A 67,870-nucleotide genomic window follows, 5' to 3' on the forward strand; every position below is an offset into this window, starting at 1 on the left:
ACAAAACAGGTATACCCTTTTAAAGACAACACAACTTTAATTAATCAAAGATTGGGAAATAATTACTTTTCATACTTTTTTTTCTTCACCTATTGCAGTCCACACTGTGTGTATGGAGTTGCAGTTATTGAAACATTGGTCATTGAATGACTGGCTGAATTACTATTCATTGTTATATATGTGAACAAACACAATATATGTGAAATAAACACAATAGACAATAGAATATAATTATTATCAAATATTATTGAGGTCTTGCATGACCTATATGACCTGTATGTTACATATCTCTTCACCTTATCCTCACCATGCACATGTAGAATGTACTGCGTCAGTTCTGCCCTGCCCTGTCTGTTAAACTTTCTCATGTCTGCAGTATTTACATAAATTATTGTAGTGTTCTAGTTTTTTTTTTTGCACAAATTGTTGCACATTTGCACTTTGTTTTCTACATCGTACTGTTTGTTCCCTGGTTCAGAAAGAACATAATTTCATTCCATTCCGTACTTGTGCTCAAATGGAATGACAATAAAAGCCTCTTGACTTGACTATGCTTTTCTGAGAAGACTGAGGAGATTGTTTAGCTTTTCTAGATGACTTAACTGCATGTTTAATAAAAAAAATCTACAAGTGCAGTTTGATATAGTGAAAAAAATGCAATTTATTCTAGCATTTTTAAAATGTCAAACTATTTGTGCTCGTCTGTTCAAATAAAAAAAATGTAAAATATTTTTGCCATACATGTCATAACACCTACAGGGTTCATCCACGTTTTAACCAATATATTTCCATGAATTTTTCATGACTTTTCCATACCTTTAAGGCAAATTTTAAAACATCAGAGCGGACATAGACAATAAAACCAAAAATCAACTAAAACTATAATTATTATTAATTATAGTAGGTCTAAAATGAAATCAGATAAAATGTTGGCACAATGTTTAACAATAAAATGTGTGTGAGATCCTGAGAGCTTCATTGTTCAGGGCTAAATTACTGCATAATCCTGCACCTACTTCAGAAGGGAAGAAGTATACCCGGTCTGAGCCCACAGAGATGCTGATTTTGGTTTCTACACAAAGCATGCAAGTAAAAAGGTTGCTTGGACAATAAATGTTTATCAAAGAAAGTGATTTTAGATTTGATTTATTTTAGCCATATCATGTTGATCAATATGAAGTACAAAAAACATTCATATCAGGGAGAGCAGGATGAGTTGTAACTTTAGTTTTTTGTCATGCCAAAAGTCAGTATATTAATAAACAAAAAAAGTTTTAGGAATATCTTGATAAGAGATGTGAATTTACATAACTCACTAAAGTTTGAAAGTCAATGTAAAATTTTATTTACACTTTCATAAAGTAACAGTGATGACTTTTGCTTATTGACAGAAGCTCCCCTGTTCTACCATAGAAAAGATGGAGACATGAAAAATTTAAACAGAAAATGGCCAAAAGAGTCAACTTCTGTAAAATAAAACTCCCTTTTATGTGTACCAGTTCAGTGGTTTCCTGCTTATAGAATGTTTTAGTATAACAATTAGATTGGGCATTCAGTATACAGTACAATACAACTGTGAGAAATCAAAACAGTAAGGTTGCATAAAATATTTTTATACATTTATGTCATATGTTTTTTTAAAAAATAAAATAATTCTGGTAAAAACATAACAGTATATAATGGTATATTCTTATTGCCAAGTATTTACAGGTCAAAATGAATCATATTATAGTTCAAATAGTTACATACACTCATTACAGAACCTGATATAATGGCAAACTGGGCTTTCAATTATTATAATTGTTTTAATTGTTCTTTTCTTGACACAGAAAATTGGATGACACCACCCCACCTTATCCCCAACTCTGCAGTGGATTCCAAAAGTACTGGATGAAGCATCATCAACACAGGGTAAAAAATATACACACAGCACACAAAATTCGGTCACTCTGTTGCGCTCTGAGTGATCCAGCGAGCTAAGTGCTGCCACTATGATCAGAAGATTGCTGGTTCGAATCCTGTTCATGTAGCTTGACATCAGCAAGCTGAGCCCTGAGAGAGCTCTAGCTCTTGCTCTCTCTCTGGGTGGGTAGATAGCACTCTCTTTCCGCATCACTCCAAAGGGTGATGTGGCTCAGCCTGAGGCATCTGTGAGCTGATGTATCCGAACTGAGTCGCTGCATTTTCCGCCGTGCGCCGTGATGCTACTCAGCAATACTGCATCAACAGCAGTTAGAAAAGTGTCAGTGGCTGATTTCACATGTATCAAAGGAGACACATGCTAGTCTTCACCCTCCTGGTTTTGGGACATCATTGGCCGTGTAAATTGAAATTAAATTATAAAAAAAGAAATTGGCAGAATTGGCAGTGTTCAATTGCAATTTGTTGATTTTCTGGCACAGATCCAACATACATGTAAAGCCCTCATATTTTCAATGGGGTTGACCTAACCATGTCCAAGATTTCACAAAAAATTTGGATTTGTGCTAAAACTTTGAGGTAGCTCTCTTTTATTAATTTACCCACGTTGAGTAAGATACTAGTGTCTGGCAGCAAAACAGCCCAGTGAATGATGCTACTACCAACATGTTAAACTCATGTTAAAATCTCTTTTGCCGTAGGGACATTTATAATACGCAAATATTAGGAGTGATGAAAGCATATTCATAACCTTGGATGTATTATTTCGCACATTTGCTTATTCTGCACTAGAAAAAGAACAGTTGTAAGAAATCACCAAACGCCCATTATTGCCATCACACTGATGTCTATAAGTAAAGTATGTACACTTCTGCCTACACCTGAGAAAACAATCTTAATTTCTGAAGAAATCTTTAAAAAAAAAAAAAAAAAAAAGGAAGAGGCAAGATTTACAGTAGACATTCTATCAAAACTCTTCTCAGCTGTATCGACTGCTTCGACTCCCGTGCCTTGATGAACTGCGACTGTAGGAGCGGTACGATCTGTATGATAAATGCACAGACATGTTTATATATATTTATATATGTATAGAATTTTTATATATATATATATATATATATATATATAAAAAGAAGAAACTTCTAGTAAAATAGTGCATTGATCAGGTCTAACTCACCTGGATCTGCTTTTACTTCGTCTATGGTGCCGCCTTCTGCTCCCACTGCGGCTGCGACTGGAGTAGCTGTCATAAGTGTACGATCTAAATTCCCACAAAACATATGACACAAATTAGCATAAATACACACTGTTTTCTTTAGACTGCAAGCAGGAGAATGCATTGCTTTACTTACCTTGACTTCCGGCGACCCCTGGACCAACTTCTGGAACGACTTCTACTGTAGGTGTGGCTGAAGAAAAAAAAAAAAAAGACAGATGTTGACAACTAAGAGTACATTTATGACTCATTTCTCCCTCTCAAACATCCGTTCCTACAAACGGTACTACTCGTGTTTGCACTATAATATAAGTGAAGATATACAATTTTCACAATCTACAAGCTTAACAGTGTAGAAAAGGGTTGTCATTTAAGTTGTACTCATATAATTAAGTAAAATCAAATATATTGTTGTTTAAAAAGTAATGCTTTAGTGAAAGCTATGAAACATGCAATTCATGCTTAAGATGTGTATCATTCACTTCTGTTATGAAGTCAGTACACATGCAGCTGCAGCCTGAGAGCTTAATTTTGGCCAGCTGCTTTGACCCACTGCCAACATGCCAGCCTGTTTCCTAAGTGACATTTGGTGGTATTGCTGCCACCATCTGGAGTGGAGTGCTATTATACACTTTGTGCATTTTTTACTTATAATATACTATAAGTATATACTATAAATATACTTCAAATATGACTTAACAAATTTGTTAAAAATAATTGTAAAATATATAGTTGTGTTTAATTATATAACAGTATTATATATATATATATATATATATATATATTATAATTCTGTGTGTGTATATATATATATATATATATATATATATATATATATATATATATATATATATATATACATATTATAATTCTGTGTATATATATATATATATATATATATACACACACAATTATAATATTTATAATTGTTATAGAAGTTTGTATGGAATTTCTATGTTTCATTTTGCCCACATTTAAAATGATTCTATTTGAGCAGTTCACCCACAAGCCACAATGCCCACAAGTGTAATCATGTGGTTTAACTTTCTAAGAAAGTAGAGAAGGAGCATAATGTCACGGCTGCTGCAAGGAAGGACGCGAAGAGCGGACGCAGATGCAAGTAATATTTATGTAAAACAGAAAACAAACAAGCAATAAACCAAAAACAGGATCAATCGTACAAACAGAAACATAAAGGCAGCTGAAACAGACGTAAACAATGTACAAGAACTGTCAAACTAACACTGAAGTCACAGGGGCTTAAATACACACACAAGACAGGAAAGGAAACCGGTAACACCTGGGGACTGGTAATGAGCAGGCGGAGCTACAAATAAACAGGTAACTACACAGACGGGAGCATGGTGAAGAACACGGGACAGGGGTGGAGCTTCAAACGAACACAGACAGGCATGTGAAGGAACACTGCACGGAGGGAAAAGATAAACGAACACAGAAACACGAGCACAGAAGGGAGACGACAGGGAATAGGGCAAGGGTGTGACACATAACATCATACTACATTATTTAATAACACTGCTCACACTTACCTACGATAGCTACTACTTCGAGAACGAAAACGGTCTCTACTGTGCTTCCTTCTGCTTCTACTTCTACTGTAGCTTCTGTGTGCACAGAGATGTGAACAATCTTAAAAACAGTTCAGCATAAATGCCAAGAACACATTCTCAGAAGATAAAATATCCTGCATGAACTAAGAACTAAGCACCATATACACCATGATTTGTCCCATGGAAACTTTAAAAAAAGAATAATAAAATGCCTGAGGGGCATCCTGCAATGAATGTGGATGTGATCATTTGTATATTCGCACTGACAATTCTAGCTAGATGCCGCCCGTCACAATCAATCCCATGCACTGCGCTGTCCACTCTGGGTGGTAAGGCCTTCTGTGACATATGTGACATTCCTGGCACACACGTGACACTGTGGATCAAGGACTGTTAAATGCCAACAACTTGAAACTGAATGTTTAATCCATCTGGCACTCACAATCCAGCCTCTCTCAAACTCATTCAAAAATAAATATCAGGTATAAGCGTTTCCAAGCCATCCCCAAACAAACAGCTATTCCATGAATTTTGTTATTGTATTATTTGCATTGTAAGTGAAACAAAACAAAATAAAAAATAAGTTATATAGATATAAAAATACCTGGAAGAATAGCTGAAGCTCCTGGACCTGCTCCTGCTGTATGAATGGGACCTGCCTCTATGTCGGGACCTTGGACTGGTTGTAGAACGGGATTTACTCCGAGAGAGTCTCTGAGATGCAGCTTGCTCTTCTGCTGCAGAAGGAGAATCCTCATCGCTGGAACTGTCCTGATTTCTGGGCCGCTGGTTTAACCGAGCCGTCTTCCGCACCTCGTCGAAAAGTGAGCCTGGACGGACTTTGCTTTTGCTCTTGATTTCAATCTTGAGACCCTGAGTTTTACCCTCAGTTGATAGCTGTGGCTTGTTTATCTTCATAACCAGAGGAACTGCATTAAACGCCTGTACTACAGTTGCACCCTTTAAAGGTTTCCATTTGGTATCACCTGCTAGACCAGCGTTTTCAGACGGTGCTTCTCCTGGTTGGTTGGAATGAGTTAATATAGATGAAACATTAACTGAGGCTTTTTGATCTCTTTGAGGCAGAAGTAAATTGCCATTACTCGCAGTTTTCGTTAATGATGATAATTCAACCACAGAAGGTCCTGATGGTTCTGTGTTGGTCTCTGGCATGTGTTCTGGCGTACATATCTCCATATCATCTTGGTCTGTTAGTCGTTCTTGGGAACAAGATGCAGCATTCGCATTTGACTGTTTCAAACTGATGTGTGGATGGTCGTTTTGTGCCTGGCTTTTTTCCACTCGAGTATTCAGTTTAGTTTGCTGGCTTTTCATCATATTCCTAGAATAATGATCACCTGTAGATGAGTCGTGACCTGCCTTCTCAGAACTCCTCTCAGACACACAGTTCAGCTGCGTGACTTTATCTGATTTTGGTGGCTCGTCCTTGACAGCACTTTTCTGTGCCATGTCCACATTCTTTAACTGAGCGAGCGAATCATCATCCTCCCCTTCTTCACCAAACTCTAGGGGTGGCTGCCAGTGGAACGTTTCTTTTGGCTTCTGGTGCTTCTTCTTGGACTTTTTCGTTTTGGCCTTTGATCGATTAGAGCCAGACCTATCAGAGTTTCTCCTCCTGTGCTTGTGCTTCCGCTTGGTCTTCTTGCTCTTGTGCTTTTCATGCTTTGTATTTTCATTACGATGTTCCTCACTACTTTTTAAATCACCTGGTACCCTAGAGACTTGCCTCAGTTTGTGGAACATAATGGCAGCATCATCGCTTTCAGATTCGGAACTGGCTTCCCCCTCCTCCTTGTCTGACAAACATTTAGTTTCACCAATTGCAGTACTTGATTCTGGCATTTCAGTTTCACTTTCTGATTCCCAACAACGAGCCAAAATCTCCTTCTTTTGGTTTTCAGAAAGTTCTCCTTGGTGATTGAGAGGAATCTGAATAGTACTAGGCTTCCCGCCAGAGGCCTGTTTGCTCAAATTATCACTGTCACTTTCCCATCCAGATCCTGGTTTACTGTTCACGACACCTACAAGCAATGTTTTGTTTTGACTAAAATTCTTTGCTCTCTCTGACAAATGTTCAGGTTTCTTTTCCTGCACTTCTGAACTGTTGTGTCTGGGTCTGGGATGGTTTATGCTACTTTCAGTTCCATCAATTGAATGAAAAGGAGATGCATCTTGTTTGGGATGGATTTGTATGGCATTCTTGGTCCTTTTTTGCTTCTTTTGATAATGACCATGATGCTGTTTCCCCCTCATATCTGAAGTAAATTTTCTATATGAATCATAAGAGTCTGACCTTGTAGAAGAGGAGGAAGAATAGGAAGATCTGTTGTTCAAGCCAGGAGACACTGACCGGGATCTTGAGCGGTTCCTGCTTCTTGACCGGCTAGACGATTGACTCCTGGATGATCCTCTTCGCAGCAGGCTATCCGTTTTTTTGCTGTTAGCACTATACAGCCTAGAACTATTAGGGTCCCTTTGACTTGTAGGTTTCTCCAACTTACTGTGAAACACAGGCTGTGCTTCCCTCTCTAGATTTGTGCCTGGAGTTCGGCCGACTAGATCACGGGAAGGTAAGCCTGTCTTGGTCTTGGTTTCTTCGACACGGACGTAAGAAGGCTTCCAAGGTTTCTGGCCAGGTTTCCATCTAGAAGGTGGTGGGCTGTCACTCAAAGGCAGCACAGAGACCCCCTCAGATGAGGTCGGGGGTGTTTTGCCTTGAGTAGTGTTGGGTATGGGATTGCTAACTTTCTTCATGCTGCCCTCATTCAGCTTTGTTCTTTTAGGAGATCTTGACCTTTTTCTGTAACGTGGTGATTGTGACCTGTACCTGGACCTAGATCTACTCCTGGACTTTGTCCTAAAACTGGAGCTAGAGCGAGATCGGGACCGTGATGTAGTAATGGAGCGTCCAGATCGACTTCGTGACCTAGACCTTGAGGTGGACCTAAACTTACTATCCGATCTTGAGCGACTTCTGGAATAGGATCTGCCCCTTGATCTGGAATAGGACCGTGAATCTCTTGATGAATGTGATGAGGAGCGTCTCCGGTTTGAGCCTGATTCATTAGTTCTATGTGAGTGATGTGAAGTGGAAAAAGAGCGAGAGCGGGAATGTGACCTCCTACCAGGATAGCTAGACGGTCTTGACCTTTTACTAGAGGACACTGATTTCTCATCCTCTGAAGGGGAGGCATCTTTTAATTTGTTCTTTTTATGTTTCTTTGAATGTTTCCGTTTCTTGGCCTTCTTCTTTCGTTTGGCCTTTTTCTTTTCTTTTCTGTGTCGGTGACGCTTGATGGAGTGGTCCGAGGTCTGATCTGAAGAATGTTCTCGGGACCGCGACCTGGTCCGCAACCTGGACCGCGACCTGGACCGTGACCATGGGGTGTCACTTCTGTCATTCCATCTGTTAAACAATTTTCATCAGCAGTGACATTTATTTAATGCAAGAAATAAAAGTGCTTTGAAAACATCTTTTACGTATCTAAGGGACGCATTCTATTAATTTCAATGGAAATAATTAATTCATGCTGGGTTGCATTGCGTTGAACGCAGTCCCGCCCTCCAGCAAAAAAGTTCAGCAGAGCTCAACCTTATTCAAATTAAACCGGCGGCCGCACTGCGTCCAGCCAATCAGGGAACAGCAGGCTACGACTTTACATACAAACGAGCCTCTCACACACAGAGAGCAGGTGCCTTTTAACCATAGAAGAGAAGCTGGAAATTGGCAGAATATGGATTTTTAGAATTATAGATTGTAAAATATGTATATATGTAAAATACTAAATTTATGATTGACTACATCTGTTGCTTTATTTGAATAAAAAATAAACGTCCACGCCCACATGCGCACAGACATCCTGCATAGCGACATGTGTTGAAGAAAAGTGCCAGTGGACAGACACCTTTATAGCGAGTTTGATCTTTAAACAAACAACTTACTCTTCTTTGCTCCATTTCTCTACACTCGGGGGCTGGTAATTCTTGGTTCTCTGCATCTCCTCTTTCCAGTGTGGAGGAGTCTCGCTGCTCCCCCTCTCTTCCTCAGATTCGGACCGAGACTTTTCCAGAGGAGGGGTATGGTATCTCTGAAATAAAGAATCAGACAGTGACTGAATTAGTACCAGCTGTACAGATTGTGACTCTCTTTATTTTCTTACACTTACACATGTCTCCACATAGCTCTCACAAAGGCTCTGATTACCTTGGTTCCAGGGAGTCAACATCATAGGTTTGCATTGTGGAAATAGAAAATTATCCTAATAGTTCAAAACCAGACAGAGGTAAAAATATACAAATAGGAAATAAAAGGCAAATATAGAAACCCAGAAAAACAGACACAGAGAAGTGCATGGTAAGAGTGAGAGAGAGAGAGAGAACATAATAGATTTTACAATCCGTTTAGACTGCAAATTGGATGAAATTCAATAACACAACAACAGCTTTCATTCTTTTTCTGGTTCTCTCATTGCTTTTTTGTGAAAGGTCATACCATGGTTCCCCTGCCTTTGAGCTTCCTCCCAGATTTTGTGACAGCTGGCTTAGGGTCACCGGGGGCTGTAGCTGTCTCTTGCTCAGTCCTAAAATAAAGAAAGATAAAACAAGAGAAGACAAGAGTGAGAGAGCCCCAGAGAGTGCAAGAGAGATTTCACAGTTTTAGCAAGACTTTTCGATTTTAATTATGGCTCTACTGTGACCCTGCTGAGGGTTTCATATTCTAGCCAAACTGAGACCAAGACTCACCCATCAGCTATTCCTTCCTGGGTTGGCATGTCACGACGGAGCAGGAAGCGGTTCTCTGGCACAGGCGGGATCTCCTCTGGTCGAACCACAGGTTTCTCTCTCTTTACATTCTGCTCCTTCCCTCCATCCTCTTCCTCTGCCATGTCCTGCTCAGCAGGGCTGTGAAAGGGCCAAAATAACACGTGAATTCTCTGTGATGCATTAAATTAGCTCCATCACTGACCATTGACAAAAAAAAAAACAAGCAAACAAAAAAAACACAAACCTTCCTTTATTTGTCGTTTTTTCACACCGCTTCTCTTTCCTCCCACCTTCTCTCCTTCGCCTCTTTGGGTGTTTGGAAGCGTTCCTCTTCTTTCGGGGAGTAAAGTTTCTGTTAGATTCCTCTCCAGACTCGAATGAGGTCTGTGAGTCTGAAGAGCTTGCAGAATCATCTTCAGAATAGAAGGCCTTCCTCTTCTTGCCTTCAAGCACTTTAGAACATAAAGACAGGACCAGGGTTATCACAAACACTCAACAATAATTCTAGTATGTTTCAAATACAGACAGCATTTACATAAATACCCCCTCCCCACCACCACCTTTCACCTTCTAGTAAAAATAAATGAAAAAGCCTTTTAGCAAGAGAAATCTATTTTATTCACAATATCATAATTTCACAATAAAAAAAAGCATTGAATGTCATTATTCAACTAATGTACTCAATTAACCATGAAAAAATATAATTAAACAGTAAAAGGTAAAATAATTAATTATTAAACACTGAAAATTTGTAATAACTCATAACTTTACAGACATAAAATTAATTAAAATGTAATACATTTTTAAAGTAAAAAACCAAAACGCTCTAGACTCATCAGAGGCTTCTCACTACATTGTTTTTGCACAACCCTCCTAATCTGTCTGAAGAACATCTGACGGACAAAATTACCATCATTAGCAGATTTTGTTATTAGCTGTCCACAGTCTATCACTCTGACATCAGCGTAGGGTCTGCTGGCTGAGTCAGTCTTCAGGCTCTCGATTCTTTTTATCACTTCAAAACCAGAGATGACCAGCCCGAAGACCACATGGACTCTGCATTTAAACATATGAAACAAGGATTATTTCACAGGTCACGGCATTCAAATCCATGTAAAAAAACAAAAAAAACAAAACAAAACAAACAAACAAAAAAATCTTGACAAACAATAAATCACATAATTGACAATTATAAACGCAAAACAGGGACATGTCTGATATATGGGTATTTGTTAGCAGAGCTCACGTGTTTTCTGACAAGCTTACCCATCAAGATGCGGTGCTGTCTTAGTAGTTCTGAATTTGGGGCAATGCCGTTAAGAAAGCCACATCAGAACAGCCGACACACATGTAAAAAAGAGAGAGAAAGAGGAGAACATTTAAAACTTGTGAAAAACACAAAAGTCTTGTGATTCACGTGCAGTAAATCAATAAGTGGAAAATTGGCTCCACACACAACAGGTATAATAACATCTTTATTCAGAAAGCCAAACATTCACAATCAGCACAGGTTACACAGCATGAAAGTATTTAAGCTTAAAAATTACTCATAGCTAATGATATGCGGTGTAGCTAGACTGGAATGTACAGAGGCATATTTTAATCATTATGCAAAAAAATCATATCCAAACCTCCTTGCAGACACTAGAGGGTAGTGGAAACTTTATTCTATGACATTTCAATTTTTTATCAATTTTTAAATCCAATGCCACTTAAAAGCAAAGGTTATAAAGCTAACAGGCCGGCAGTGATCATAAATAATCACTGCTACTGGAGGAGTCTTAGGAACTGAACTACTTCACCAATTAGGAGGCCTAGTCTCGCACTAACTTTAATATATATATATATATATATATAAATCAGTACAAAAAGGTAAGAGTAACACGTGGCAAACACTAGCTAAAACAATCAGAAAAACAATCAGGAGAGAGAGAAGCACAGCCTTGGAGAGACACTTTACCTTGGTAGAGCAGGATGCTAGAGTTTCTGCAAATTTTACACAAAAACGGCAAGAGAAAAATTGTAACACATTTGTAGGTATAAAAAGGAGACCAAGTAGTTTGTTTTGCAATCAATTTCTAAATACACTGAGAAGGGAAATAGGAGATGAGCATGTTGAGGGCACCTGCATCACACATTAATATCGTATGCAGTGTCTCCAAAATAAATGAGGGTCGAAAAAAACAAAAAGACAGAGGGATAGGGTATTTGGGAAATGGCACAGAGTGAGAAAAATTACAATGATGCTTTTATAATGAGATGAAAGATCGAGTAACTAATCCAGTTACCGTAATCTCTGAACAGACTCTCAAGGCCATTGGGTAATGCTGACTAAAGGAAAATAGGACAAAAAAAAACTTGACCCCAGTTTCAGGAGCCCAGTTTTTTTTAATTGCTCTGTGTGTGATATAACATAATAAGAGCTAATGTGTACACACACATACACACAACTACTTCTACTTCTACTACCAATACTGCACTAAAGAGCTAATTTCTATGAGTGAAAGTGGAATTTTTCATAGCGGGCATAATATCAGTGTGGAAAAAATAATCTGCCATTTAATGCTGACCAGTAAGTCAAATTAAATGATAGGCAGACAGTCTGGTGATGAACATTCACATGAACGATGTTTCAGCCTCACATTTTCTCTCTCACTTTCTCTCTCTCACCCCCTACTAGACGTAAGTCATACTCACATGAAAAACTGAGAACCGTTGGTGTCTTTGCCGCGGTTGGCCATGGACAAGAGGAAGGCTCTGTCATGTTTGAGAATAAAGTTCTCGTCTGTTGGAGAGAGATACGGACAGAGAGAAGACACTGAGTGCTGGCCAACTGTTTTATAACCCAGTGTTCTGTGGAAAGGGATTTAAACAAAGAGCAGTCTTCCCTCTGACATCAGTTTTACTGCAGTCTCCATGACGAAATCTGGCTTAGGTATTTTATAGAAAGGGTGAGCTAGAGTGCTACAGAAAAAAAAAAACTGTGTAGTTCAGAATGAGGCTCTGTAGTAACAGATCATTTTGCATCCTGAAGTGCTGTCAAACACTACATGTAAAAAATAAGGCATACTTTAAAGAAATATTCCAGCATTTTTTAAATATGGTCTGTAACTGCTGCATGTGCATCATACTGTTAAATACTGATGTCTATCATTTTTTCAACACATTTCCAATACATTGCTTTAAAATGACCAGAAAACACTTAAAAACACATTATAACAAGCCACAGGACATACTGGCTGAAATACAGTTTAGCCATATATCAAGAATTTAAAACTCTAACCTCCATATTTAGAGAACTGCCACATGCCATGGAAATGTGTGCTAAATGCTAGCTAATTACACTGAGAGAACACTGTGAAACACTGCAGAAAACGGTGCCCGCAAGTGCTAGTTGCTAGGCTAAAAGCAAGCTAACCTTACTGAGAGAACAGGAACTCTATCTGGTATAACTGTATATATTTCTTATACATTTGTATATATTTTATAACTTTCTATATCCAATGTTACAGTGCTATGCTAGGCAGTGTAGAAATTTATCAGCTCACCATTTGCATAAAAATAACAGGGCTATAAAACCGACTGGCTTACCCCAACCAAATTTACATGTCTAGTATTAGTACATAAATGAGAAACTTAAAACAGCGGTTTAATGTATCTTGTGGCGATTTCAAGAAAAAAGCTTGGTTTGTTATGGTTATGGTTTGCTAACCACAAACAAACAGTCAGAGCCTGCGAAAACTAACTACACTGATACTAAAGTACGGCAGAAAAGTATTCAGAATTGCAGTTCTATCATAGAACTCTTCATCTACAAAAATGTTTACCATAAACATCCTGGTCAGACTTCAAATATGTTTAAATTCTAGTCCTTACCCTTCAACATATATATATATATTTACTGGGCAATTACATACAAATGCAGCAGAAGGATTTCATCAAAAACTGCTGGAGTATTCCTTTACATGCCATGGTAAAAAATAAAATCTAAAATTAAAGACTTAACCATTGATTTATGCAAGAACAGTGTACAAAGAACTAATCTAAAAACTAGTCTAACCAAAAATGTCAAATCAAACTGAAGAGCAGGAGACTCGTGAGTGCACTGTGGACACTTAAACCCTTGGTCAAATTACGGAGGGAGGGAGGGGAGACAGTGTTTAGATTGTGTTACTGCACTGTGCACATCTCTTACCTTTCCATTTTGCAAAAGACCACACTCTCTATAAATAAAAAAATATGTTGAAAAATTTAGGCAGGAAGAGTCTGAATTTTTCAATAAAGAAATATTCCTAACCTCCATGCTGAGTCAGAGAGAAACCCATTGTAATAATTTCAGAAACAGAAAGTCAGTAAAAAAAAAAACAAACAAAAAAAAAAACAAAATCTACAGAAATAGAACTAATGTATAAAAATATACATGCGTAAACTTAACCTGCTCATGCAACCTCTCGGTCATGCAGTAGATAAAAAAAATAAAAAAAAAAACACTTCTTTTTTTTAAGTTATAAGGTGGGGATTTATAGGGTGTTGAAGCTGTTTACCTTCAAAGTAGCCACCGAATATGGACTCTCCTCCTCTTCCATTGCCTGAGGAAACCAAAACAACCAACAACATAAATATTTGTGACATTTGGATTCAGTTCTGAGTCTCTATCTGGAGGTAAAACAGTTTTATCTAATTAATAAAGCAACAATTTAAAATAGACTGCTAATGTTTAAATGATTAAATTTACCTTCAGTGAAATCTCCCCCTTGGATCATGAAGTTCTTAACTACCCGATGGAATGTAGAGCCTTTGAAGCACAGTTTTTTTCCTGTACTTTTTCCAGTGCCTTTTTCACCTGCAAACAAGTTAAATAATTACAATAATTATAGCAATCATTATTCAGAAATTTCTATTCTATTAGGATAACAAACTTCCAAAATTAGAGGTTCTGTTTCATAAAATGTCAATGTAAAAACACACATTACTACAATCATATATCTTACAATACATTTTTTACTTACTTACTTGGACTGAAAAAGTATTTCAAAATATTTTTGAAAAAAAAAAGAAGAAAATGCATATAAATGTAAGTTGAGGTCAGTCTTCTACTGTTGGAAAGAGCAGCGGGGCAATTTGAAATATTGGCAACTTAAAGTTCATGAATATTGGCTTATAAAATTGAAAGTTATAAAACTATATATATATATAAATGAAAAAGGAATCAGTAACATAAGAAAAACATGAGCCACAAAATTGTAGGTAGCTTCACCACCAGAAGTGAATTAATTAAGAATATTATTAAAGACGATAATTTAAGTGATTCTTTACAAGCCCTTCTGGCTTTATTGTACTTTCCCTGCACTTTTATTATTACTTTTTGTATTTACTCTGTCTTTATGTATTGTGCATAGAAAAAAAATAAAAAAGTGACAATTATCTGCCCAGCAGTTTAATTAAAACTATACATAAATAATATGGAAATATATACCTTAAATCATAAATATATACCGGTAATAAACTATCAAATCACACAAATGTATTTCTAGTCTTTAAAAACCAGTCAAAGTATTTTTATATTAGTTAGACAGGCAATTAGCTAGAAAATGTACTGATTTTTATTCCATTTCAATTAAAACATCCAGGATAAAGAACAAGACAGATATCATAACTCCAGCTTCTCTCTCTGAGCTGTCTTCATACCACTCACAACTGCTCAAGATGCAACACATATTGTGTTACTTTGCTCAGCAGGAGGTTTTTAGTGTGAACATTTCTGCAGTCCATACTGCTGTGCAGGTCTCAATCAGCAATCTGCCTGTGCTCATCTAGATATTATGTTTCATGGGAATGCATTCTACAGTGAGGGGAGGACTATTATAATGACTTCATTATAAATTTAAAGCTAGAAGCTTTACATGTTTCCCAGCCTGTCTATTCTCATTTTTTAAAGATCTTGTATCCTTCATTTTTTCTGTATTTTATTGTTGTTCCTCTACTTATGTCCATTTTTTGGATTAAGCGTGTTTTTCTTTTTCAAAAACAATGATAAATAACTTTTATGTAAACTTGTTCCAATCTCCACATCTTTTAAAATCACAGGATTTTATAGTTACAGTGTCTTTAAAACGTATATGTAAATAATGTCTGTGCTGATTAGCTGCACTTGTGGTCATAAGCCTTATTCAAACAGAGGTCTGGATTGAGAAAATGTAAATATTCAGGCTACACTGAGGTTGCGTTAATTAATAACACAATAATAAGATTTTTACAAAGGCAATTATCACATAAAAGCGTAGTCATCCATGCACATGTATTTGAAGACAAATGAAGAATGCATTTGATTGACTTGCATTTGAACAGTATACTGATACTTACCAGTACATAAGCAGAGGAAATTTTTGCTGGTCTTTGGACAAACGTCTGAGAACAGCTGAAAGACAATGCGTCCAACTAGAACAAAAGAAATAAAAACAAAAAGGTTTAGATACTTTTTTTAACAGGCCGTGTGCATTTCTTTTCATAGACTACACGTGTTAAATGATAGCACTGATTAAAATAAGCCTTTACTACGGTGACTGGCGTCATATGTCATTTCAGGTTACAGCTGTTAAGTGTGTTTCAGTGTGGCGACACGGGCAACACCCACTATTGCCACTTCGGAAGGTGGGTATTCGAATTACAAAGGTCATTCCATGTTAAATCACAGAGGCTCAACACCACCCATCAGAGGCCTTCAGGCCATGACATGATTGGATATGTTAAAAGTGCCATTTGCTTAGTGGTTAAAAAGAAAAAGTGAGATTTTAACATGTTTTTTGTTTACACTCATTTAAAAACATTGTTTTTGTGTTTTAATAGATTAATGAATCACAATGATGAATTTTACCAGCAGCATGACTGACATGGTCCAAATCCAAACCAAAGTAATTCGGTTGCTAAAACCACAATGGCAATTATTCCTCTATTATATAGAACCCTGTGTGACTTGACATAAAAATACATTTCTACACACAAAAAAAACTGAAATGATTTAGGACTACACAATTTATCATACACTTATTAAAAAGACTTACAAATAAGAATTTGCAAGCAGGTTAACATAGTGACATGGGAGCATGGTAAGGTTATATGTTAAAAAGAACCAATGCTCACTGTCAATAAAGGGATGTCCAATAACAAATTATACTGTTAACATTAAGCGAAGGAAATTGCACCTGCATCATTTATATTATAAAAAGTTTGTATAGTAGCATTTTTGATGTAAAAATAAATTAGTTAAAAGCTTTAAAAAATACACTCGTAAGGCAATTAAGTCGAATTTAGAAAAGATAGATATGTCCTGAAAGTTCTGTAGATAACTTTGTTGATGGTTAAAATAAAGATAATAATCACAATGTATTGATAACTTGACAGAAGTCTATATTGAATAAATAGTTACTGCAAAATACACTAAACCTTTTTATTAACATGAATAATTGAACAGAGGAGAAGTACATGAAAAATAATGGCTATAGGCATTGACCCAAAATGTCCACAACTTTTGAGAGTAAAGCACTTTGTACATGAGAACAATAGGATGTTGTCTAGACTTCAAAAGAACCGAGCAGAAAATAATGTACATAATTAGCAGCTCTCTGTGGAAAAGCCTAGACGTTAATTCAGCACCTCTGTGGTTAAAACAGTATTAAGCACACGCTGTGGCTTCAGACTTTACTGTGATGCTCATGCAACAGCCTCTGTTTGTTGCTTGAGTACATCAGTGCAGTCAGGTATGAACTGGTCAGAAAAAGCTTTGGACAAACAGTCAGGCCTCAGCGTGTGGCATTTTAGGTAAGTGTATCACCAAATCCCTGCAGCATTTGGCCGAGCATACAACTGCCCTGAGCTAAACAGTGTACTTTTGGTGAAAAGTTTTTTTTTTCTTATATATAGAAACGTTATCATGTTGGCTTTAAAAATTAAAAAGTACCATCTCTCACTGGACTAAAAAAAGGGTACCCAGTAACGAATTACAAAAATAACATTAAGCGCAGGAAATTGCACATGCAATATACATAAATTGCACTTGCATATACATATATAACACTACAGAGTTTACAGGTGAAGTTACCTGTACTTACACAAAAGCAAATCTGATTAAATAAGCCCTTTGAATAACACATTTTAAAGTATTAAAGTGTATTTTAAACTAATATATAACAAATCTTCAAAATGTCAACAAAAGAAGTAAGTAGGTCACATGCATTTTTATGGGTCCATCAATCATGACATTGACAGAATATGAAGAACTGATTTTTTTTTTCTTTTTTTCTTTTTTTTTCTTTCTAAAAGTGAACATAATTTCTGTGACAATATTTTTGGCTATTGAAATTATTTTAAATCAAGTCACTGCAGCTAATATAATTCATGACGTGTATTATTAATATTAATATTAATGGACATGAAGTACATCTGGCTCACAAATTATTGCTTGCAGTCAGTATGTTTTAAAAAGTATGTAACTATAATTTACATTATTCTATATAGACTCTAAATACCTACTTGCATTGCAAAAAAAATTTGTTTTCCCCAGAATTCCCATATTGGTGCAACAGTAATTATGAAAAAATACACCTAGCTTGTTGACACACTAAAACAGACTAAAGTACTCTGTACATAAGAAAACATTTTTATTCTGTTTGCAGATAATTTTGCATCCTTAAAGAAAAATCAAGAACTAACAAAAATAGTCTTAAAATATCTTTACAATATTGATATAATGTTATAACTGACTAGATTTATGATCATATTACGAGATATTTTGTCTTGTTCTTTAGTCTATATGTATAAACATCAACAACAATCCGGAGTGTAATAACTGCTTACCTGGCTCTCTGTTGATCTCCACATCAAAGTAGCACTGAGGCCGATCTTTCACCCCCATTCTGAGCGGTGTGGGCTGCCTACAGGCTACTGTCAAACAGAAGAGAAAAATAAGTGTTAAAAATGTTTCTCCCAACAGGAGTTTGAAGCTTCTGGTCTTCCAGTAAAAACAGTGTGCCTTCAGATCAGGAGCGTGCCTGAGGGAGTGGCTGTAGTGATGCAAAGGGAGCAGATTGAGATCGGGGAAGTGTCTCTCCGTCCACCAATGAAATGCAAATCCACATGCACAGCACTGTGAACATGGCACCCACCCCCTCGGCTAAATGTCGCTCTCTCAGACAGCCCCCTGCTGCCTCTTATGATGAGCTGAGGTACAGAGTGAGCAGATACACGTTTCTGTGCTGTTAAACTGGAAACTCAGTTTTAAAACACTCTATAAAAGCCCTGTGTGGCGTCTCTAAAGGCCATCTGCAAATAAAAAAGCACCATGTTTACATACAGAGAAGACTGCTCTCACATGTGGACCTGCAAACACAGAGCAGCAACAGACTAAACACAGAGGCTCCCAAAAGGGGGGAAGAAAACAGACAAGGGCATTGAACATATCCATTTTAATTTCAAATCTGTATGTTCTTTATTTCTGTATTTCTATATTTACATATTTTCTTGCACTGGTGATAATGCAGCAAATAAAGCTAATGAAGCTAGTGCAGCTAATGAATACTGGTGCTAATACCACAACATTTAGCACTGTGTATTGACCTGTCACAAACCTCACATTTTAGCTGCTCATTTAATTTCCACATAAATAATTTGCTAACTAATAATATAACCACCATTTTGGATTAAATTCTGAACTAAAATGTAAACCTACATACGTTTTTTTTGCACTGGTGATAATGTAGCAAATGAAGCTAATGAAGCTAGTGCAGCTAATGAATACTGGTGCTTATACCAAAACATTTAGCACTGTGTGTAGGCCTGTCACAACACAAAAATGTTAACTGCTCATTTAATTTCCAAATAAATGATTCGATAACTAATGATATAACCAACATTTTGGATTAAATTCTATACTAAAGTGTAACCTTACATTGGCCAAATCAGCTAACAATGCTTTATAGCTATGTTTACTTAGCAACTTATACCAAGGACTGTTGTGTACATAAATGTTTGCTTAATTTTCTACCGTCACTGAAAATCAGGATATGAGAGGATATGAGAATCTAGCAAAGGTTCCATTTTAAAAAAATATATAAAACTATAAGCTAAAATTTTAAACATGCACAAAATACCAAAATTAGCTATGTAGCTAATTAATAACAAATGTATTGCCCTCACAATGTATAACAGCAGCACCGTTTTTTAAATAACTATAAACAACATGCATTTACCACTTTCTTTTATTTTTTGCGCACTCGCAAACACACCCACACACCCACACACACAATCAGACTGTGTGCCTGTGATTATCTAATGTACGTAAACTGCATTTTAAATCACATTGTGATGAATCTCAAAAAGTAAAGGAAAACAAGCAAAAACACTGCTAAAGAAACAAACTTCACACACCAAACATGTATTGTCTTGTCAACTGCATTCACAACAAAATGAAACTATGCAAATATCTCTTTTTTCAGTTTCATTTCTTAAAGTGTCAGCAGCAGCAGTTACTCGGCAATTATTAGCAGCATTATTAGCAGCAGTGAGCAGTGAGGTAAGTGTGAGTAAGAGATCAACTGTGCAAGCAATCCACATCGCAGGGCATAGTACAGTCTAAAGTTGCCATTAAAGATAATATGACAGGTGCTTCGCTGATGTTATTGCATCTGATTTTCACACTGGCTTTCAGGACCCTGCTGGATTTGCTTGGAGAGGTATGCACGCCAGCTGGTTCAGCGAGTGAGAACAGGACAGGCGGTCCGTCTGAGCAAATGCCAAATGTCAGGAGGAAGTGTCATGGAAAAAGAGGATGTAAGAGACCAGGCTTGTTTCTACACTTTCGTGACAGGAATGCTCATGCTGCTTGATGTGCTATACACAAAAAATTAAAGACACAATCTTACCTTCCTACCTTTAAATTTATACTTTAGATCTAAATTAAGCAACTACAATTGCCTTAAACAACCTGTCCTAAGCTCTTGTGTTGAGAGCAGTGTCTCTGCTAAGACTTTTTTTTTTTTAGGCTAAACAGCTTGCGTTACTCAAGACTCAGGTAAGTGTGATCCAAATGAAGGACATATTTGCCTTAGAACAGGTTCACACAGTTAAATACAACAAACGCATGTGACTCCAAAACTCAAAATGCAACTCTAAAACGCAATACATAATAATGTTTGAAAAAGCAGTGTAATGATTAATCATGAAGTATTAAGTAATTTATGCTCCCTTTAAGCGTATGAAAATATACATAGCAAAGCTCCTAATAATGTACTTTATACTAAAACATGACAAAGACTGTTGTTTTAATAGCGGTTATGAAAATGTTCCGCCATAAATTGCTTTTCTGCTACAATTCCTTCTTGTGCTTAGTTTTCGACTGAACTCCTAGCTATACTGCCACCACAGTTTCCTGTGGTGCTCCACTATGCTGGCCATATCCACAATCTTTTTCAAAGCTTTTGTTTACAGATATAGACTAAATAAAAGCTCTAAAGGAGTACAAACAGAAGGCTCGATCCGTATCTATAACACTGAGTATAAATTAGTCTTATGGCTGTTCACACCTTGCTGCATCTACATGGTTCCTATGATCAACTACTTTTTACAAAAGTGCAACTGGAATGTGCTTTTACGTCCAGATAAGCAGTTGGGTAAACAGAAGTGCATATACAGTAATAACAGTATTTATTATCTGGATATTAGTGTGTGAATGTGTTTATTTACTGGATGAAAGTTTTAGCGTGTGTTCCCTTGCAGTTGCTGATGAAGCCATTACAAGAAAATAATTACCGTGTACTGTTTCAGCAAATTGAGGAAACCCATCCCGTTCCTCGAAACCCTTTACGATCTCACAAGCCACTGGCCTTTTGGCAGGGTAGAATGTTGGCAACTGAGTGCCCTCAGCTGAATGTCTGATGTGTTGTATGAGCGGGAATGACTGATATTCTGTTTCTGTGAACCAAAACAACTCTTTCCCACCAGTCTCGACTTCTCTGTTTTGGAGGAATGTCCTCTGAACAGTAGTTGCACTGATCACTGAAATACAAAGCCTTCTCCTCAGCTGACACAGATTATTTGCTGTTTGTTTTTTTTGTAGGTTTGACAGAATGTAGTACTGCAGTAGTGGCAGGGAGAAAATGTGCTCTTTACAGAGTCACTTACAAAAAGTAAAACAGAAAGTAAAACCAAATCTCATCTGCTCACATTGAAGACACATTTAATTAAAAAATTAAAACAGAATCCATGCAAAGTGTATTCTGGTGCTGTCCAGATACTAAGCAGACATTAATGTAAAATGATGTAGCAATGTAAATTACCAGTCAAAAGTTTGGACACATCTCTTCTCATTTAGCATGTTTTCTTACTTTTTAAATAAATCTGAGGACAGATCTGTACATTCACCTGAAATAGTTTACTCAGCATCTTGAAGGAGTTCCTGGAGGTGCTGAACAACAGTTGCGGCTTTTCCTTCGCACTGTACCCCAAATCAACTTTGAAAGAGAAGGTGTGCCTAAACTTTTGACTGGTAGTACTGTATGTGTCTGGCAGAAACTTGTGATTAGTGCTGTGCGCTAAAACGATAACAATAATTATAGAGTTATGTCAGGTTAGGTTGACGCCCACTGTTGATTTGGAACTGACCAAAGAATTTAGTTCTCTGTTTACTTTGTTATTCTGTAACATTTGATCTTTGAATAAAAGCATTTGAGTGTTATATTTTCATTTATTTGTTTGTTTATACAGTTATCTAAACGCTCTAATGTTCATTTGTCAAGTTCTGACTAAACAAAATTTTAACTAATTTTTTTGATAACTCCCTTATTCTTTCACTTGTGAGTAAAAAGAAACACATCGTTATACATATTGATATTATCTGATATGGAAAACTATATCGTACATAAGATCCCCCCCCCCCCCCATATCGCCCAGCCCTACTCGTGACGCATAAAACCAACTGTATACTACACATTTGTTTTTACCATTTTCCATATAATTACAAAAACTTTACAATTTGAAGGTCCTGAAATGTAACGTATTGCAGCAAGTGATTTAAAAATAAAGGAGCCTCTGATACTAAATATATACTCTAGAAAAAGTGACCAGCATATTTCCATACAAGAATAATATTTTAAGAATATAAGAATTTAAGAATTACCCTAATATAGGCCATTCATGATAATTACATTATCGTACAATAAACAGACATGCCCTCAATAACATTTGATAATCATGATATCATTTTGCTGTTGTGTATTTATTTGTGTTTGTTCATATATACCTCAGTGAACAGTATTTTAGCCAATCATTTAGTGACCAATGCCCCAATAATTGCGACTCCATTCACACGATGTGAGACTAAAGTAGATGAAATTAGAATTAAAATTAGAAATTAGAATAGAATTAAAATAAAATACTATTTTAAAAAATGTAATAATAATGTAATAAACACAGAAAAAATATTATGATAATAAATGTTACAGAGTCCAGGACTAGCTGTGCTCTGCATCATGTCAGTAGCCAGCTAGCGTAAGCTAAGTTAGTGTTAGAGGTTTATCAGTCTAGCTAATATAAACTAGATATTCAGCTAGATAACGCTAGCTGATCATCTAATAAACATCCTGACTCTGCGTGTAGCTTATGTAATTAGTTAACTAGCTATCTAATCGCATCATCGATTAAAGTCCTCCAGGACACGCAGATTTAGCTAAAGGTATCTTACACCAGGAAACCAGCGTAGCTATGTTAACTAGCTAGTTAGCCACAGCAACCAGTGTGATAAACTAGCCAGGTTAGCTAGCTAATCTAGCTACGCGTTTCTTACCTAAAGGCACTTTGTCTACAACAAAGCTCCCACTGTTTGACTGATCACAGCTATACCACAGCCAGCCAACCACGTATAATATTTATATCAGCATTTATCTAATGATATAACAGCGGTTTATTACCTGGCTAGCTGACCGCGGTCCCACCAGCAAGACTTCGCTGTTGCTCTAAACCAAAGACGCTGTAGAGAAGACAACACCCACTTTACAATCGCTTCCAGATATATTACACCACTAGAGGCGCTCCCGAGTGAGTCCTAATGGAGCAATTGAGCAAAATCATTTATTTATACATTTATATATTTTGATAATTTTTATACTGAAAATTTTACTCATTTGTTCAAAAAATAATAAAATGTTTCAGTAATGAAGTCATCATTTTTAAAGCCCTGAAACTTGCATAAACCAACTAAAATGAATTATTTCCCTAAGATCAACATCAACCTTTCCTTAAAGATAAGTCTTTTCTAAGGGCTTTCTTAATGAAAATCACCATAAACCCTTAAATGTCCCCTTCATTATTGAAGTTCCCCTAGCTAAGTAATCCCTTAAAGGTCTCATTCCATCATTTTTGTAATAATTTTATTTTTATTAAAAATGTCTAGCTATAGTCTCAAGTATGAATAAATGCGATGTGACTTGTTTTTGGTGAAAAAATTGCTCCGGTGATCAAGTATTACCACGCTTTATTCCGGTGGAGGAGTGAGGGGGAGAAACGATTGGATTTCGGCTTTTGCTTATGAAAATTCAAAAATCCATAGAATTTTTACTTTGAACTAGTGTAAACATAACTGTTTTATAAACACACACCTACCTATCTCAACTGTACTTCACTGGTGGTGTTCCATAGACCTTTTGTATTTTACAAAGGGCACTAAAAAATTGATTTTAGTAGAAGGACCACTTTAAGTTTTGTATAAAGAGCCACTAAACCCTAAACCATATTTTTTCCATTAAAAGCTGAAATGTGTTTCCTTGAAGTAATAAAACATTTTATCACGGTCCTTTCTGCCCCTGCTGCGCTCTCTCTGGTTCAACTGTGCTACAGGCGAGGATGATGTGTCTGTGTACCCTGGTACAAGAGACACATCACTATAAGCAGATCAGAAATTCCTCCCCACTCCCCCGAACCCCCCAGAAACACGAAAACATATAGAAAGGTTTTATTTTAATTTTTTTAGTTAAATATTTTATTCTACTTTCGGAAATTAAATGAATATTCTGGTCAAGTGGTTAGTGAATAATTTGATTTTGAGTTTTTAGCCTTTTAGCTCAATTCACCCCATTCATTAAGGACTCTCTCGCGGGCTCCCTCTAGCGGTTATACTAATTTTCTGATAAGGTTAGTCTCTCCATAAAGCGGCTCTGACTGAACGAGTAAAGGCCAAAACTATATTTTTAGAAACAAACTAACCTATCTAAACACATTAGGAGATGAACGAATGGAACATGTGCCACAAATAACACACACACCAACTAACATCTGATACTTATAACATCTGACATGAACTGAAATTAAGAACTTTTACTGAGAAAGTAAAAATGAAAGCTAAACTGACATTTATGAATTGTATTTCCTAGGACTTTTAACGGCACGGTATAAAAGGGGCTTTTATTTTGAAATAGACAAAGCATTCATTCCATGGCGGAGTTTCACCCCGTTGTTCGTGTTTATCTGATGGCGTTGCTCAATTATAATCACGAATATCGGGATTAGGTGACATGTTTCGGTTCTTACAGCGCTGTAGCGGCTGTGTACAACTTAATACGCTGTCTTCCGCTTCTGGAGTGTTGAATAAAAAGAGCTAAATCCAGAAAGTACGAGGTAAGTGATGGTTATATCTGTGCACCTGCTAACAACAGCTAGCTAATCACTCCCTGGACTCTTCAACACTGAGTACAAGGGGACTTTTATACATATAAACATTTAAAGAAAGAAAAAAATAAATGAACTAATGCAGTAATAATATCATCACATTATATAAAATGAACTAAGAACCCTGGTTCTAAACACCAGCTATTACCAATAACTCATCAATAAATTTGTGTAAAGTAATATGAGTTTGATTATATGTTTCTGAGGCTCTCTGTAGCTGTGGTTCAAGGGGACTATATATATAGCATGTAGTTGTAAAAAAACATGCTTTTAACTATAGCTAGTTAGTTAGCTATCTTGTTGATGCAAGTGGAGACAAATGCAGCATAACTTACAGTGCCAGTCAAACGTTTGGACGCATCTCTTTTCATTCAGTGTGTTTTCTTTCTTTTTATGCTTTTTTACATTGTAAATTTAATATTGAAGACTTCATTGCAGTTACACATGAACATGTGGAATTATTAGGTAAGTGGACACATTTAGCTTTAAAGACAGATCTTCACACTCTTAGTATTTTTATTTCGGTGTCTTCATGAGATAGAGTCACCTGGAATAGTTTTCTCAGCGTTTTGAAGGAGTTGCTAAAGGTGCTGAACAATAGTAACTGCTTTTTTCTCGTTGTGAAGCTCCAGCTCATCCCAAATCACCTCAAATTGGATTGTGGAGACTAAACACTTTTGTTTACTACATAATTCCATGTGTCCCTTATGTTAATTGATTTCATATCTTTAATCTACAAAGTAGAAAATGAACTGAATAAAGAAATATAGAAACACGTTGAATAAGAAGGTGTGTCCAAACCTTTGACTGGTTCTGTATATCCCCATTATTATCTATACTGAGGTTTGTGCAACCTGCTGATTATGTGCAGTTGGGGTTATAAACTGTTCATGTTCTAGCAGCTGTGTTGCAAGCTAACCTACTGCTTTAACAATGCATCATGGGAAATCTCAGTATGAAAAATAAAAGGCAAAATAATGAAGAATAAAGACTACGTCCTGAATGTAATTTTCTACATACCTGTTAATTTGCCCTGTGTCTGTTGTAAAGTGTATAAAAGAAGTCTGTAATAAAAACTTTAATTAGACAACAAGCAAAAGCACATAATTGTCTGTAGGGTAGTGCTCCAAAATAAAAAAAATATATATATATATTGATAACTACTCAACTAATCACTTTTATTGACAGTAGTAGTCTTTGAAAATAATATATACATAAAAAAGAAAAGCCTGCTCTTTAATATACCATAGTCCAGTATTTTATTAGGCAACATACAACAATAGGGCTTTCTTTGCTCTCAGTTCTTCATGGTTCGGTTCCACAAGATGTTGAAAACACTTTTTTGAGATTCTTGTCCCTAATGTCTCAGAATGTGTCCTGTTGAATTCAGATATTGTCTTTGTGAAGAACATTAAATAACAATGGAGTATTTGGCATGCTTATTAAACTATCTAGTTTTAAAGAGCAAGTATTCTGTTCTTGGCAGAGAAATGACATCTGCTTCAAGGTTCAATGTAACATAATGTGCATTCTGTGATGCTTTTCTGGTTACTAAAATTATACAAAGAGTTTATCTGAGTTAATGTGGCCAATCTGTCATTTCATTCCATGTCTGTGTGATTTCATGCATTATACAGCTGCAACAAGATGTCTTATTAGATGTATACATAAGTTGTGTAAATAAGTGTGTCTTTTCTCTCTCTCTCTCTCTCTCTCTCTCTCTCTCTGGTTTTTAGAATGAGTCTTCATAAAAGCCTGTGTGCAGCATGGCACTGATTCTGTTTGCCTTTGTGGTTCGGGTCAGGGATGGACTCCCTCTCTCTGCCTCCACGGACTTCCAGCACAATAAAGAGCTTCAGGAGAGGAAGCAGCAGCTGAAAGTCATTTCTAAGTCCTTGAATTTGCTCCCTGAGAGAGGGATCATCAAGGGCCATGAGCTCCATATATAGTGAGTTACTGGTGTACAAAATCACTTTAAATGTTATATAGATTGTAAGTAGATAAATGATATATGATGCTTAAGTATACACAAGCAGTCAGTACAATCAGTAACAGTAACTATCAATACCATTAACTATAGAGCCTCTCTATATATGTGTTTAATGTTAAGATCTATATCTTAAACTCTCTTAATTGTGTACACACCTTGTTACCCACTCTATGTAGATCATACATTCCCTGTTACATTGTTTGTGACAAAAGGCTGAACCTGCTGGGGCGGTTGGGGTAATTGCTGATTCAAGCATATAAATATCAGCCCAGGAACACACTGTTTCACTGTTTACTTATCTAACAGATGAAAGTCACACATAGCAAACATAGGCAGTAGTACAGTGGTTCTCAAACTGTGGTAGCTGTGTGTACCACCAGTGGTATGCAAAGCATTCCAAATTTGCTGCATGAACCCAAAAATAGTAAGAATTAAAATCTGTTTTCTTCTGTTATTTTGACATTAGGAAAATTAATGTTTTAGTTTAGTGTCTAACCATTTTTTTTACTTTGTATGTAAACTCACACCTCTGTTCTTTACTGTAATTACTACATTACCATAATTATTAACTTTTAATAGTTTGATGGGCCCTATAGCATAACCCTGTGGAACTCCACAAGCTATGCTGAACTAATTTTTTTGTCTATTCTTCAAGAAGATACCATGTAGACTCCGTAGGTAACTACACCACACCCCTGTTGTTTTCCTCTGTCTTAAGCTTTTCAATATATTGTGAGAAACATTCTTTCATACTCGCTTGTAGATTGCAAATGGAAGAAATCTCTTCACTGTTTTGAAGTGCCGCTTACAAAATAGATGAAGTGATTTGCGAAGGCCTCGTCTGTCCTACCCTATATAAATGTGTGTGTATGGAACATGTGACTGTGAAGTGACTTTTAGGTGGTACTAGGAAGTTTTCATTTGGATGGTACATAATCTAAACTGTTTGAGAACCCCTGCAGTGTTGCACTAAAAAATACTTTGGAAATTAGTTTCATTAATCTGCGTTCTCAGTGTGCAGTTGTAAGAAAGTCTGCATTTAAGCATGGCTCTGTTTACATCCAGTGGAGGGGTCAGAACAGAGCCAGAAAACATTCCTCCCACCCTGTTGGGTCATTTGTTTACTAAATGGCCTCTCTGTGTGTTGTAGCTTCCTCTCGTCGGAGGGCGTGGCCTACTTGACAGTGTGCGCATGCAGCCTCCCTGTTGCTGTGGCCTTCTGCTTCCTGGAAGACCTCCGCTGGGAGTTCACCGCAAGCTTCGACAACTCAGCAGTCGCCCTGGCAACCCGGCCATATCCATTCCTAGAGTTCGGTGAGTATGCAGAAGGATGTGCTTGTGGCCAAGTTTATTAAATGAACTGGACTTAATCACAGGATATTCATGCTGAGGCTGACCAGTATGGATAAAAAATAGTATAATTATAATTGAACATTTAATATATTTAACATATATAAGTGACCCATTAATAAGATGGTTATTTACTTTAATTTGCTAAATTTACATAAATACTGTGATTCATCAGTGCTGATCTGGAATGGATTAACATTATAAGTAAAGCAAAACAATTCTACAATATCAGTGTGAAATCCTATTTGAACAATGCAGCCAACACACATATCATTATTTATGAATTATCTTTTTTTGTGTTAAGCATGTTCTTTTGATCCGCTGGAACTTTTCTTTGCTGCATTCTTCCACTACAGCGGTTGTATTTATAACCTTTCTATTATGAACATAACAAAGACAGATCAGCAACCATATATAACAAGCCTCTCCAATCAAATGAATAGGATACAGTAAAACAAATTTTGCAAGTGGATATGAATTACCTTATGATCTAAATGCATTTCTGCCTTAAGCCACAAGATGGCACAATTACAACATCAATTTGCTGTCAGAGGAGTCATTCTCAGAAACAGATGGATGGAATAGTGCAGGGGTCACTAATAGGCGGACTGTGGTCCGCGTCTGGACCCAGAGGTTGTCCAATATTCCACTTTACTCCACCTGATCAGAACTCCTCAGCAAGAGCTCCCAAAACAACCCTACTTCAAAACTATGGCAACCCCCAGGGGACAAAAAACATTGGCAACTTCCCCCATCAGTTTTACCCACAACTAGGGTTGCAGCGGTAACCGGTTTCACGGTATACCGTGGTATTAAAATGCACGGTTATCATACCGTGTGTGTTTGCTTATTACCGGTAAAACGCAAGCCAGCGGAGAAAGTCACTCGCGCATGCGCAACTCTGCTCCGCTTCAGCTACTCAGCACACAGCGGTGAGAATGGCAGAAAGTGCATCAGACTAGAGCTTAGATTCTCTGCCCGAACCAGACCTGACCCGAGGACCGACCCGAAATCGGGTCCGTTCGGGCCGAGATTTCCCACCACATTCCTCGGGCCGGGTCGGGTTGGGCTCCAGAAAATAGTCTGAGATGTAGGCATCTGTTTTTTAATTATATATTTTATTTTTAAATAAAGCTCTGGTGTGATAATCACAATGTTAATGCTAAGTAACCAATTATTATTGTTAATGAAAACGAACCAAATAACGAAAACTGAAAGTGAAACTTAACTAACTTATTTATAAGCGCTGTTTTCACTCCCGCAGTTCTACAGCGGGAGGTGTTGTGCCGATTCTGTCCGCGAAGCGGGAGTCGGATTGAGCAGGGAGTCGGATTCGGCATAACAGCGGCAGCGCGGCTGCACCTCGCGGTCCGCGGTGTTAGTTGTAAGCGCTCGCGCTAGCCGCAAAATACGACAGAAAACACTGAGAAACTGCAGAATTATGAATTGGACTAAAATGAGCACGAGGAGATAAAATAGAACCTTTACCTGTGAGTAGCTCATATCAGAACACGCAAATCTCTCTCTCTCTCTGTGTCTCTCTCTCTCGCACGTGAACTTCTCCGCACTGTGTTTAGCTGTTCTTAAAAATCATTTTTATTAAATAATAGTTCTATGCTTCTATGTTAGTGTTAATTAACATAATTCTGATCATATTTCGCTCATTCAAACAGCCTGAAAACAGACTTGTAATCAACAAGCTTGTAATCAATGTGGCCGTAGTCACAGCTAAAGGAGGAAATACATCAAACCTGTTCTCCCATCTCCGAGAACACCACCCCGCTGTGCAGCGCAAAGTATGTGTTCAGTTTATAATTTTACCTAAATAACCTAAATAAAACTTCTTTGTAGTCGTGCACAACCCATGCGGTAAGCGCCCGCAAAAGCGCTGAGTTATCCGAAATTTGGGCACGCAGGTACAGGCGTGAAGTGCGTGCTACGATGGATTCACGTGTCCGTGTAAAGGTCCTGGCCGGACTGGATGTGAAAGACGCCATTCATTTACATGCGTTAATTTTCAAATTCTGACGTGCCTGTTTTTCATATGTTGAAGGTTTTAAGGTGTGAAAGCCTTAAAATAGAAATCTCTATTGTGAGGATCATGTCAGAAATAAATCCCCTCTTTCTGCAGTATCTGCTTATATACCAACTTTTTTTATATATATATATACACTCTTAATGCCCTTAAGAGTAGTGGAAAAACATGGTTTCCTTCACCTGATGGTGTAGTTTCTACAATAAATAGTTAATTGAACAAAAAACCTTTGTTGTAATTTCTTTAAGGGTCAGTTTAATAATATATGTAACAAACTGTGATACCGTGATAACCGTGATACCGCGGTATTTTCCGAGACGGTTATCATACCGTGAAAATCTCATACCGTTGCAACCCTACCCACAACCCACAAACAGTTTGGACCAAACTTAATTCTAATTAAATACCCCTGGAATACTGCCTAATCTACTCATTACCCAACAAGTGTGGAACTGAAATCAGAATAATAATAATATATATATATATTACACTGCTCAAAAAAATAAAGGGAACACTCAAATAACACATCCTAGATCTGAATGAATGAAATATTCTCATTGAATACTTTGTTCTGTACAAAGTTGAATGTGCTGACAACAAAATCACACAAAAATAATCAATGGAAATCAAATTTATTAACCAATGGAGGCCTGGATTTGGAGCCACACACAAAATTAAAGTGAAAAAACACACTACAGGCTGATCCAACTTTAATGTAATGTCCTTAAAACAAGTCAAAATGAGGCTCAGTATTGTGTGTGGCCTCCATGTGCCTGTATGACCTCCCTACAACGCCTGGGCATGCTCCTGATGAGGTGGCGGATGGTCTCCTGAGGGATCTCCTCCCAGACCTGGACTAAAGCATCCGCCAACTCCTGGACAGTCTGTGGTGCAACGTGACGTTGGTGGATGGAGCGAGACATGATGTCCCAGATGTGCTCAATCGGATTCAGGTCTGGGGAACGGGCGGGCCAGTCCATAGCTTCAATGCCTTCATCTTGCAGGAACTGCTGACACACTTCAGCCACATGAGGTCTAGCATTGTCCTGCATTAGGAGGAACCCAGGGCCAACCGCACCAGCATATGGTCTCACAAGGGGTCTGAGGATCTCATCTCGGTACCTAATGGCAGTCAGGCTACCTCTGGTGAGCACATGGAGGGCTGTGCGGCCCTCCAAAGAAATGCCACCCCACACCATTACTGACCCACTGCCAAACCGGTCATGCTGAAGGATGTTGCAGGCAGCAGACCGCTCTCCACGGTGTCTCCAGACTCTGTCACGTCTGTCATGTGCTCAGTGTGAACCTGCTTTCATCTGTGAGGAGCACAAGGCGCCAGTGGCGAATTTGCCAATCCTGGTGTTCTCTGGCAAATGCCAAGCGTCCTGCACGGTGTTGGGCTGTGAGCACAACCCCCATCTGTGGACGTCGGGCCCTCAAACCATCCTCATGGAGTCGGTTTCTAACCGTTTGTGCAGACACATGCACATTTGTGGCCTGCTGGAGGTCATTTTGCAGGGCTCTGGCAGTGCTCCTCCTGTTCCTTCTTGCACAAAGGCGGAGGTAGCGGTCCTGCTGCTGGGTTGTTGCCCTCCTACGGCCTCCTCCACATCTCCTGGTGTACTGGCCTGTCCCCTGGTAGCGCCTCCAGCCTCTGGACACTACGCTGACAGACACAGCAAACCTTCTTGCCACAGCTCGCATTGATGTGCCATCCTGGATGAGCTGCACTACCTGAGCCACTTGTGTGGGTTGTAGAGTCCGTCTCATGCTACCACGAGTGTGAAAGCACCACCAACATTCAAAACTGACCAAAACATCAGCCAGACAGCATAGGTTCTGAGAAGTGGTCTGTGGTCCCCACCTGCAGAACCACTCCTTTATTGAGTGTGTCTTGCTAATTGCCAATAATTTCCACCTGTTGTCTATTCCATTTGCACAACAGCAGGTGAAATTGATTGTCAATCAGTGTTGCTTCCTAAGTGGACAGTTTAATTTCACAGAAGTTTGATTTACTTGGAGTTATATTGTGTTATTTGAGTGTTCCCTTTATTTTTTTGAGCAGTGTATATATATATATATATATATATATATATATATATATATATATATATATATATATATATATATATATATATATATATAACATTAGCTTCACCAGCTATTAAAGAATTATTTAAAAATGTAAGGATAATGTTTAGTGTTGTTGAGCTACTTCAACTAAAGGGGCTCATGTTAGATCATAAAGGAGATAACTTGTTGGGTTTATGGTAAAACCACCATATGATAAATCATATGTAATTCATCCAATACAAAATTATTACTTACAAAATATTTAAAAATGTACCTGCATTTTTCCATTTTTTGAGTTTCAGTCAAATAAATAAATATGTATTGTTAAAATCTTATCTTGTTTCTTTCTTGTTAACCCAGTATTGTATCTCGTCTCGTCTCCTGACAAGTGTCTCATCACACGGCCAGTAACAGCATCTGTTATGTTTAAAGGCTGATGCTGATTTTTCTGTTTTCATTAAGAACTGTATATTTAGTGTGTTTTTGGGTAATATAGCACTCCAGTACCCACCCCACCCACACCCCCCTCTAATACCCTGTCACTAAATCTTATATATTGCAATACATAGATCATGGCTCAAGTATTGTGATAATGTTGTAGCATGGGACAGTAGCAATTGTCAAACATAGTAGTTTTATTGTGATTTTGACTTATTGGGTTGACATATTCCTCCTCATCCCTCTGCAGACTAAATTTGTGTGAGGTTGTAATGTTTTTCCACATGTCCCTTTTTTCTGCCTCAGACAGCACCATTCAAAAACTGAAGCAGCACTATAACCAGAGTGGGGGACCTTCTCTTGGTGTGACGCTGGCTGAGGTGCAGGAGGAGCTGAGGCTCAGCCCTCCTCAGGTCCTCACCATGGAGGAAGTTCAGCTCACTAATGGAGTGGCTAATGGGCACGTTGATCAAGCAGCTGCCGCAGGTTTGTATCAGTTCACACCATTTCCTCCTACTCCAAATGCAGCAATCCCAGAAAAAATATTTAGGCATAGGTTGAGGTCGAAGTGATCATTTAGGCATGCAGCTTGCATTATACCCTAACGAAGCCTGTAAGCTTCCAGTACTTTAAACATTAAAGCAACAAAGTGTAGCATTTTTATCTGTTAGTATTTTATTTTACAAAATAAATATAACAATCCACTGATCTGTTGTAATAGGGAGAACAGCAACTCTATAAATTCCACTCCCTTGTTGGCACACTGCTATCTGCGCTATGTAACTCTAGTGAAGCAGGCAGGATAAGGCTCTGGAGAACTTCATAACACTGCGTAGCCTTTCCTTAGTAAGTCTTAGTCCTGTGAAATTCTGTAATATCATTCTACTGTGTCAGTTCATCTTCATTAGCTTTATTAACTTTTATTGATGGTTCTGTTTCTCTCAGCTTCTCAAAAGCACAGATTACACTTCCTTACTGTAGGGGGAGCACAAGATAAAGAAAGAACAATTCTTCATAACACTGTTTTAAACCACTGTTGGAACTCTAAAGTTTTTAACATATTAACCTGCTGGTTTTAAAGGTCAGAATCAGAGACTAGAGCCGGTCTCAGCTCCTGGCATCCTGTCGCTGATCCTCAACATCATGTGTGCTGCCCTCAACCTTATCAGGGGCGTCCACCTCATTGAATACACCTTTCAGGTAATGTAGAATTATGGACTGTTTTAACCTTCTTTTTGTGTGTTTTACATTTTGATAAGTGTATGTGTTTTCATTTAGGTAACTCAGTGATTGTTGTTATGTTTTCTACAGGACGATTATGAAGGAATATGGAATGTCGTGGCATTTATTACAGCCTTTGTGTGTTGTGTTTTCCAGGTACGTTCTTTAATATTTCCCTCATAGAAGTTACTTATTGCCCTTATTGCCATTAGTATCCATTGCATTTCCACTTTATTTGCTGCACTTTCCTATTAGCTACACTCATGGTGCGTTTTGTAGATATACAAAGTGCAGCCTATCTGTTGCCTAGTTTTCCATTTACCCACTATGTTCATCAGTGGAAAAGAACCATGATCTGACCACCAGTAACCAGGTGCTGTTGACACAAGAGTGACACTGATCTCATCTCTGGTATGTTCACCAACGAAAACTGACTCTGACTGCTGATTACAAAGATGACTAAAACTAAAAGTGATACTGCTATACTTAACTAAGTAATATCTGTTTTGCAGTGGTATTTTCCACTAAAAGACATCATAGAGGTTCTAAACTGTGCAGCAACATATGGTCTATCCTTCAAGGTGCACCTATGTTGTAGGTGTTTTTGATTAAAATGCCAATAAGAATAGGTACAATGTAAATGATTACACTTGCAGTCATTCTACTTACAGTCATAAGAATTTATAACATTTACATAAACATGAGACCTTGCAGTTACAAACCAGTGTATTACATTTTTTTGTATTCGTTTTTATTCTTAATAAGACATAAAGGGCAAGTTTCAAATACACAGATTAAGGCTAATTCTAGACTTAAATGAATTTTCAATGGAGATTTATCTTTGGCGTTTCAATTTAGGCCAGGCTTAATCTGTGTCTGGGGAAAACTGTCCCAAAAATATTATGTAACATTTTTATGCTATTTAGCAATATGTAATATGTAAATATCTACAATATTTAAGTTGCTTATAAAGAAATTGTTTACCTACACAATGTTTTGCCAAAAGTCATGAGAGAGCAGTGTGTAAATTGATCATGAAGTGTTCACACCTGTATAAGTTGTGAGGTGTTATCTTGTGAGAGACATTGCATTGCCCAGTGTGCTCATGGCAAGGCAACTTTAAATGATCAAAGTTTGAGTGAGGCCTGATAGTGGGTGCAAGAAAGATGGGACTTTTCATTTCTGAAGTTGTGCGGGCAATTAACATTCCTCCATCCACATTGCCATATGTGTACTAGGAATACATCATACATCTCACAGTACAAGGTAATTATTGTGACCGGCAGTATTTGTATAGATATATCTGTCTGTTCCTTCCACATAACTCAATTTTGGTTTCATCTGTGAATCATCCAGGTGCTCTTTAAACATCCAGTAATTATTAGTTTTTTGGACTGCAGTGGCTTCCTCCGTGGTGTCCTCCCATGAACTCCATTCTTGTTTTTTAATGTTTTCCTTATTGTAGATTTGTCAACAAAAATGTTCCAGCATGTGCCAGAGATTTCTGTAAGTCGTTATCTGACACTCTAGGATTCTTCCTCACCTCGTTGATCATTCTGCGCTGTGGTCTTGCAGTCATCTTTACAGGACGACCATACAAGCAGTTTTTTCTGAAATCACATCTACATTCAGTGTGGAATGGTGGTGTTCAATTTGTCCCAAAACAACTTTTGGTATTGTCTACTTTTAGTAGATAGAAGCCTGAATGAAAGCAGCTGCCAACCCAGATTCCTGGTTTTTTTTTCTCTCACACAGTGTCACCTCTACTTATTCCACTCCTCACTAAAGAAGCCCCTGTCCTTTACCCTCCTGACCCTCATCTTTCTATGCAACATCTTCCTGTTTGGCCTGAGGAATGTCTGGCAGCTGGCCTTCCACATTTCTGTGGCCTGCCTCTCCACACTGCTCTCCCTCAACCGCAAGCTGCTGGACAGAGCTACGGACATTGGAGTGTGAGTTAACCCTCATGAAGCTTCTAGAGCTGCTTCTGAACAGTCATGAGGTAGGACACGTGACTCTTAGAGTGTGTCTCAGCCTGGTTTAAAATGAGCTAGGCTTAATAAAGTGGGACTGGGAAATGTACAGATGTACAGAATGAACAATAACGATCGGTAGGTCATACAAAGAGACTGTGGCAACAGGAAAACAGTGTATACGCACTTTGGTTTTTAAGACTTGAAGAAGAGACTACCTTCAAAGACTGAACTTTGACTGTCACCAGTATCAACAAGACAATGCCTCCAAGTGTCCTGAGCATATCGGGGCCTCCAAGTGTCCTGAGCATATCGGGTTTTAATAAGCTTGGGCTGTCACTGTTGCTTCAGTAATATTATAATAAGTTGCTTATTTTGGGAAATAATTAACTTCTAAATAATACAAACTGTTTGCAAAGTTTTCAAAAAACCTTTTCCAGAAATAATAAACAGTGATAACATAATGAGAACATATAAAAATCACTATGCAGAAAAGAAGTGCGTAAAATTGTAGGTAAATCAAGCTGTTTCTGGAAGCCAGAAAGATACATTCAGTATGCTCCAAAATTAAATCAGTTATTTTTTTAATCAAAGTTAAAAAAAATGCGTTTTAAGAAAATGAGCTCTCCAGGCCTACTTTAGAGTCATACATAATTGTTTCACTATATCATTATTTTGTCAAACTACCATGCTCATATTTGATTGCTGAACAAGAGGTTTTACATGCTTTTTTTTTCAAAGTGCTTTTTTTTTTTTTTTTTTTGTTACCAATACCAATCAACATATCAACACACATGTTTCAGGACATGCATTGAATGTAATAAGCTTAAAGTATGATTAAAGGGACTTTGTATTGGGTGGGCATTATGGGAAAAATATCATATTTGCAATATTTGAAGCTATTTCCACACAGCATTTTTAAAACATAATACTACTCCATCCACTTAAACAGGACTAATTACATTCTCTGTAATCAGACGTTGGTCAGTCAGTTAATTATCTTATCCACAATACACTAGTAGACAAGTATACTATATATCATGAGAACTATATTTCTCACAATATAATAGAGTATTGCCACATTGCCCACCCTCCTCTGTATCATAATTCAGAGGTTAACTCTTGTGATCCGGGTGACATAAATGAGTAAACTAATTATATATGAAATTTGCAGAAAGCTCAGTACTGGTGAAAATTTAAATAAGTTTTTTTTTGCATCATTCTAAAGTCGATTTTTGGTTATTAATCAGGAAATAGCTTGTAATTGATTTAAATATACCTCTTTCAATATCAAAACCCATAATAGATACATACAATAGAGGACCTAGTTTAAAGATTGTCCAAAATAACTGATTTTTTGCACTAATTTATTGTTTACAAATAGGCAGCATTGTTGCATTTTTGGAAGTTTGCGTAAAACTTAGCTTTAGAAGTTATACCGGTATTTGTAGCCGACAGTATTAGTAGTTTTGAAGAAGAAACTAAGTGTCTCATTTGTTTGGCAGCAAAATCACGTGCAGTCTTAATTTTCTTAATTTCTGTATAAACTTTAAGGATAAAGTTTTGATGTACCCACTGTAGTTTTTACACTGTAAATGAAGATTTGTAAGAATGAAGGCTATTTTCAAGCACTTACAACAAAACCCATAGAAAAGTCTTATCATAATTTATTTAAAATTTCATAATTTCATGTATAAATAAGGTTTGTTGTTCTGTTGTCACATTTCAAACGGGCCATAATAAATATGTTTAATTTAATCATAAACTGTATATGCTGTAATACCAGATATACCAGTTAGCATGTAATGCTACGTGCTTTAATGTTTCACTTAGCATGTGGTGTTATATGTAGTGAAGTGAAGTGACTGATGGCAATGCCTTATTATACAGTATATTGCTTATTTTCAAGTTGATCATGATCATTTTGAAGTTGGTAAAAAGTTGCAGTCAAAATATTTCGTAAATCTTTAAGGGCTCAGTTTCTAGTAATGGAATGTTTTGGATAATTAACCAACTGCCCTTACCATGCATATTGTGCTATAATTAGTGGTATTTTGATCTGGCCCTGAAATTGTGCAGACTAAAGCTGATTAAAGCTGTAGTTTGTTTTTAAACTTTGCAAATTCATATTTGCTCACTCTTCAAATTCGTAATTCGTAGTGTGTGTATGTTGGAATAACTAAACATATTTTTGTAATCTGACATTTTTAATGTTTAGATATAGTATAGAATGTAATTTTAAGGGTAATTAATGTATTGCAAAAACATTTTATTCTAAGGAGTTTCTCTGTTAATTATTTAAGAATCCACTTTTTTGATCATGTAAAAATGAATTTTTAATTTATGTTTTTCATCCTGATTGTAATGGCATTTGTTTTAAAAAAACATCTGATATATACTACATGAACATAACCTGAGTAAATAAGAATTTGCTGAAGCCAAATAATTATTTTTGATCACTAATACAAAGACACTTGGCTACAGAGGTGCATTTATGTCTGAAACAGCTGCAACATAAAGGTTATTTTCATTAGTTTTAACTGGGAACTTTAAGGAATCACAGTATTCTGCAGGGTAACAGAGATTAATATACTGTGTGAATGTTTTCATTGCAAATAGCAATAATTGTGTTATTGCTATTTGCAATTGTGTTGATTCTGTAACAGACATTTTTTTCCATAGAAACACACACACACACAAAATGCAGTGAACTGCCCTAATAAAACCAAGGTAAAACTTTTATGTATGCTGTGCAGCCAAAATACATCCAGAGAACACAGGCAAGGTTTGTTATTCGTTTATATATATTTATGATAAAACACACAGTGCTCTGCTCTTCATTCAACATAGTAAATATTTGAATGGACAATCTTTTAATATGCCCACATTTCACTATAATACGTATAGTACGAATACAGGTATGTTTAACCAGCAAACTCTCCAGTGTTCTCTGATGATCCAGTTTGTACATGTGGATATCCGTATGATTTTGTATGTGAGGATGTTTTCTAATAGGATCTGGTTATAAGTTCATAAACTATGCTGACCAAATGAATGATGTTTGTGATAGTTGCCATAACTGTAATGAAGCGTAATTTTTTTTCTTGCTATTGGATACGGATAGGGTCTTTACAGTGGCTTCTTCATACATGAAGATATGTTCCTGTGGTATTTTCTCATGATTTGTGAATTAAATGATCAAATGGAAAAACCAACACCGTCTTTGTCTTTCAAATTCACTTTTAGATTAATGTTTAGTGAATTAGAGGCAGAAGGAGATATTAATTTTTTTTATATTTTAAACAACGCACGAATCTTGAATTTTGGGTCATGAAATATTTAATAAAGCTAGCCATTAACTGGTGTCTGGATAAAGTTATTTTTTTCCCTCATTTCGTCATAATGTCCAAAATGACTAACCTGCAGTGCTGCTTTTTGTGAATCTTTTAGTACTATCAGTATTTCTACATAAAGTAAAACCGACATGTGATTAGATCTTCACCAAGTTTTACAATGAGATAAATAGAAACCAAATAAATAAATTACATTTTTAGAAAACTGGTATCATCCAATATTTCTCATGTGTTTTGGAGATGTTCTTACAGTCATCCAGACATCACAATTCGGCTCTTGATGGCTCGTGACGGGTGTCACTGTAGCCGTATTATCAGTTTTAGTCACTTCATCTGGTAGGGATTTTTTTTTTTATTGTCGCTGAAAAGTTGTTGACGTGGCAAATTATCTTACTCTTTGTAGACCCACACATGACCTATAATTTATTTAATCCAGTTATAATTCAGGGAATTGAATAATTGGATTTGATGAATCCTATCCTAATTGGATAAACTTTAGTCATTAATGTAAGTAATATATCCTGATTGATCCTTTTAGAAAATTAATGCACTCATTTCAGAATTGCATAGTTTTTCAACAAATGGGGATTTTGTTTTGTTATATTATTTTATGTGTTTTTTTTAGTTAGTTAAATAAAAGGGATTTAGCATAATATGAAAATGAACTCATTGTTGTGCAATGTTTTTATTTTAAATTTGATTTGAAGGACTGATTTTCTAGTTATATATTTACAGTGACTTCTTAACTTGCATTTTAGCGCTTAATTGGACTGCTCTGACACTGTATGTAACTCACTATTTCAGTGTCTTTCCTTCTTAGAACTGATGATGGTAGAGGAGCTTAATCACAAAAAGGCCTTATTTTTTTTACATATACATCTGCTCAAAGCACAATGATGTTTTAATAAATATTTGGAATATCTTGTTTATTTTAAACATGATAAAATATTGTTGTAATTTTTATACTATAATTTTTTATCTGTTTATCTGCCTAATCCCTTTTATTACAAAATAAAAAAAATTATGTGACCAACTAAATACACAAACTATATGTGCAAAGGTTTGGCAGTTAAATGAAATTGGTGACTCTAACCACTAGGGGTCTCTCTGAACCCATAATTCCACTCTGCAAAGTAATCATATTCGTTTTATTTTAGGATTGAATGCAAATTACAGAAGGTGCTGAAATGAAGTTGGTTTGAGTAATTGATGTTACAGTGAGGTCTCTGGTGTCCTCCGGTTTGTCCAAATTAACTTTGATCTTGAATTGATTTAGCTGCAACTAATATAATCCCTTTGCATGTTTAAGAGCCATGTTTTTCCTGAGTAAAACTCTGGGAATAACATGACTCTGTTCACATGTAAGAAGAAGAAAAGTGGATCCTTCAGGTTAAAGTAATTGACCCTTTGCATTTGTTTAATGAAGCGCTTTAATAAATCACTTTGTCACCTTGGGCTCCTTGGTATAGGGTTCTGTTGACCCTGATTTGAATAGGTCAGTCTTCACACGAGATTCAGGCTCAGAGACGTGCTCCTGCATTTAACGTTTCCTGCACCGCACTACTGACTGAGAGATAACCTCTGCTAGCAACATGCAGAGTGAATGGCAAGTGTGGGAGAGGGTGTGCTACCCATGCATAAAGAATACCTGCTAAAATAAAGGAGCCAGAAAAGTAGTCCACCTTAAATAATTCTCCAGTTGTTTTCAAACTAATTGCAGTTTGGCGTTGTACTATCAGCTACCATGAATGACAACAGTAACATGTTGCCTTGTACTTAAAAAAGAACAGAAAACCCATGCACTCCAAACATGTTTGGAAACATTTGGGCTTATATGTATTATTTATAAATTTGTTTTTTCTGTAAAATGCTCTTAAACATTCTTCATCCAAAGGTATTCTAAAATGCAACTCGTTTTTAAGCCTCCAGTCTTACACACTGCTTTTGGATAACTTTAAGCCACTCCTGGTGCAAAAATTCAAACAGTTCAGCTTGGTTTGATGGCTGTTGATTATCCGTCTTTCTCTTGATTTATATTCCAGAGGTTTTCAATTTGGTAAAATCAAAGAACTAATCATTTTTACGTGGTCTCTTATTTTGTCCAGAGCTGTATGTGTTCACACATTCGAAAAAAACTTTGTTTTGTTTTGATCGTACGTTTGTACCATCTGTACACCTGTATGATTACAGTGACCAAAATTATGCCAAAAGTCATTGGATAGGAACTGTCATCTTGCCATTAGCACAGTATTCACATTTATTCACAAGAAAACACCTCACAACTTATGCAGGTGTGAGCATTCCCAGGTTGTCCCCTGAGGTATCACTTGATCATCAATTTACAGACTGCTATCCCATTACATTTCGCATGTCACTGTGTAAATTAAGATTTGCATGATGTATTCGATCAATTCAATCAATTAATTTACATACTGCTATACCTACCTACCTAGTGCTATTTCTCAGACACACAATCTCCTCTTCTATCTGCACAGTTTGTGTTGCTCATTCTCTAGTCCTTAATCAGTGGCCACAGGACACTGTTGTTGGACTATTCTCAGTCCAACACTGAGGTGTTTAAAATCTCCAGCAGCACTGCTGTGTCTGATCCACTCATGCCAGCACTAGACAAACACAACACCAGCATATCAGCATCATTGCAGTGCTGAGAATGACTCAGTACCCAAATAATAGCTGTTAAAATAAAGTAACCAGTAAAATAGTGCACTTAAAATAATGCTTCAGTAGTTTTTCAACTAATTGCAGATTGAAATATTGCTGTTCTATCAACTACCTGCTGGAGTTGTTGGTGGATCATTTTCAGTCCAGCAGTGACACTGAGGCATTTATAAACACCAGCCTCCACTACCCAAATAATAGCCTCTCTGTGGTGGTCTATCCTGTGGCGTCCTGTTTGCAGAGAAGAAGGACAGGGTGAAAAGAGGATCGCAAAGTTTTACAAAAATTAGTAAAAAAAATAAATAAAATAAAATAGATAATGTGTGTAAAACATAAGTAAGTGAGCATAAAGTTTGATCTGTCCTGTTTGTTTATCTCATATTTATCATCATGATTTTTTTTGTAAGAATTTAAGTGCTTGCATTTTATGAAATTAATCCATTGATGGACAGTATGACTTTTTTCAAAGTTTATTTCTTGAAAACAGAAAACTGTCAAATTAGATCATTTTCATTAAATTACCCAAAAGAGGCAAAAAAATGAAAATAGGTTATGATGTTCTTCACAAGATGTTCAAAACCCATCTGATGTCTGCTTCTTGAAGGTTTGGCCCTGAGCGGATGAAGCTGTATGATTAAAAGTAGGCCCCTGGTTAATCCAAATGGAGGTCAGTGAAGGCCTCTTGCTGTGTAATGCCTCGAGGTTTTGGCCAGACAGTAGTATCTCATTGCTGCACTGTGATTGGAGGAGCAGGAACACAGCACCCAGGGGGTTCATGTGTGCCTGTTATGCCAATTGACTTCTTCTGAAGTCTGAGACTCAGCAGATCGAGAAGTGCAGAAGGTAAGTGGAAAGACGTTCACAAACTGACCCTGTCCCTGCTCTAAGTGTATAAAACAGCAGAGGATCACTCTGGGGTCCTGATCCGGCTCTCCGACAGATTGAGGCTGCAGTCTTACACCTCTGTTGGGGTAAGAGGATTGCACGGTGTCCGCAGGGGTCAGGATGACTGACAGAATTGCTGTGAAGTATCTTCAACAAGAGCTTTGAACCGGTGTGGAATCTGGCAACTTTGCTTTAGGGGCATTTTGTGCATCAAGAGATCATCATAAAAATGGTTCCATGTCATGGTAACCCAGCACAATTTATTTGGAAAATATTTGTTGATGATTAAAAAGTGTTTATGCTAAATCCCAAACAAAACATGTCCCACTTTTTATGTCCCAGTTTATCACTGTTAGCATTGCCTCAGGTTAGCATTTTTAGCAATTCTAATTGACAACACATTATTCAGTATTTTGAGCATAACAAAAAACACAATCACAATGCCAACAGATAAAAGTTGGATGTGTATAACTGATTTAATGAGCCATGAATAATAATGGTTGCTGAAGCTCCCCCGACTTTCTGAGAAGGAATTCCATCTTGAGGTAGTGGTCTAGTTGAAATTTCCTAATTGAAAATTGAAAAATCCAACATCCAAGTTAAAACTAAAAGCAGCAGAAACTAATAAATAAATAAATTGTCTTTGTAATGTGACAACAACAGCACATTAACAGAAATCCACCAGTTCATTTATATATATATATATATATATATATATATGAACACCACCAAGAAGGACGAACCACATCCAACAGGATTAACTGTGGACGCAAGAGGAAGCTGTTTGAAAGGGATGTTCGGGTGCTAACCCGGATTGTATCCAAAAAACATAAAACCACGGCTCACGGCTTACTGCCCAACTCACGGCAGAATTCAATGTGCACCTCAAATATATATATATATATATATTATTTATTTATTTATTTTAATTCTTAGCAATTATGTGATTGGTTGTGCTCAAGGTGAAGCACTGTTCTAATACCTAAGCTTTGCTGTTAAAGGCCCATTAGCTCAATCAGATCCAATAAGGTGAAATTGATGAAATTGATTATTTTGCTAGCTCAAATATGAAGGTCCAGCACAAGTTAGTTCTGGTACACAAATCACTGTATAAATCCCTCTGAAATGACCTGCAACATGTTCCTTATACTAATATTGCTTCAATGCTTGGAACAATTTCATTTACTATATTAATTATTAGGAAAATGAGTGCACCATGCTCTGCTAATTGTACACATGCTACGAGAGGAAAAGGAAGGGAAAGAAAACCTGCATGGACATGGGAAGAACACACCAAACTCCTCAAAGACAGTGACCAGAGTGAATATTGAACCCACAACCGACAACCCCAGGCCCTCTTGAGCTATGCAACACACACACACACACACAGTCCCTGCAGCAGCATTGGAAAATAAATTGCAGAGCCATTTTGACAATAACTGGGCCAGTAAAAAGCCAGTAAGGACTATTTCATGGCGGATGGGCTACACAGAATAAACAATTCAGAATAAAAAAAGAACACTTGGAAAGTACACAATTTATGGCCATACTAGCTCTCAGCCTCCCTGCTTGGCAGCATTATCTGTGAAGGGAGTGGAGACCTAGTTATGGAGTGAAACTAGGCATGGCTATGTTGATGAAAAAAATTGGGTAATAAAATAAAAAAAAAGAAGAAATCCCAAAAACATGACCCTGATAGCAAAAAAACATTAAATAAATGTTCATTTTCTGTTGCTGATGGAAAAATAGGCGGTTAGTGTTAAAATTCTGGCATTGAATCAACATTCATTTTCTCAGTATAGACAAATATCAAATGTTTAACCCTTTTAACCCATAAGAGCCTACACCCATTTCTGAATATTGATGCCAAATTCAAAATTGAATCAGTTAAAAATAAAAAGGGCAGCTTATTAATGTTTTTTCTATTATAGCAGGCACATGACTGAAAATATGTTAAGGTTAAAATCCTAATAAAAATCTAAAATCTTTACACAGCTTTTACAGGGTCTGTGACACATACAGCACCATAGGTTATTTTGGGTTAAACATGCTCTGGCTGTTTCACCAACAGTTTACCAATCAATCAGCTCACAGTAGCAGTAAATCCAGCATCTCTATTGTCCAAAGCCTGTTTGCTGTAGAAAAATAAAAATATACAGGTATGTTTTCTTTGAATAATTAAATATACTTTCCTTATCCAGACACCAGACACTATTTTTAAGTTTTTAGCTGTTTAGCTCCATCTACCCCATTCTTTGAGGACCTACTTGCATGTTCCTTCTGGCATTTTTTTTACAATCATCTTGTGTTATAATAGGGGAAATAGGAAGTGGCCAGTTTCTCCATAAAGTGGCCCACAGTTGTCATATATGCTGTAGTTAGAGGCCTTTGACTCTGATCTGCTCTCCAGTGAATGTACTGCTTAACATGAATCTACTTAGCCAACATGAAGGATGCACAGAAGTATGTGGATAAAGATTACATCATTTATAACTAACAAGTATATTTTTTGTGAGTAACCTTAAATATATTGGTTTAGGCTCTTCAGTACATTTATAAATACAGCGTACAAACTTATACATTTAGGTGTCTGGAGTGATTTGTATTCTGTTTGTTTGCTAAAATGCTCTTTAGAATAGGGCTGTGTGTAACTAGACAGGCTTGATTGTAATGCAGAAGGCTTGCCACTAAGTGAAATGCATTAATTGCAGCCTTTGGCAGTCAACAAATAATTACTTATGCAGCTCCAAGTCAGACTTTTTTTACTAAAAGATCTTGTTTTCTTTCTGGGGCACAGCTTTCTTTCTGCTTCTGATTCAGGTTTTGTTAAATTGAGCCTCGAAATACGCATAATGTGTCTGCAGGTATGATGAGCAGCATGAGAAGTTTAAGCACTTAGTTCCAGAGCATTCTGGCTTTTAGTTTTAATTGTGTTGTTGAACACAATGTAAGATTCTGTACAAAAGTAGAAAAGAGTTTGACAAACAGCCCTGTTAATATGATAATAATGTTTATTCGCCTCTGGGTGTAATTAACGTACTTTTCATTAATTCAGTTTTGGAACGGTCTGCTCTTGCGTGTTGTTTTTTTTTTTTTTTTTTTTTTTTTTACCAAGGTTAGTTAGTAAGACACTAGTTTTACTGCTGTATAAACTCTTGCACTTGTTCCTAAATCTCTTCCTTTTACATTTAATTCAGTGCTAGTTTATAAAATTGGCAGGAAAACAGAACATGCCCTGAACTTTAATATTTGAAACATTATTTGAGTACATTTTTAAAATTTAATACACTGTGTAACAATATGTTTTCCAGTATTTACTTTAAATGAACAAATTAAACAAATATAGAAGAATTCACTTTAAATACATTTTAAACAGCTGTCTTTGATGTGTGCGTGTGTGCGTGTGTGTGTGTGTGTGTGGGGGGGGGGGGGGCGGGGGGGTGTCCAAAGTTCTTTCTGATTAAGTTGAATGATTTTAAAAATTGTTTATAAAATAAAATAAGATTTTTTAGCAGTTTTTATAAACATATCAAGTTGTTTAAATGTATCCAAGGATTCTCTGTCCACTCCCTCTCTAGTTATCTCTGCTATGGCTGGACAGGACAGATGCAATAAAAGTAGTTTATTAAAGAAAGTAGTAGGACAAAAGTAGCTGGGTCAAAACCAGTAAACAGCAGCAAGAGGATACACGATAAACAGACTACGGTTAATCAACAGGCAAGGCATTATCAGAGAGCAAAAATCAGGGTAGAAAAATACTAAACAAGGTCAGAACAAGAAAGTTAACACAGGCAGGGAAATAACACTTTGTTAAGTGGAGAACCCTCAATACAAGTAGTGAAGGTGTATTTATTGTGAGTTAGAACAGATGTTGTCAATATTCAGGTGATGAGCTTTCTAGTAGTGCTGTGTGCAGTGTCATGTGTTTGTAAATGGGAGTGATGTCAGTGTGTGCTGAGTAATGCATTCTGGGTATCGTAGTCCAGGGACTGGAGATCCCTGGTAGAGTGAGAGACAGGAGTGTTTTTGAAGCCTGGTGTGACAATCTTGGCAAAACACTACTTTGATCAGTGACATCACAATATCAATATGATTTCTGTGTGTTCTTATTAATATAATGAATAGTCAAAATAATTGAAAACATTTTGTAATGATTTACTCATTTATTTAAAAAGTTATAAGGGTCAATTTCTGATAATCACACCCTACACTGCAACTCACCTCAGCACCACTTAGAGAAAGCACCACTACCTAAGAAACATTAGGTCAGCAATAGTGCTGTGGTGCTCTCTCTCTCTCTCTCTCTCTCTCTCTCCATTGATGGATGGGCTAGAATGGGGCTAATATGTTTTTCAGCGACATCTTTTTGGTAAGTGTTTCTAATAAAATGGCCAGTTACAATTGAAAGCCCCTGGCAATATGACACCCTTTGGAAGTGTCGACTCTGCCAAGATGCAATTTTGAATCCTGCTGTAGATCTTCACTCTAGTTCATAGCTGAAGTGACACAAACCTTCCCTTCCTAAGCTTTTTTTTTGCTTCAACTGCTGTAACCGGAGTGTGTAACTGTACTGCTCGTGCACTTTGTAGCTAACATTTATCAGGGTGCCTCCTTTGGGTAGTCTAAACACACTAGGTAGGTAAAAGCAACATTTTTGCTCAGGCCTCAGTGTCTGAAATGAATAGGCATGAGTCAACATTTAGAGCAGTAATGGATTGTGGAGTTAAACCTGGCAGAGATGACCATGAGCAAACAGAGAGCTTTAGCAGGCTAGAACTCCTCGCTCACAGGAGACTATGATCCGTTTAGTTCTGAAAGCTTACACAGGTTCCCTCCGGTTAATTCCTGGAAGCAGTGGTGTTATAATTGTGTGCAGCAGCATTTTGTAGTCCTTTAATATACAAATATTTTTACAATATAACATTAATCAGTCCAGTTTTACAATTTGACATTTTTTAGGAAACTCACAAATCAGTTTAATTAAAGAACATATTATAAAAACTTCAAATCTATTGTGCTGTTTTTGGAATGATCATTTTTCATTATGTTGCTTGACAACCATAACCTACTATTAATGAATTACACTGCCTGGCAGTTTATGTTTCAGCTGGCAACAAGTTATTTAATCTTAACTGATGCAGTGAGTAGTAGGGCTGCACGATATTGGACAATTTTTTCGACAATATATATTGCATTATTAAACAATGCAGGGGCAAAGACATCACCAGCCCCGTCCCAACCGGCACGCTGTCTCGCGTCCGAACCGATCAGGAGCTGAGTCAACACCGAGCACTCAAAACCCAAGGTAAACTGCAAAACAACAGTAATCGGCCCTTTGATCAGGCATTTAAATGGCTTTTTAAAAGGTAAATAAGAGTGTTTTTCTGGTATTAAAAAAGTGAATCCAGCTGTAAATGGTAATATCTGCGCAAAACTGTGCTGGACTAAGGTGCACAGCTTTCGACACATGCGTTTACCACGTAGATGGAGGGCACGCGGTTACCTCGTGTTTACTTCTGCGCACCTGAGTAGCATCACAGCATGCTCGGAGGAAAGCGAAGTGACTCAGTTACAATACATCAGCTCACAGATGCCTTGTGCTGATCAACATCACCCAAGGAGTGATGATGGCAAAAAAAAAAAACGTCATCTACCCACCCAGAAAGGCCTATTGTGAGGCCAATTGTGCCCTCTTAGGGCTCTAGCAGCGGATGGGAAGCTATATGACTGGGATTCGAACCAGCTGCCTGAGTAGCCTTAAGAAAACCCCTAATCAGTCTAGATTTACCCTGTTTCAGAGTGATGGGAGCATAATGGTAAGAAGAGCGGCAGGTGAAGTAATGCACCCAGTGCTCTGATGTGGGGTAGCTGCAGTTGGTCAGGTGTTGGTTCAGCTATGTTATGTGCCCAAAGAATGAAGTCAGCTGACTACCTTAATATACTGAACGGAAAGATTAGAGCCAAATCCTGATGGCTAGATGACTAAGTCAGCACCTCAAAAAAATATGAGGCAGGTCTTGCGGAGTGTGTATAGTATGCAGTGATCAGTACCTACCAAAGATGGTCCCCCAAGGAAGGAAGGAAGGAAGGTGTTATGAGAACATCGAAAAATGATTCAATCTATTCTGTTTCATTTCTTGGAAGAATACATTTAAATTGATTTTTCTCTCTACAAATAAAGTAGAGCCAATACTGTCTATTATATTCACACACAGAGCAGATGTACTTTTTTCTTACATATAGGCTTTTGTGTTTGTATGCATACAAACAAACAACAAAAGAACATTAATTTTTCATAGTGTGATGAGTGTGCACAAGTCTGTGTCACTGTTGTTTTGTCACTGCACTCATCCATGTGATCTGTATGAATGTAAATCACTTGGCACGCTGACATGGACAGGGCCAGTGCTATGTGTAGTAAACTTGTGCTTCCAGATGAACTGAATGTCAGTTATATTTGTCTTCATGAATAAAACAGATATTTTGAAAGACTGCTATCTGAATGAAGAGCTGCTGCATTTGCTTACAACAGTCAGAAAAGATGTTTTGAACATGTTTTAAACATATTGGGCCCTATTTTAGGGATCTTTAAGCAAACCGTTAACCGCACACCACACTTGCTTGATTTAGTGTCTTGCGTCGGCGTGTTTTTGGTATCATAAGGACAGGAAAGTACACCTTGGCTGGCTTAAAATATGCGAAAGGCATGTACCAATTATCGTAATTAATCATGGGAGTGTTTTGGGCTTAATGTGCATGTCTACTATCATTCCCTTTAAGAGCCAGGTGCGCTCTGCCTTTGGCACATTGCTATTTCAGGGGCGCATTGCTAATTCATTGGTGCAGCTACCTGGATCTGTCTAACTTCTGCTTCTCAGATAAGAAAACTCATGATGTTGTTCATGATGTGAAGGTGCATAAGCAGGTCATTAACTAGATTAAAGTTATTTTATTTTTTTATGTTTAGTGTTGAAGTAATAGTTTGCATATCTGCCAACAGGCACTCGCTATGGGTTTGTGCCCTTCTGTGTGTACATGTTTGCGTAACAAGCGGGGAGGTATGTTTGTTGGACATGCGCCTGTGTTGACAGTTTACTGCAATGATAGCAGTGAACATCTGACTGTTGAGGTCTGCCTAGCTTGTTTTAGTCAGTGGCGCACCTGTGTTGTCCATTGCCAAGATATAGCAATATGCCAGAAACTTACTTGAACACAACTCATTTTGAGACCACCACGCCAATCAGAGTAGATATATTTATATAGTCTATTACAAATAGACTATAGCATACTGACAGTTGAAACTTTTGAGGCTCCTGCTGTTCTGTCTCAAACACAGTGACCTTTTTAGGGTCATTGACCCTTACCCAGCTCATGCAATATATATCTTAAACTGACTTAAAAGGTAGCATAAATTTAGATTATGACTCACTGAAGACATTTGCAAACAAGATAAAGGTGCACCAGGTGGAATTTATAAGAACTTGCAGATGCACAGATGTGTCCAGATGGTCTGTGCTGTTCACAGATGCCAGTTGAAATGATGATCCTCTATTCTACAGACTAAAGTTAATAACACTGTCTGTCTAGACTATATGATGTATGGTGAATCATTTCAAACATCATAAAGGGAGAGAGCCAGAGGGTAACATAGACCCAAAAACACTGGCAAACATTTTTTTTTATCTAAAAGGTATGAGGCGACATAAGAAAGCAGTTAAAGAAAGCAGCTATAGCAATTTCAGTACTCTCAGTATTTTTTTCCATGTAGAGTTCCTGCATGTACAAATGAACTCATGTGCCAACCGTGTCTGCATGGTGGGTGTCTGGATGTTATTAAACATATTCTGCATATACTGTTATATTATATCCATATGTTCTAAATACAGCTCTGGAAAAAAAAATAAGAGACCACTTAATGATGATGTTTTCCTGATTTTACCAAATAAAAAAAAGGTGAATGATCACAAGCCACTAAACCAAGCTGAACTGCTTGAATTCTTGCACCAGGAGTGGCATAAAGTTATCCAAAAGCAGTGTGTAAGACTGGTGGAGAAGAACATGCCAAAATGCATAAAAACTATGATTAAAAAATTATTGAAATATTGATTTCTGAACTCTTAAAACTTTATGAATATAAACTTGTTTTCTTTGCATTATTTGAGGTCTGAAAGCTCTGCGTCTTTTTTTGTTAGTTCAGCTATTTCTCATTTTCTGCAAATATTTTTATTTGGAATTTGGCAGAATGTTGTTCATAGTTTATTAAATAAAACAACAATGTTCATTTTACTCAAACATATACATAAAATAGTAAAATCAGAGAAACTGATTCAGAAAATGAAGTGGACTCTTAATTTTTTCCAGAGCTGTAAATATATAATATAATTACAGCATTGAGAGATATTACCAAGTGTCCTCTAATCATCTGATTATCTGTATGGTATAAAACAGGCAGGCATCTCCATTATTCATTTTTATTGAAATATTTTAGATTAAACAGACATTGCTTAGATTGATGCTTTAAAATATAAATGTCACCTTCCTGACTTTGTGGATTGTAGTGTATAAATATGCAAGCTAAAAGCAGCAGGCCGGTGGGCAGATTATTGGGACTCTTTGGGGATTCTGGTCAGAAATCTGCCTTGCTCTCTCCTTCCAGGAAAAGATTATTCCTTCTCATATTAAATCAATCCCTTGTTGTTCCAACCAGTGGCCTCCACCATCCCCACCCCCTCCCCCACCTCTCATCTCTTTGTATGTACCAGGCTAGAGTGCGTCTATTTTTGAAATGGCATCGTGTGGTTATGAATAATTCTACTCTAAATAATTCAGACTGAGCCCGATTTTATAGGTCTTCTTGTCTCTATGCATATGTCTCAAGGGAGGACTTTTAATGGGTTCTTCCCTTTCCCTGAACGCTCACAAGAGATGCTAGCTGTGCTGTTCTCCTGCAAATGATTAGTCGACCATCACGCCCTTCTTGAACTTCTGGCATGATTTATAATGAGCTGCGTGATGAGGGAACCCCTGCCTGAACTTCTAAAAGTTGAATTCCTGCCTTGAACCCGTACTGAAAACCTTCCCCATCATGTTTTCATATCTAACTGTTCCACACAGTCAGTAGATCTTCCACACAATTTTACCTGACACACTCCTTTACATCACTCACTGTGTTAGCTCATGAATCTTTCTGCTGGATCATCTGGTACATCTGTTTAATTTTACTTTACAACAGTTCTACTCATAACTTCGCTGTCCAGAGAAAAATAAGTTTCTGTATTCAGTGCTGGATCTCTTACTGTTTCTCTCCCGAGGTCAGAGGGTCTTATACCACTATTATATAAATTGGAGGGCTGCACCAATTCCATATTTCTACTGGTAACAAGTTGAGAAAACACCAACCTTCCTAAATAAATGATAGTACAGCAGTGAGCAACATCCTATGCATTCAGAGAAAACCTTTTTTTTTTGTCAATTAAAACATTTTTTGTTAAATAAGTCGTTTATATTATTCATTCAGTAGAAACAGGTATGAAAAGGTATAATTTAAAAAATAGCCACAAATATACTTGTACTACATGCACTACTAGCAATAAAGTGCTTTGATACTTGTTTGTTCTCACTGAATAATTAAATCAAAGACAGAATGCATAAAATGTAAAGATTAAATAAAATAAAACAAATACAATTAAATGCCATTAAAATTAAAATCTATACATAGATAATATGATAAAGAATTAAAATATTGACATGAATAACTAACAATTACTTAATGACAATTAAAATTCTTTATTTACGGACCAATTATTTTAATTGGTCTCTAATATATAAACTTTATATTAGATATATAAATATATAAATATATTGGTTCAAGTCTTAATTAGGGGGGTCAGAACCCCCAATAGTGTCCCCACACCCCACCACACCATACCCAACCATCCCCTGCCACCCCCTGTTATTCGTGCCCTGATCTATTGAGAGTCTACAGGAGCTAAGGTGCACTATCCAAATGAGACCATAACAGTATAAAATGCTTTGATTCTATACAATTAATTAAATTGAGAGAACAGCGAGGCAAACCATGATGGTCTGTTTAATCAGAATGTATTTATACACTATACTGTACATAAAAAAGCGTAAGTTAGCTTTATGTTTGTTGTGTTGTGAAGTGGGGCTCGTTAGTGTAAGGGAGTAAAGGGAGTAAAGCTTAACTAAAACTTCACGACTGTTGACCCACATTTTTATACTAATAAAACTGACTTGATTTAAATTAATAGCTGTCAGGGTGAAGAGTCTGACGTTTTAAGAACATGTCTTTTTCAGTACTGACCTTTTGACTCTCAGAGATCCGGCTACAACAGAAGCACGGTGTGCTGAAGATCAGGGTAATTTGAGGAGATTTGACCTCATTCTGATGGCAGTGGAGCTTCTGCCATCGAACTCCATCGTCAGTTACCTACGTGCCAGAAATGCCCGATGGAAGAGAGCGTGTTGTGCGGAGAGTTTAATACGACGGTTTAATGGAAGTGACTCACTTTGGAGCTGCCGCTCGCTGCTTATCTGTTTAATCTGTAAGCGCTGGTTCATGGCCTGTGCCAGCATCCTGCCAGGCTGGGAGCTGAATATCAAACACATCGTTTATCTTCGCCGTTCTCAGCAGCTCGGATGAAACAAATGAAAAATTGTAGCATTAGCGCAATCAGTCGCAGTCTTTCAGTGTGTCTGTTGCTGAGCCTTTCTACATTAGCGTTAGGTGGCCTGACGTCCTGCTGGGTGAGAACTGTTTCATCGCTGTGTTTCTTCCAGTCTAAATTCGTAGTATAGGCCTGATAATCCAGAGTGCAGCATATGAGGAAACCTATGGGCGAATCGCTTTGCCGTCTTCCCGGGGGAAGTCTGCGGACGATAAGCTCTGCCTGTGTTTGATCTAAGAGGTCTGCTTCATCCGTGTGTGAAATCCTCCACCCCTGGAAAAGAGAAAAATCAAACACATAAACCTATTAGAAACTTTTCCACGTTGCACAGCAGAGCTGCTCATAGGGAAGAAAGCATCTCCCTCTCTTTTCTAGGCTGAAGAAGCCAAAGAACTGCACTCGGTCCAGAGGAGGCTTGAGGGCACTTTGGATATTCAACATCATCTTTTCTATTGATCTTATTGAACTGGCTGTTTTAATGACTGCCCCATTTAAATCAAACTGCAAATCAAATCACCACTGCTGCGCTCAGAGTAACAGAGTTACAAAGATATTGCATTTTATTTGAGAAATTTGCTGAATGATTAATAACTGTGATTCAATAATAAAGTTATGTGTTAAGTAGGGCTGGGAGGTTAATTGAATAAATTAGATTAATCTAATTAAAGTTTTGACGCAATTTTTAAAAACGGGATAATAAATATTGATTAATATAAAAGCATGTAAGTATGTAAGGTTGAAGGGGGCTGCTTACTATTAGCTAAAAAAAAAAAAAATTAAATTATATTTAAAGGAAACAATTGCATGTGCATCACTGTTTTAAATGTTTACAAATAAAAAAAGTTGTTATGTGAGAAGTGAAAATCTAAACCATAATTGAGAAACGAATTTTTTTTTAGAATATTAAGATTAAATATTTTCACAATATTGCCCAGCCCTAGTGCTAAGTGTTAACCCTTGGATATTTTTGTGAGTCTTTATTATTTTCATTCTAAGATAATTTTATGCCCCTGATTTAATGACGATTATTGACAGCAATTGCAAAATTATGCATATGCACCCTTTTAAAAAGCTTTTAATTATTAAAAAAGATCCAGATACTTTAATTGGGACATATAATATAATATAAGATATTTAAAATAAAAAAATATATTAATTTAAACAAAATAGTTGTAAATAAAGTTTCCATACTGGCTTAACCTTGCTTGCTAAAAAACATAATGGGCAATATTGAGGTCAGTGAAAATGATTGAGGTCGTGTCCATACGTTGTATGATAAGTCAATCATGTAATTATTGTGACAGGCCTAAGAGGTTTGATTTTGATTTGACAGGGTTTGATTTGCCCTTCTAGCATCGCTATGAGCTATTCTGTCTCAAGATGCACATGTGCAGATGTGTGCAATGCGTGAACTCAAATGGAAGTAAAGGTTGTGGACATGGATTTAAGTACCGGGCAAACTTGAAGAAAGTTGAGCATTTTTTTTTCTGAAAATTATATCAATTCTGTAAAAGGAAGGGAAAACAGATTAATGCCTGTATGCATTGCATATTTCAGAAGATTCAAATCTTTTTCAGAGACTCTTCTTACAGAAGGGAATAGTTCTCCTTCTGCTCTAACGAACGTTCTCCATTCAGGATCCCCACATGGCCTCTTCCTTTTTCACGCAAATATTAAATTAAAGAGAATATTTAAAGCTTCCATGCTCTTCACAGATGATAACAGACTTACTGGGCTCTTTGTTGTTTCCAGAGTTTTGCGGCATGTTGAAGTTGCAGGTCAGCTTTCCTTTGATGAAAATTTGTGCTGCGCAGGCTTCTCCTTTTATCATGGCTGTGACCTGCTTTAAAATGCGGAGAATATGCAGATTGTGGGGAATGTGTGCGCTATCACTTCGCCGTACTGTACAGCGCACAGTCTCACTTATTTGTATTTTGAGTCCCTGGAATCAAAGGAACACCAAAGGAGACACAATTTTCCAGAATTGGTCACACCTGAGCACAAGGCTGAGGTGCAGGGCTAATTTTATCCTGGGAAGATTGAATTTAAGTGCAAAGATTTCCAACCCTGTTAAAGGTAATTGTAGAGCTATTTTTAGAGCTTTGCTCTTGCTTAAAAAAGGTTTGCATCCACTCAAACCTCCAGTGATTAACAGGAAACCTCTCAACCAATGACACTTGAACTCTAGTAGATGGGGCAGTAACCGTACTGCTGGGCACCATTCATAACCCTACATCACACCTACTTAAAAGCCATCATTTCATAATAACAGATCTACTATAATCGCACAAGCTTATTACAACAGTTGTTATTGTAATAAAGGCTTGTCATTTCACCCCAGAAAGCATGCTGACAACTGACGCACGTTAGAATATGCCTTTATACTACGTAGCTTTATAAAGCTTTTCATTGATATTGTAAAATGTAAAGAGCTGGTCAAGATAATATAAAGCTTACCAAAATATTCATCATATAGTCTCCTTACATAAAAACCCAAACAAACACAGCTGTGACCAATAATCTCAAGTGCACTCTCTTACAGATAAAGGTCCTACAAGTGTCGCATTAAGCGATGCCATGTTTGTATTAGAGATGTGTGAGTGTGAAGAATCTTTAAACTCACATTTAAAAGGTTCATCACATGCACACATCTCTACACAGATTATAAACTTGGTTCTATATAACTATCAATGATTATTTTTCAGTGCTGCAGAATTTTTAAACTTGTGCTGACATGCTTCTTGCTTCATGTTTTTGTGTGCATGTTCATCAAGGTTTATTGTGTGGGAATAATGTTGAAGAGACTGTCTTTGGGAAAATAAGGCTGCCTAAGGAGATTTTTATTTTACATTTGGTTTGTGGATGCAAACACGCACTTGTTCCTTGCAGGTGTATTTCACCCATTTTCAAATTTTCAAAGCTATGAGTGCTAATTCTGATATGTTGTGGAGAAAGTACTAAAGTAAGCTACAGCTGTATAGATGTATGGATGTGCACTTTCTACAATCAGTATAATTATTGGTAACATTAAACTGAATGTCTATTAAATGCAGAGATGTACAGTAACAAAGTAGATCTACATCATTACTGTACTTAAGTGCTAAAATGCTGTATTTGTATCTACTGGAGTATTATTTTTTTCTCCTACTTCCACTTTTACCTCACTTCATATTTTCCATGGGTTTTATACTTTTGCTCTGTTGCATTGTTACATGTTACTGCTTTTCGCTTTGGTGGTTGTATTAACCACACTATACTTGTACTTTTACGTTTAGTATTTGAGTGGTACATTTTGAATGAACTACTTGCAGTACTTAAGTACAAAAATGTTAGATAGAGCCATTTTACTTTTACTCAAATCGGGGTCTCTAGTTGTTTATGCATGTCAGTGCGCGCAGTTCTTCTTCAGTTGTACCAAAGAGGGGGAGGCATGGCTTCTGTTGTTCAACATGGGGGGGGGGGGGGTGCGTGCAGTTCTTCAGTTGTTAAACGTGGAGGGGGTTGCCGTCGTTTTCCTTCAGTTGTTCACCGACGTGTGTTTAAGGACTTTCGAATCAGACAGTTCTTCCCGCCTGACACTCTGGCTGAAACTCCACCCTCTTTGACTAGGTCTGCCTAACAACAGAGCTATATTCTATATCTATATTCTGATTGGCTCAACGAGAGTACATTATAATATACAGCCGATGGATTGGCAAGCGTGAGAAATACCATGTGTGGCATGTGAGCATGTGAACTCGCTGAGGTGCGTGTGAGACTTGACAACACTGGTTAATGAAGTGTAACTGTTGATTGTTACTTTATTACACACAGCTGCATACAAAACACTGAAAACACTGACTCAAAACTTCTGAACAGGATCATAAAACAGACAGTAACGCTGGGATGCAGACAGAGTAACAGATGCAGAGCAGAGCAGAGTGTGGGAGGAATCTCAGCATGTTTGGAGCAAGGGCTTCATCTCACGGTGACTCACCCCAGCGCTAACCTAGCCCAGGCCTCACGCAAAGAGCCCGACTTCAAATACCACATGAATCACGTTTGAGCTGGACGGGCGGCAGAAACGGCAGCCATGAATAATGGATTGGGCCGAAGGGGGGATGAGCTCACTCTAATTGTATTAATTTTTCATATCTGTGTGGAACCGTAACCTTGGCTCTAAAGGCCGTGAGAGCTAGACGTGGAAGCTCAAATGCCAGGTTCAGGGAGAGGAGCTTGTTGTGACACACAGACACACTTGCAGTTGTTTGGCTAATGAGGATGAAGTTCAAGATGATCTAAATAGTTTTAATTCTGAAATGTTCTTGAAGTGTATGGTATGGTTCAATATAAAAAGTCACCTGACTTTGTTCAGGAATTTACATTCACTCATCATCAACATGAATATTCCAGAGTAGTGCTGGGTGGTGTACCGATTCATACAGTATACTGTAGGGGAATTTAGAACCAGTATGTGCTTTTTACATACCGCCACACCACTCGAGGCACTGCGGAGCGCTGTGTTGAAGCACACAGTGTAGAACAAAGCTGCCAAAGAAGCACGCTGGGACAGCTCGCTAGATAACGCTAGCCAGTTAGCATAACAAGCTAAAAACATTGGAGCTGACTGTAGCTCAGCGCTCTTTAACCTAAACACTCGTCCCTCTCTCCATCCTGAGAACAGCACTTCATTCCACAGATAAGCCAAGAATCCATCCTGAGTACAGAATAATTTATTCATAACAAGTGATAAAACTCCCTAAAACTCGATTTTACAAGGTGAGCAATAACTATAGCCCTTTTTAAAGTCTTAGTGTTTGATATTATATGTACTCCTAACAGTACAGTAAGTCACAAACCTATATTAAAGCCTAATCATAAAAAAAATCATAATAATAAAAAAAAATACCATGATATATTGTGAAACCGTCAGAATCTACAAAAATAATGTGATATATATTTTTGGTTATTTCTATCAACTCTTCTTTTTCTGGTTCAAAATAAATTATTGTTATTAGGTTTCAAAATGTAATTTACTTCTCCAAGCCCAAAATCTTAGAACTTTCTATTAGTGATCCTGCTTGATTAAAACTGGTAGCTTCTTTGTTTCTACATGTCATGGGCTTGTTTAACAGCACTTGTTGGATTGAATAACTTACAGTACAATAGAAGTTCAGTTTAGACTTACAGTCAGTGTCTACAATCAAGTAAGTTTAAAAATTGATTTAAAATCTTCACCTTCCAGTTTGGCTACAATTCGTAAAATAAAAACAGACAAAAAGAAAAACGCTTTGTAGGCAAGTTTCTTGGTCAGACGAAGAAAGATTTAACCATTCACCCCCTACAATACTGTACCAACTGTTAAGCTTGAGGGTGGCAGCATCATGTTCTTGCACTCTTTTGCTGGGACAATGCACAAAGTATATGGAATAATAAAGAACATGATGAATGAGTGAAGAAATCTTCAGCATAACCTCAAACAAATTATTGTTTTTAAGCGTGGACTATGCAATGTCTTTCAAAAGTCAAGCCACCACGTTTCTAATGCCTCTGACTGCTGGTTGCAGCATGACCTCTCCATGTATTTGAATGACAAAGCAGCCCACAAGCTCTAAACTGCCTTTCCATAATCAGTGTCTAATTGCAAGAGTTTGTTTTCCCTGTGACCATATTGGCACATGTTTTATTTTCCCTCAGAAATCAGTTTTTTTTGTAAATTATTCTCCTATATTATAAGAAGGTGGGGTTAAATTTTTTTAAATAAATGATATAGCAGATTTAGCTGGATCAGACCATCTTCAGTAACTTCCTGTACAGACGTGATAAAAATAAACATTGCTTATGCCTTTAAAAACTAAAGTTAGACCCAGGGTGCCATTCAATATATATTTATGTGTACTGTTTAGTCACAGTCTCAATCAATACGTTGGACAGTTGAAACTTGGACACAGTTCTAAGTTCTAAGAGAGTTTAAGAAACTCCTGAAGACAGAGCTCTTCAAAGAGCATTTACTCTCTTAACACCTCTAACAAACTAACTACTTCTAACCTTTTTTCCTTCCTCCCCTCCTTCACTCCTCTATCCCATTATTTGCCGTTGACGTCCTTTAGGCCCTGTCTGAAGATGTTTTTACCTTTAACTTCTATTACTTTTGTACTTCACTATTGTAAGTCGCTTTGGACAAAAGCGTCTGCCAAACGTAATGCAATGTAATGTACTGTAATGTAATGTAATGTACTGTAATGTAATGTAATGACCACAAAACACTGGTTGTGGAATGGATAATTGCATGGATTTCCAAAATCTTAAATATAACTCAATCTATAAAATGTGAGATATGTTTCTCTTATTCTGTGTAATTGTATCACTGCTATTTTCTTTGGGATCGAAAGAGTGCTTATGTTCTTTTCTGTTTTACCAAACTTTACCAAGTGGCCAAATATTCTGAATTGTGCTAGATGCTTGTTGAAGGCTAACAAAGAATGTTGAAAGGCCAAACATTAAGCAAGGGCTATAAAAATGTCATGCCTTAATTTTGGAACATTATAATTGATTATATTTAATTATAATACTATCCCCAAGAGTCCCTGTGGTGACATCTCCTCTTAATTAATTAATCAGTCCATGGCCAAAGCTTATTAATGTGTAAAAACAGGATCGTAGAATATTAGCAAGCTATGTGAATGGGGTCATTATGAGGCCATGCCTGAGTGTGCTTGTTATCTCTCAGTATGAATGTTTTTATTAAGAAGGGATATCGTTAGAGTAAAGAATGTGCTCATTTTAAGCTATAATAATGTTTTCAAGCTATGAAGTCCAAAATGTGTTATGTGTGTGTGTGTGTGTGTGTGTGTGTTAGCATGATGAATTTCTAGAGGAAGAAGTGTACTTTTTACAATTTACTTCCATTATGTATTAATCTTTCAATCCTGCAGGGCTCATATAGAGGGAATGCTTGCATCTCTCCCTTTTTTATAGAATGTATCATTCTTTCACTATGCTCCAAAATTATTCTGTTGATCTTCATTATTTTTGTAATGATACAGTGTCATTTACAAACACACTGTCTGGCAAAAAAAAAGTCAGCACCTGGATTTAAGTAAGTAAATGATGTGGGGTTGATGCTGCAGTTGGTGTGCAGGTTTAGGTTCAGTAACAGTATGTGCTGAAAGAATGAGGTCAGCTGACTACCTGAATATACTGAATATAGACCAGGTTATTCCATCAACGGATTTTTTCTTCCCTGATGACATGAGCATATTCCAAGATGACAATGTCAGGATTCAGGGGGCTGGAATTGTGAAAGAGTGATTCAGGGAGCATGAGATCATCATTTGTATACATGGATTGTTCACCACAGAGTGGTGACAGTGTATCTGTCAATTATTTTAGCCTGTGCTGCTTTTAAAATGAGGCCAGTAAAGGTAAGGTAATCAGTCTAAAATGCAGAGTAATGAAATGCAACCTGTATGATTCTCAGGGTAAAAGAGGTCAGAAGATGGTCATAAATAAATAACTTGTGGCTGTGTTTGATATGTAAAACATCACAAACATCAAAAGCTTGTTAGAGGGTAAAAAAATGCAAGAAAAATATTGAATAAGCTTTTAAGTGTGCTGCTGATGGAATTCATCCAGATCATACCACGGATGGAACTGAATCAAACCAATTTATTTTCACATTTTTTACCATACTGTATTTTGACTGTTCTGTTATATAGTGGTTTACAAAAAATTGGACAGAATGGAATATGTAAATAAATATGAAAACAAAAAAGTGTTCCTTCATTGCGTTGCTGTCCAATGAAAAACATGCATCTCCTGAATAGTGCAGATACAATCCTTTTTATTTTTTTCAGGAAAAAGACAAACTAAATATAAGTAAAAAAAAATTTGCAATACATACTTTTTGCAATACATACTGTAAACAGTTGGGATGGAGGACATATAGGGCAAGTCAAAGAAAAAATAATTATGTGATTTTAAACAGGTGATGTTTAAATAATTAAATGTTTAAATAAACAGATAAATAATTTATCATCTCGATTTTTTTCTGGAATATGTTGCAGGGCAGAAATGTAGAAATGAATATATTTATTAATAACTGAAATGAACTGCATCAGACAAAACATGCATTTAAATAAAAGTCAGAGTAAATGTGCGAAACATCACATTTTATTTACATTTTCCATACTGTTCTGATTTAGGGTCTGATTTACAGCCCAAATCATTATTTTCTGGTATTTCTACATGTGCTCCTACAGGCCGTTGCACCATACACTGTATTCCAGTCACATGCACAAATGTAGCTGAGTTCATTATCTATATCATCAGTGGCACTAAAGCAGACATGCTTCCCAGGGATCAGGCCATTGCCACACTCAACATCTATCCACTTGTTGTGTTAATCAGTGCCTGAGGCTTGCTGTATGATGTATTGAAGACGGTGGCGTGGAGTTCAAAACGTTCTCAGTGACACACAGAGCAGCTGGAAGGACTTACTCCGCCTCTGATTGAACTCACTTCAGCCAAATGAACCCCGGTTGGGTCCTTAAACCACACCTGCTGTGGAGGAATCTGCAGCTAACGAGTTGAGTGCAGCAGAGCAACGGTTTGTTGCAGTACGGTTTGTGTTACTGTACTGCTTTTCACACTAGAGCTTAAAGAAATGCAGTCTCGCTCAGATGTACACTCTTCGTTTTGTAGTCTGAATAATAGTTGCATTACCTCTAATGGGGTACACACTAGGGCTGCACGATGTTGGAAAAAATTTACATTGCAAATGTTCTTTTTTCAGCGATATATCGTGATTTTTTTAACAATGCAGGGCCCATGACATCACCAGCCCCACCCCCACCTGCGCGCTGTCTTGCGTCCGGACCAATCAAGAGCTGAGTCAGCGCAGAGCACTCAAAACCCAAGGAAAACAGCAAAACAACAGTAATCAGCCCTTTAATCAGGCATGTAAATGGCTTTAAAAAGGCAAATTAGAGCCTTGTTTTTGGGATTAAAAGTGTGAATTCAGCTGTAACTGGAAATATCTGCGCAAAACTGTGCTGGACAGCTTTCGACACATGCATTTACAAGCGCGTGCCCAACCATGTGGATGGAGGCCATGCCTCGTGTTTACTCCTGCACCCCCCTTGTGTTCCCCCTCCCCCTTGCGCTTCTCAGGCAGCAGCAGCCTGTCACTTACACAGATACAGAGACAGCACTGTGTATCTACTTCTTGAAGTAGTCAAGAATCAAAACATTGCAATATGATGTGTTTGATTTAATTGCCCTAAGTGATATTGCACATCCTGCGATGTGATTATTGCACATGCATACATCAAGATGACGATGCTTAAATGATTATTCTTGCAGCCCTAGTACACACTAAGAAAGCTAAGAACAGATTTGTACTAAAGAGTACAAAGCTTGTCGCTGGGGCTGTACCTTATATTAAGGTACAATGGAGTACCTTTCAGTGAAAGTCTTTTTTTGTACCTAGGTTTTTTGTACCCTGTTTTTGTGTCTTTTAAATGAAAAACATATATTTAAAATATATGTTGTTTATTAGTACGGTGATACAGAATACCGGATGTACCTTTCGGCTGGTTAAATGGTACAAATCTGTACTTGCAGCTGTATATAAAAACACATCTGACCCTGTAAAGACCAATATTATACCTTTGAGGATACAATTATGAAAAGTGTGCCTTTGAGTACAAGAAAGTACTCATATCTTACCTCTGTTTTTTTAGTGTGTAAATGTACTTTTTGCACACACAGACAAACCAAGTCTCCCTGAAGCCGCTGGAGTCTCCCGCATTTCGGTAGCGGATTTTAGAACGCAAACCAACATAAAACAAACAAAAGATAGGTTTCGATATCACTCCTAAATATAGGATTGGTGCCAAAAAGAGTTCTTTTGAGCTCTATTACAGAAGAACTGCTTTTGGCTTTCTAGAACAGCTTTAAATATATTATGTAAAGGTTCTTTGAACCTTTCAAAAGTTCTTCACATTTACACTGGATTATTTGAAGTCCACAAACCTCTTGTTCTTTTGTAGGTTTTTAATATTAACTGGAAAGTTGACATTATGCAGGGATTCTGAACCCAATTAAGTGCATTTGCCTGAATGGTATTTTTGCTGACGTTGCGTAACCTAGCAACAGTTGCCATTAAGAGAGAATGCCCTGGTGGGAGGAGCTTAGATGAATTGATTGTTTCTTGGAGAGTCATTAAAGAGTTGAATAGTTTTGACGTCAGGGATTAATAGCCTGGGTGAATGTAGATGTCGGCTATTAACGCTGCCACACGCTGCGCTTTTCCAGATGTGCGGCTCAGTCCGGCTCACAGCTCTTAAACTCGTTCAGCAGTGGTAGATGTTACATGGGCACTTTGCAACATGAATGTTTCAGCTCACATTAATACTGCACCATGCTTTAAGGCAGGACACCTGTTTCAAAACTGAGACTCAGCAACAAATGATGAGCACAAATAAATCCAGCTCGACAGACATGTTTTGTTTGGTACGATGGAGAAGATTCTGATCATGTAGAAGAGAAGAGAGGGGTGAACACCGGATTGCATGTTTATGTTCTTCTGTCCTCTTTTCAGTGTGTCGTTCTGCAGTTACAGTGGGGCTCTAAATCCAAGGACAACTGGTGAAACTGGTGGGAGGTGAAGGACAATAACCCGTTTACAGCCTGAGGAGGCAAAGCCTATGAGCGATTCTCTTGTCATTTGAGGTATAGAGCACAATATACAACCCTGCACGCTATGTCTGCAGCCAGTACAGAGCTTTTTTTCAGAATAACTGCCCCCCTCTGAGAAAAATGCAATAAAAAAACAGTTCTTTACTTTGACCTTACACTGAAAATGTGTGACATTTCTAATCATAAGAAAATACTGATCTTTTTTAATGCTGGATAAGGTACAAAACCCTCAAAATATACATTTTTTGTATATTCTTCCTTTTTCATCTCTGCTCACAGTTTCAGTAGGGGCTGGCTAAGAGACTAGATTGAACATTAGAAAGATAAGATGTCTGGTGATACTGATACTGTACATTTTGTTAAAACATAGTAAATATAGTACCAGTCAAAAGCTTTTCTTTCTTTATTTATTTAATACATTTTCTACATTGTAGATTAATATTAAAGACATGAAAAAGGACACATATGGGACACAGCTGAGATGGTGATTTGGGATGAGCTGGAGCTTCAAAGCGGGAAGGAAAAGCAGAAACTATTGTTCAGCACCTCCAGGAACTCCTTCAAGATGCTGAGAAAACTATTCCAGGTGTTTTTGTGTGTACTTAATGTTTTGGCTGCCCTGGTGTACTGTAGACATACAAATGAGTGATCTTTGTTGAACAGCTGTACTTGTGGGCAAATTAAGCATTGATTGTTGTGGTCTATTGTATACTTTTGTGGTTTGTAGCTGTATTTGTGGGCTGTTGATGTGTATTAAGTTAATATAACTAAGTCAAGACAGAGAATATGTAGTTATTGTAATATTTATGTGTCGGTCGGCCGGTGGCGGGGTAGGGGGGGATTATGGGGGGGTGGTTGCAGAAGGGGTAGCCAGTATATTCACTGCACGCCAATTTTTAAATTACTGGTTTACCTGACCTGATGCCCAATTAATATTAAAGCAATTATTCTTAATACTGATATTATTTTAATGTCATCACTCTCTGCTCCGATCATTTCAGTTTTTCATCTAAAACAAGAACCTGTTTACACCTGGTCACTTCATGCGACTAGTATCTGGATTGTATCCTGATACCAAGATTTTAGCCACACGCATTTACACTTGGCAGTCAAATCTTTGGTTAGTCAGACTGAAATCTGATTGCTGTGAAGAATGAAATATGAAGATGTGCTCACTGCAATGCTAATTATAAGTGGTGTTATGAAATAACAACATTTTGGAAGGAGGAAGATGCCTGAAGCCCCTTCTCTTAATCTAACAAGCTATAAATAGGATCTGTGCATTGTTCATGTGTTCCTGACAAATCTTCACACCCCTCCACCACCCTGTCTCTTCCCTTCAATTCTGTTATCTCTTCTTCCTGTCTCTACTTATCAGAGAGGAGGGACTGGCTTCTAAGCACCTGAACTTCAGCCCAGAGTTCTCTCCCTTTTCTTCATTCTCTTTCTGAATGATCACATACTGATAGCATGTTCTAAACTAGCAAGCTGATATATCGGTTTCTTTGGGAACTTTGGGTTTTAGGGTGTTTTCACACAACCCTATTCGATCCGGTTAAAACAAGACCAAATAATGAGGATAGGTGGTCTCCGTCCGATTATAAGCGAACTCCAGAGTATCTTGGTTGTGGTGAGAATGTGATCCGACCTCAATCTGACCAGACTATCAAATACAATCCTCATGTTTAAACCCAACAGCTGTTCAGCTGCAGTTTAACCTGATTTGTTACACAGATAATTACCATATCTATTAACCCACAGTGTCTCTGCTGAGTGCAGAGTTCTTAACTCACATCTGCACAACTCTACTTACTGCACATACATCCCAATGAAAACACTGTGCTTGAAAGCGCTTTAGAAAAGTTTAGCATTCAGTGATAAAGAAACTTCAGACTGCACAAACATATACAATGTTCTGAAACACAGGACCTTCTTGTTATATTTACTGTCTTACTCTCGGATTTTGGTGCGTTTAGGTTTATGCCTGTGTGAAAACCAAACCGAGGAAGAAAATGCTCCAAGTTTGAAGTAAACAAACTCATCGACCTACAAAGAACCTGTTTACACCTGGTCACTTTATGTGAATTGTATTTGGATTGTATCAGAAACAGAGACATAAACTGTAAGTATGAAAACTATTTAGTTGCCAAATGAGTCTTGGATGTGTTTACACTGCTACAACATGTGTCTCAGACCTCTTTCTGAAGTGCTTTTAAATGATTGGATTTGTATTTTTTAAATGTGTCTTGAGATGTTATTTCTTGTATTATTCTGTGGTTTAGGCTTAAGCAGATATAATCCTGATACATAAAGTGAACTTAAATAGGTTTTAAGTAAAAATATATACCCAAAATTACAGATCTGACATTTCCCTTCACCATGGAGAATTCATTCTTTTGAAAAGTGTCTTGTCTTTATTATTTATACCCCAGTAAATTAGCAAGTTATATATGGATGACTTGAGCATAAATCATGTAAAAAAATTAAACAGGCCTCGAAACAGCCCCAAAAAAGTTTTAACACTTGGGTGAGGTGGAAAAGTTTTACCCGGAGGCCAGAGTCTGGAGGAAAAGAGCCCGTTACCATCATCTCTCTGTCTGCAGAGCAGCACTATCAGGAGAATTCATCAAGTAGACAATTAGGCTTAAACTGGAACAGCAAGGGGGCTGTGAAGGAGAAACCCAGTTTTACTGGACCAAAAGAACATGCAGAGCAAAGGAACAGAGGATAATTGGGTTTTCCTGTGGGGTGGAGTTTTGTTCCGAAACTCTGCCAAATTCAGAGAGCTGAAATGAAGGATAGCTCAGTCCCTTCTTACACATAAAGATATTGCAGCTCGTTCAGTTTAAGGGGGTGGCTAAGAATCTCACAGTGGAGCTTTCAGCATGCTTTGGGTTCACCCTTTACTGTTTGCTGGGGTTATTTGGAGGGGTGGTATTGTTTAATGGGGGCAGGAGTTATGGGTGTGTTTCTGTTTGTTTCAATATTCATTCTTTTGGTGTCGGGTTGAAGGGTAGATAAGGGTCTCTACCAGAGTGCTCAAACCTGTTTAAAACAACAGTTTGCTCGATGAGAGTGACTTGGCCTTATGACACCATTATACATTTGATCTGTGAATGTAAAAATAGATTATAGGATCATATTCCTTAACTGGATGCGGCTATTGCCTAATAATGAGAGAGGTGGGCATGGAACCAGGGTGGTCACTGAATTGATCCTCTTCATCTGCAGAAAGTGGGGGCAGGGGGAGTGTTTCTGATCATCGGAAATAGTGGTGGCTGCCCATAGTGTACTCTTAC

The 67,870-nt window shown here is 37.3% G+C and overlaps 2 protein-coding genes across 3 annotated transcripts; one reads left to right on the forward strand and one right to left on the reverse strand.

Annotated features, from left to right (window-relative positions):
* Positions 1-1,130: 1,130 nt before the first annotated feature.
* nktr (natural killer cell triggering receptor) lies at positions 1,131-23,537 on the reverse strand. Of its 2 annotated transcripts, XM_049486004.1 has the most exons (17): positions 23,451-23,537; positions 18,346-18,432; positions 15,856-15,930; positions 14,228-14,335; positions 14,037-14,081; positions 12,190-12,277; positions 10,759-10,788; positions 10,403-10,548; positions 9,737-9,944; positions 9,472-9,630; positions 9,221-9,308; positions 8,671-8,816; positions 5,312-8,134; positions 4,687-4,761; positions 3,273-3,329; positions 3,098-3,181; positions 1,131-2,963 (listed from the first exon to the last, which is right to left on the reverse strand). In XM_049486004.1, the coding sequence occupies exons 2-17, from the start codon at positions 18,401-18,403 to the stop codon at positions 2,900-2,902; spliced, it is 4,254 nt and encodes a 1,417-aa protein (XP_049341961.1). In that variant the 5' UTR covers positions 18,404-18,432; positions 23,451-23,537; the 3' UTR covers positions 1,131-2,899. The 2 variants fall into 2 exon arrangements, with proteins under 2 accessions (XP_049341961.1, XP_049341962.1); XM_049486005.1 differs by lacking the exons at positions 15,856-15,930; positions 18,346-18,432; positions 23,451-23,537 and adding an exon at positions 13,688-13,715.
* A 1,425-nt stretch (positions 23,538-24,962) lies between these two features.
* Positions 24,963-36,396, forward strand: sec22c (SEC22 homolog C, vesicle trafficking protein). Its single transcript, XM_049486009.1, has 7 exons — positions 24,963-25,152; positions 26,940-27,151; positions 28,344-28,507; positions 33,396-33,575; positions 34,171-34,289; positions 34,401-34,466; positions 36,066-36,396. The coding sequence occupies exons 2-7, from the start codon at positions 26,970-26,972 to the stop codon at positions 36,264-36,266; spliced, it is 912 nt and encodes a 303-aa protein (XP_049341966.1). The 5' UTR covers positions 24,963-25,152; positions 26,940-26,969; the 3' UTR covers positions 36,267-36,396.
* Positions 36,397-67,870: the final 31,474 nt, after the last annotated feature.

This window comes from Astyanax mexicanus, chromosome 1, assembly GCF_023375975.1.
Source record: "Astyanax mexicanus isolate ESR-SI-001 chromosome 1, AstMex3_surface, whole genome shotgun sequence".
Lineage (NCBI taxonomy): Eukaryota > Metazoa > Chordata > Actinopteri > Characiformes > Acestrorhamphidae > Astyanax > Astyanax mexicanus.

Bases quoted from the DNA above. Each gene is read 5' to 3' on its own strand.
- nktr (XM_049486004.1), bottom strand. From the start codon at position 18,403: ATGGGGGTGAAAGATCGGCCTCAGTGCTACTTTGATGTGGAGATCAAC. The intron at 9,945-10,402 runs GTAATTTTGTCC...TATGTTCTAAAG, and splicing joins AACAAAATCTGCTAATGATG to TGCTTGAAGGCAAGAAGAGG. The intron at 9,309-9,471 runs GTGAGTCTTGGT...TCTTTATTTTAG, and splicing joins CAGGAAGGAATAGCTGATGG to GACTGAGCAAGAGACAGCTA.
- sec22c (XM_049486009.1), top strand. From the start codon at position 26,970: ATGGCACTGATTCTGTTTGCCTTTGTGGTTCGGGTCAGGGATGGACTC. The intron at 27,152-28,343 runs GTGAGTTACTGG...TGTGTGTTGTAG, and splicing joins GGCCATGAGCTCCATATATA to CTTCCTCTCGTCGGAGGGCG. The intron at 34,290-34,400 runs GTAATGTAGAAT...TGTTTTCTACAG, and splicing joins TCATTGAATACACCTTTCAG to GACGATTATGAAGGAATATG.